This window comes from Adiantum capillus-veneris, chromosome 6, assembly GCF_014529385.1.
Source record: "Adiantum capillus-veneris isolate H3 chromosome 6, ASM1452938v2, whole genome shotgun sequence".
Lineage (NCBI taxonomy): Eukaryota > Viridiplantae > Streptophyta > Polypodiopsida > Polypodiales > Pteridaceae > Adiantum > Adiantum capillus-veneris.
In genome coordinates, this window is record NC_140936.1 from 10841799 (window position 1) to 10913887 (window position 72089).

General features: G+C 44.2%; 1 protein-coding gene across 3 annotated transcripts; it reads right to left on the reverse strand.

Annotated features, from left to right (window-relative positions):
• Positions 1 to 4580: 4580 nt before the first annotated feature.
• Positions 4581 to 50711, reverse strand: LOC147455143 (uncharacterized). Of its 3 annotated transcripts, XM_086513979.1 has the most exons (11): positions 50329 to 50711; positions 49774 to 49817; positions 49632 to 49691; positions 8002 to 8095; positions 6931 to 7770; positions 6437 to 6786; positions 6143 to 6354; positions 5554 to 5810; positions 5261 to 5439; positions 5055 to 5163; positions 4581 to 4936 (listed from the first exon to the last, which is right to left on the reverse strand). In XM_086513979.1, the coding sequence occupies exons 1-10, from the start codon at positions 50624 to 50626 to the stop codon at positions 5080 to 5082; spliced, it is 2418 nt and encodes an 805-aa protein (XP_086370105.1). In that variant the 5' UTR covers positions 50627 to 50711; the 3' UTR covers positions 4581 to 4936; positions 5055 to 5079. The 3 variants fall into 3 exon arrangements, with proteins under 3 accessions (XP_086370105.1, XP_086370104.1, XP_086370106.1); XM_086513978.1 differs by having other exon boundaries at positions 4581 to 5163; XM_086513980.1 differs by lacking the exon at positions 8002 to 8095 and having other exon boundaries at positions 4581 to 5163; positions 49622 to 49691; positions 50329 to 50709.
• Positions 50712 to 72089: the final 21378 nt, after the last annotated feature.

Genomic DNA, 72089 nt, shown 5'->3' on the forward strand with positions numbered 1-72089 from the left:
AAGGATGCTTGATCTACTCATTTTGCTTCTGGGACCACTTTCTGTGAGGACAATTTCTTGCCTAACTAGTCTTTTGAGATCATTAAATAGAAGCGATCTGACCATAGCCAAATGCAAGTTGTTCTGCACAGGAACTTAGGTCCAAGTCTCAAGTGCATTTGCATGCTGGATGGAGAGGTATTCATGAAGCAACAATTTCCTTAAAGCTACTATGTTGTGAGTGCTCTCACTGCTGCAAACACCCAAGGTCCTAAGATATCCAAGTCAAGATTAAAGAATCTTTTAGTCATAACTCACATAATGGAAATTTAAAGCTTCCAAAGCGTGCCATATCCTTTGCAGCAACACGTAAACAAGAGAAACCATCGCAAGAGCAAAGTTGTTACTTGTACACGTCAACGTCTGTGGCTACAATTTAATGCCCCAATCCCTTCGTTCATAGAGATAAAAAGGCCTCGCATTGCTCGCCATCACATTGCAATGGCTGTACTATCATACGTCCTCAACACCTCAACATCATGCCGCCTCACAATCGTTTGCCTAAGGACACGTAGTTGATTGATCTCCTGTCACAAACCATCACCTGTGCCGCTTTATCCCCCTATGAGCCGCTTTATCTCCCTATGATATAGCTTGCTACAACAACTCCTTGGTCTACTTGACGTTTTTAAAAAAAGAACCCACATGACCCTACCCCTCTTTGGTTTGATGCCGCAACCATTCCGCGCCGGCGCGGACTAGTTACAACAGCAAACCAGGTAGAGATCATCTTACAAAGAAAACTGCTTTGTCGTCATCTTGGGGCTTGTTGCGCGCGCGAGAGAGAGATCGCTACCCTCATTCTGCAGGCTATTAGGCTATTTGCACCAGGCTTGTCTGTTTCCACGAAATGAATTCGGCGACTTTTTCCTCATGCGATTAATCTTTGCTTGACGGCCAATGGCATCTCCACCTTGTGGTGCCACCTTGCGCACACACAGAGAGAGAGAGAGAGAGAGAGAGAGAGAGAGAGAGAGAGAGAGAGAGAGAGAGAGAGATGAACTACCGAAATCGAATCCCTGCACCTGGTTTTCTAATTCTGCATTGCGTGCCTCAAGCAAAACACCCATCATCCCTACCAGAATGTTCAACTCGATCATCATTGTATACACATTACCTTCCAACACCTGCTACTTCGACATAAGCTTCTCTGCGTCAGCATTGTGACGCCCCTCATCACTCCCTGCTCTGTCCCGTCACCACCTTGCCCTGTCCCACCTCACCACTACCTTGCTGCTCCTTGGTGCCTCAATACGTACTACCCTGCCTGCAGCACGCCTTCACTGGCATCTTCGTCGCGCAATCCCAACACCCTACGCAGAGAGAGAGGGAGGTTTCTCGGCCCCTACAGATATGCTAGAGCTGTACGAGAGAGTACGCTTCCAGGGAGAGAGAGAGAGAGAGAGAGAGAGAGAGAGAGAGAGAGAGAGAGAGAGAGAGAGAGAGAGAGAGAGAGAGAGAGAGAGAGGGGGTTCATGCCTCCAATTTCCAATTACCAAAATGCCCCTCTAATTTGTGGTTATTCCCAAAATACCCCTCTAATTTTAAAACTTCCCGATATACGCCACCAAAAATTCTCAAAATACCTTTCAATTTCTTCAAATTTCCCAATGTGCACCTTGCTTGGAAATTTATCTGTGCTGGAAACAACATTTTTGTCCAACAATGTTTTCCCGTCGTGACCGCCCAGGACATTTTATAACCTAGTAAACATATCTAAAAACAAAATTTTGAAGTCTTTTTTGCAATTTTTCATAGGAAAATTGGTTCTTCCTCAATAGAGGATGATGTAACTAGGATTTGATATGGTATTGTGGTCTCTTAAGATGAAATTGCTCATCTTTTTTAGACACGGATGTCTCTACTTGTGACCGCATTAGTAAATAGTTTTGTTTAGAAAACTTAAAAATAACTCTTCTTGTCATAAATATAAGTATATGCACAAATCAAGGCTAAACCATCCCAAATGATACAAGGGTATATTATGAATTTTTGAGATTTGAGGGGTACTTTGGGAATTTCCAACAAATTAGACATGTATTTTGGTAATTTTTCCAAAAAAATATCATCATCCTCATTAGATTCTATGTCTTGAGGTTTATGTAAAGTCATGTATGCATATCTCCTATTTTGACCTACTAAAAATCTCTATTAATGCCTTTCTAAGGAAATCGGTATGATACTAGGATCCAACTATGCCTCAGCTTCACATTCTTGTTCAGAGAGAGAATGGTACTAGCCAGAGTTGTACTTTGCCACCATAGGAGGCACATGCAAGAGAGAGAGAGAGAGAGAGAGAGAGAGAGAGAGAGAGAGAGAGAGAGTCGATAAGGCCACAAAAATAATAGATAGCTCCACATCCTTGGAGGGGCACATCATATTATAATTGTGATCAACTTCAATGTCCTAATGTATTGTTCCAAAATTCTGATTGTTTTTGGAAGAAAAATGAATGAGCAATTTCTACTAGGGCAACTGTTGCCCACAAAAAAAGGTACAAATTTGGACAATGGCTATTATTTTGGTGGAATACACTTGGTTTTTTGTTTGCTCGAAAAAACTTGCTCGGTGTTTGGTAAAACTCTCAAATTCGGGTAGCATACTACCTACATATGAGAAACTCACTACACATTTAGTGCCACAAAGCGTTCGATCTACTCTACCCTAACTAAAAACTTATGAAGACCATATATACTGTGAAGAAACTTCTTCTCAATCTTAATCATTCTACAATCTTCAGTCAACAAAGCAAGCATTGGTTCCCATCAATCAAGCATGGAATGCACAGAGAAGCACATACACACACTCAAGTACACATACTCAACTCAACTCCTTTAAATTGAAGTCTCCATATACTTGAAGGATTCACAATACTATTCTTGTGAATCTAGTTCAACCTTTCAAGCGTGAGGTGCTAGAGGACAAGGAGCTGAAGGAGTAACTTGAGGTAGAATAAACTGAGGAGATTCTTACACCTCAATAAATTCTAGCACACAAGGAAAGGAAAGTGATGTGTAAGCTGGTTCATAAATACTTACTACCCTCCTCTTGGCGCGAAGTGGAAGGAGGAGGAGGAATTGGCAAATACTTCTCAATTTTTAGAGCTTTACCTTGAGGATTCTGATCTAGCTGCAACTATTCCAAAAGTGCATGTCAATTCAATGGATTGAGTCTACTACCATTTGTGCTACACAAGGGAGTAGCCACTCCACTCCTTCGTCACAAGTTCACAACAAGCACCATATTGATGATGATAGAGACTTGTGAGGCTTGATGTGATGACCACATGATTCATTTGGATCTAAGTTTGTGGCTAGGGTCTCGATAGCGATAAGGGCGTGAAATGTGCTTGCTGCTGATTATTACTTGCGCTAGTGCAAGTTATCATTTTGTACCCTAGGTTTTATGTTGTCTTGTGAGTGATGTTCAAGTGCATTTGCGTGCAGTAGTGTCTATTGAATTCTCGTTTGTTGTCTCGTCTGCAAGCATAATCCATGGCGATTGCTCTTCTTGCTTAGGGACGACACCAAGTGATGATGTGGTCGATCAAAGGAGAGGAGTGAAGGACGTGGACTAGAAAGTAGAGGACCAAAGGCCAACGCCGAACCCAATAACACATGGCACAAATTGCAGTGGGAATTGTTGTACGATAAGCCGGAGCTAACATGGCAAGCGATGCAATAGATTGAAGTGACAGTATGACCCAAGGGTAACTTTTTGGCTTCATCTATGAAAGTGTTCGAGGGCACTACCAACTTTTGGGCACCAATTTTTCTTATAGGAGGTGCTTTTGGGCCTGTGAAGAGTATTTCCCATCATGATATATGCTTACAACCTCTACATCAAAAATCGCATCAATGAATTGATTTTTCCTCTAGATTCACATGCTCTCAAAGTGCTCTTGCTAAGCAATTTAACCCTTACCAATGGGGTAAATTTTGTTGTCCGACCCCACCATAAGTGCATAACTAATTGACATGCAATTTCTCAATAGTTTCCTTAGTCTTTTACCATAGTGTTTTTTCCACTCCCCCCCCCCCCCCCCCCACAACTTCCTTAGTCTTTTACCATAGTCTTATGCCTCATGTGCGTGGGTTCTCAAGTGTTCTCAAACGTTCGACATGATATGTGTTGTGGTTTCATTTCCTTTCCCTTAATCCTGAGCATTCTTCTAGGTAGTTGAGTAGGGCTCAACCCTCCTCTTAGCCATAGCCAAGCCTCATGAGTATCTATGGCACTTGTCTCATAGACCTCCATAAACAAAGCCAAGTGACGAACATACTTTGCACAGTTGCAACACAATTCAGATATTCATTGAGCGCGACACGGAAAGCAACAATCACAACAACAACAAAAAATTCCTGTTACTACGATTCTGCACATCAAAGATGACACCTCAAAGACAAAATGCATGGAACAAGGCTCCGTCAGTATAAGTTGACACCTTGCCATGTGCTAAACTAAATCAAAACCCTTTCTTAAGAATGTTACACACCTGTACAGCAAGTCAATGCAGTATTTCGGAGACAAGACATCCGACATCCGACATATTAGACCCAATGCATTGATATTTGGTGTTAAAAAATGTGTATAAATTCAAGCTAAACAGTCTGAGAAGTCCAAATGGAAGGGCTAGACTTGACAAAACTCAATTAATGCAGACACATTACAAAAACCCGGTCACCTGTTGCTAGTATCTCTATACCTCCAGCCGTTTTTATTTTGGAAGATTCTGTCATTCTTTAATTCCCCTCACGTGAATTTGTACAGCTACCCATGACTTCGACTTGACTGTTAGCGGCTTCAGCTATTCCACTAAAAAATCGCCTTCGGCAATCAAGATTGTGTCTTTCTCAACTGGTCGTGAATCGTTGGTGTGCGAAGTGCCCCTTTCAGCCTGTGTAAAGTGAGGTTGGCCCCCGCAACCAAGACAATTATCATGATACATGGAAGGATCTCTTGATGTTACATGGACGAGTTAGTCACACGAGAAGACCTCCACTGGGAAGACTTACGTCGAGCGAATAGCAGTAATCGTTGTCAAATGTCAGCTTCCTGCTGTTCATTACTAGAATTGGCTTTTCGATGACGAAACAATTTTGCAATGCTCTTACGTTCACAATCCTGAAAAAGAAGAGCAGATTAAATAAGAAGCATGCAGTGTACACTCCTGTGCGACATCCATTCAAAGACCACTCTGCGTCAATCAACGAGAACCCACCTTGAACATGTTAAAATAGAAGTGCTTGCTTGGATTTGTCCTGACAAATTTCATGTAGGTGTAAGCAAAACTGAGCTGGTCCCGAGATGTAAAGCGATCAACTTCATTGAACCATAAGCATGAGAAAAGGTTGGACATGGGGGTATGAGCCCTGATGATAAATGAGCCCTCGGGCACATCTGCAAGGTTTTGAACCACTAAAATGCGTAAGATTTGGTGTGATAATGATTTCCTAAAAACAAACTTGCTGTTGAGTACAATCATGTGTTCATAAGAGGAAAAAAAAAACATACTGCTTGGCAGACGCTTTCTAGGATCTGAAGCATTAAATCTTGTCAAGCCATCTGCCTGGTAGAACGCAAATTGCTCGTCAATTGCTGTGTGATTATATTTATTTAGCTTCTTGTTCTGTAGCACCTCTTCCCACACGCAATGTCGATCATAATGATTGGAAATTGCATACTCAAAGCCACCTCGCCATAGAAAGTATTCTAAAATCAGGACCGGGTCATTTTGCAACCGCAGCTTACTGTCAAGCCATATGGAATACCTGTGTAGAAGGAACATGGTAGCATCCTTACTCTAGCAAGTGAGGAGGACACAAATATGCAACAATGTGAATAGAATGTGCATGCCTACACGACAACATCAATGCTTCCATAGATGAGTTCAAGGCATGCAAAGCTATTCTAAAAATGTGACTGAAAAAGCGTTCTTCAAAGTGTCCCATATAACCTGCTTTTTCTACTTGGACTCTTGATACCTCTCCCTTTTATCATGTGATGGAAATCGACTTCATTCTCATTCAGCAAAAAAATAATACAAAGCACCCATGACAAGGGAACAGGGTTCACTCTCTTGCATCAAAAAGATTCTTCTCACCTAGCAGCTGGGAACAGCCGATGAGTTAAAAATTTGGGTATCTTTCCAACCCGTCGAGCATCTGTGTATGGCATGTTTTTCACCAGCACAATCTTCCATGGGCCCAAAAACCCTTTCTCATCCAATTGTTGTCCCTCCTGGTGCATCACATCCAATGTTGATTGGTCCACAAACATTACAAAGCATACATCCTTCTTATACGACCCTGTCAACTGCACAAATGGAAGCCCTTTTTTGCATCAAAATTACTTTGCACATCTACCGATTATGGATCACCAAAATACAGTAACCCACCTTGCGGTTTCTTGGTGCCCTAACATTGTCTGAGCTCCCAAATATGCAAGACGATACAGCAATTCGACAAGTACGTAGATAGAGGACATCGTCCTCTGCTAGATCAAATCCTGTTGTCTTGAATTGATCAGGCACTTGCACAAAACCACAATGAACAGTCTGATCTTCGGCTTTAAAGGATTGGTTCCTCTCTGCAAGCGACTGATGGCCAGCAAACCTAGGTTCCCAACCTGCAATGCCTGGGGAATCTTCTAGTTCGACGTACTTCAAAGAGAAATTTTGGAAGCGAGAGCTTGTTTCGGGTTCCTTCAGGCCCTCTGTTGAGTCCAGAAAGTTTATTTCACAAGGAGCTGCAGAAAATTACAGGTAGACGTCATTGGCGTTTTGATCATGAGAAAAGGATGCCATTGTGTATACATCAAGAGATTATAACTGCCAGACAAAGAATGAACCATGGAATGCAACATAGAATAGTATTTTAGTCTCCATCCAACCTGAACGTCGACGATGCTTTGTTTTTCGGCTCGTCTGACGGGTCCAAGAATCTCGACGATTTTTAATAACACTTTCTTGACTGGTCACCTCACTCATAGCTTTGGATGTGACCTCTGACCTACGTGAAGAATTGCTCTCTCGATCACCATGTAACGTGCCTGCCTCCTCAACCCCCAGGTGAGGATCTTCCTCATCTATCATCTCAGACTGATCAACTTCAGGAATGGAATCGTTGTAATCATACTCCTCTCCATCCTCCCAAAACGGGTCTTCTTTCCTAACTGTGTTTGTTTGATTTCCTAGATTTATGTTTGCACTGAGCACACTACCTTCATTATTTGTTTGCCTATTCATAGACCAGCCATTATCACCATCTTCCTGTTTATAAAGCCCAGATTCATGATTTTCTCTGGAATTAAGTTCCTCCTTCAATGCAGCTTCCAACTGCTCTTCATAGATCCGAAGTTCTTTGCGGCCTCTTTCATTGTATAAACCACCATTACCGCTCACAGAATGTCTCCAAGAAGCAGTTTTCCTTGCATCCGAGCCCATCTCCCTAACTGGATCACGCATATAAGAAAGTTCCTTATTTCCCCTCGCCTTTTCCATCCTTTCTCGCTCAGCAGAATATGCATTTTCTCTTTGGTTTCGCTTCCCACTGATGTCTTTCGAAACTGCATCCCCATAGTCCAGGTCACGATCACGGATCCTATCATCCCTATCCCAATACCGTGAGTCCCTGTCTAAAAGCTCTTCATTTTGTACATGTGCCTTGCCAAAGTGAAGAGCCCTCTTATTGTTATTGAGGGAATAATCTTCCCTGTCACCTTCCCACAAACCTGAGCCACCAATAATAAAGCCAATGAGTTTCACATCCAGCTAAATATACATCACAAGAATAAGATAATGTTATTCAGTTACACCTTCAATTTCCTGTGGCTTGCAAGTTTAAAAAAGCTTTGAAACAAACACCCCTCTTTGACAAGGTATCTTCATTGCAATGCTATGACATGAGCACCACTAATCTTTATAAGTCATTAATTTCAGAATCTTATTAATCACTCACATACCCTCCGGCCCCTGGGAGATCCAGTGTGGTAGTAGGCAAGGTGTAGAACAGGTACCAATATATGCTCCCACACACAAAGACTGTGTACTGAGTTTCTGTCAATACACACACACACTTTTTTTTGTAAATCTTCTTTTTTTCCCCTGTCAGCACGTGCACACACGCACACATGCTGTTTCGTCAATATATGCTCCCACACACACACATACACAAGCATACATAATACAAAGATCTATGTACTGAGTTTCTGTCATAACTCTAGAGATGCAGGTAGACTCAGCCATAATGAAGCCTAGCATTAAAAGATCCATTAAATAGGAACATTTGGTACAAACATAAGGTAGTTGATAGGGCATATGCACAATAGAAGATAGAAAGAATTAACCCAAAATCAATTGGTCGTAACGGAAACAAAAACTTCATAATGTGAAAAAGTCTACATGTCCGCTATACGACTATAAATACACCTAGATGAATCCAAGATAAGCCCACATTCACCTGTAAAGGAAATGCAAGGTATAGACTCATGGCAGTCTCCACAAGACAATATAACCATCGGCACCATCATGCATAGTATTGACTAAATACTATGACATCCCCACTAATGTTGTCAATGCCAAAGTGGGTGAAGAATTAGGTACCAATTTATGCTCCAACCCACCCATGCACACCCCCCCCCCCCCCCCCCCAACACACAGACAAGCATACATCAATACAAAGATCTGCGTACAGCTTGGTCAGAGTAACATGAAAACTTGTTTTGTCCCCTTGAAACGAAACGAAACTGAAAACACCTGAAACGTTTCTAAACAAACACGAAATAAGGTGACAAACAACTATTTCACGTTTTATAGAAAATCGAAGGTCTAGTTTTAGAGTGTCATAATTGGCCATGTTTCTAGCAAAAATGAAGTGTTTCTTCTTCATTCCTAAATGAGCGCTACAACAAAAAGATATGCAGCCTACACACACACACACATAATTTCTAACATACATGCATGTGCATTTAAGGCTGTGTCATGTTACCACTTCTTTCATTGTACATAAACTGCTTGTTATCTATAACTTACTATTGATATTATTGGTACAAATTTGAGCATTACTTATAATGCAATGCCCTCAAATGAAAATATATATGTAGCTACTACCGAAAGTGCTCAACTCTAGGTATCCTAGAGCCCCAAGAAACCAAAAAAAAAATATTTGCCATCTTCGAAATGAAACAAAACAAAACACGTCGAAACAACAAAACGACAAAACACACGAATCGTTTCTTGTTACCATTGATGTAATGTGCAGCGGCAGTGATTGATGGTGAATGCTCGGGATGAGTGCTCAGTGTGTATCCAAGGTTTTTTTTACTGAATGAGAGAGTTCCTTTTACTTCATGAGAGATGTGCAAGACTAGAGAGGAGAGAGTGTGATATTGTGATTGAAGGTTCTGAGTAATAGAGAGGTATTTGCTAAAGATTGCACAAATGTTGATCTGGTCCTAGATGATGAGATGCTAATGGGATCTTGCGGTAGATGCTTGGATCTGCAAGGCTAAGGGCTAGAGACTGAAATCGCTAGGGCTAATCTGACTTGGTATTGCAAACTGACAATGAGGCTAGGGCTGAAATCTAAAAACGCTGGCTGATCTAAGGGGTGAAAACTGGAAACGCTGGTTGATATGGTACGATGGCCTGAGTTTTGAAAACGTTGGCTGAATTGGTGCAAAAACGCCAGAGAGGTACTGAAGTACTGCAGGTACTTGGTACTTGTATTGCGGGTACCGACTTACCATTGAGAAGTGACCCCTAGGATCACTTATATATGGGGTAAAAGCTGGGTAGGGCAATGCCACTTAAAAACCCACGATTTCTAAAATGATGCAAAAATGTCACTTAATAATAAGTTGATGAACTACTAATAAGAGGTGATTCACATGCAGAGAAATATCTAGGCTAGGTACCAATGCAATTGTATAGGAACACTCCCCAATGCCTACATGTAGCAGACACTCGCTATGCTCATGTGCAATCAAACTGTCCTAAACCCAAAAATAGGAGTTAGCTTGTTCACATGCACATAGGGTCAGATGTGCACGTGGCATCCCTCCCTTTTCAAGGTGAGGTACTCGTACCGAGTTGCATGGCTTCCTTGTAGTCTGCCAACAACTCGGGTAATCTGTGAAGAAATCTTTGTCGGCTTCATGCAAAGTATCCATTCCACTTTTGGTGATGACCATGCACTGAGTACTTGGGTACTTGGGTTCTTAGGGGTACTTGGGTACTTGGGTACTTGGGTTCTAGGAGTACTTGAGGTACTTGGGTTGGGATTCTTGGGTACTTGGGGTTCTTGGTACTTCGTACAGCTTGCAATCTGCGTTGAAGAAGGCTTTTCTCTTACCCAAGCTCAACTCCTGCACCCGTTGGCGGCCTTGCGCTCACACTAAGGTTGCTTTTTTCCACTTCACCTTCATTGGCTTGCCGCAATGTGCAAGGTCCGCTCTCAATGAGTCGAAAAGAGGAACTAGGCGAGGCTCGACAAGCCCTTCTTTTCTGGATTACATGTCACTCTTCCAAAACACAGATTAGAGAGATCGACACGCCCAAGTGGTCTTGGGTTACATGCAATCTCAAACAAGCAAAAAAAAATTATGTGGTTCTTTTATGGCTTAATTGCCCTTAAGACAGAGCGATGAAGACGGGAGCGCGCCTAGTGCGCGATGGACTAAGAGTAGCAGTGGCTGATAAGTCCAGGGCAAGGACACGAAGATTCTTTCCTTGAGCAATGATATCGAGCACTGCCAAAGAGCTCTGATACCAATGTAATATGCAGCGGAAGTGATTGATGGTGAATGCTTGGGATGAGTGCTCAGTGTGTACCCAAGGTTCCTTTTACTGAATGAGAGAGTTCCTTTCACTTTATGAGAGATGTACAAGACCAGAGAGGAGAGAAAGTCATACTGTGATTGAAGGGTGACTGATAGATGGAGTAGTAAATGCCCAGATTGTTAGATTCTTCATCTCCAGATGCTTCGCACGCTGTCCACAGGCTTCACACACATCACGTGCATTGGCCCTTGGTTGTGGGTTGGCCACCCGTACACCTGCTGTACAGGGATCTCGGGCACACTTAGGGTTGTTCAACACATTTCCCAATTTAGACTTGTTTTGGTCACATATTCCCCCATTTATATTAGAGAGTCAGCGGCAAGGGAGAAGGGAAAGATAGCCTTTTAGAGAGATGGACAGGTGGTGATTCTAGAGTGACGCACTGCATGACGGTGCGAGACCTATGGGACCACACTGAAGATGGCTACATGGAATTGTAATGGGTCTATGAGGTTGGACGTGGGTGCATTTGAGGACAGTTTCAAAGACAAGGATATTGTATTCTTCTTAGAGACTCATCAAGCCCCTGGACAGGTAATGCCACATGTGATGGGATACAGATGGGAGACAGCTCACAGGACAAATGCGAGATCTGAGTATGGGAGTAGACGTTCAGGAGGAGTAGCATTGCTATTCAGAGAGGAACTACAACCATTACTGCATATTGTACGAAGAGATGATCATGCTAGATATATGTGGGTAAGACTGAGAGCTGACACAGGTCGATTCCTATATATTGCCATATGTTACTTTCCTCCCAGAACATCCGTGTATGCTGCATCCAGAGGGCAGTCACCTTTCTCTATCCTAGATGATGACATATGGGAGTTTTCTAGGGATGGTGATATCATTCTCCTAGGGGACTTCAATGCCCGAACGGGCAACTCGCAGACAGTCTTCTACGACAATTCAGATGAGATGCTTAGAGAGTTGGATGTGGGTGAGTTGGGACTGGACAGATGATCAGATGACAGAGAGCAGACGGAGTATGGCAGATACCTCATGGAAATGACGACTACACATGGATTAGCCATACTTAATGGCTTACAGCGATTTCCCGAAGCAGCCGGTTTCACATGCTTTCCACACAGACATGGGGCCAATACAGTGGATTATGTTATGACACAACCGAGCTTTGTCCCCTGCATTCAAGATTTCACAGTGGGAGCCAGGCCAGTGGGCATAGCAGTAGATCATGCTCTCTTGACACTGTCCGTTAAATTTCAGTATAGTACAACCCAGACATCAAGAGGCAGGTCACACACCCGCTATACATTTACAACAGAGACTGATTTCGTTTATACAGAGGAGATCTGCGACCGTCTATTGGAAGGCACAGCTGGTACAAATGGTACAGGCCTCTCAGTGGAGGAGTGCACCACTCTACTGATTGAGACACTGCATGGGGTTGCATCAGTGGCATACCCACACACTCAGCCGGGTAAGAGACGACATTCTGGGAGCATGCCCCATAATAGTTGGTATGATGAGGAGTGCAAAGAGATGAGAGCCCAGCTTCAGAGGCATCTTCTTTTAGGAGTCATCACTTACAGACAGTCTCGGATTGCTTTCCGACGCCTTGTGCGACGGAAGAAGCGAGCTTACCTAGCTCAGATGGAGCGAGACTTATATCGAATGTTCTTGAGTAGGGACTCAGGAGAGGCATGGCGACTCTTCCATGAGCACTCCCCTCCCCCAGTGATTACTTCACCTGATGTGTGGGGCCAATATGCGACATCATTATATACGGTTCCTGGACAGGAACCCCTTCCAGACCCTACCAAACCTTGCCCAGCTACGAGCACTTTCTTTACACCTGAGATGGTACAAAGGGCCATCGACAGGATAAGGACCGTGAAGGCATATGATCATGACAGTCTAGTAACGGAGCACTTTATACATGCCAGGGATATGCTGATGGAGGTTCTCGTAGTGTTGTTCAATCGTGCCATGTGTGAGGGATTACCTGAGACTTGGAGGTTGTCTAATATTGTGCCCATCTTGAAGGCTGGTGACCCTACAGAGCCTGGGAATTACCGCACTATTATGGTTGGACACACACTGGCACGGTTGTATGCATCTATTCTGGAGCAACACTTGAGTAATTGGGCAGAGGGCGAGGGTGTACGAGCAAAGGGTCAGGCCGGATTTAGAAGGGGTTTCTCCACTCTTGATCATATTGTGACACTCAAGGCCATCATTGAGGAGGACAGAGCACATGGGAGACGGATCTATTGTAGCTTTGTGGATTTTCGCAAAGCATTTGACATGGTACCAAGAGCTCGATTGATGCGCAGACTGCAGGAGATGGGGGTGCCCATAGAGGTGATTTGGGGGATTATGGCTTTGTACAGATCAGTGGTGGGACATGTACGCACTCCGGAAGGGGTATCTCATTTAGTTCACTCTACTATTGGAGTGAAACAAGACTGCCCATTGTCTCCTACTCTATTTGGTATGTATGTTGATGAGGTGTCTAATTACATTGACAGAAAGGGTGACAGGGGTGCCCAGCTCGCAGGGACGTGGATATCATTGTTGCTATATGCTGATGATATTTTGTTGATATCTGACTCACCAGAAGGTATGCAACAACACTTGGATGCACTATGCAGTTTTGCAGAGGATAGTGGACTGTGTGTAAACCTAGGTAAAACCAAGGTTATGGTGTTTAACACCACACCGCAATGGGTCAGGAGATCAGTACCTACTTTCAAATATGGTCAAGAGATTGTGGAGTATACAAATGCATACACTTACCTGGGGGTAGTCTTTACTGGGCTGAGATTTTCTTTGAGAAGAGCAGCACAGACTAGACTAACTAGAGCCGATGCGGCTCTAGGAGGAATGGAGAGGATGTGTTTGCAGGTTCAGTTCCAGGAACCTAGGACAAAGTTATGGCTCTTTGATACTTTGGTTGCCTCTACTATGTTATATGGGGTGCAGGTTTGGGGACCTTCTATAGGCCAAAGATGGTTGGAGGCGTATGGAGAAGCCCCTGGTATCTATGATCTCTCGGCTGATTAGAGCCAAGGTTTCCGTACCGCATGATATCATTCGAGCGGAATTAGTTGCCCCCCCCATGGAGATTGAGGCGCTTACCAGATCAGCCTCCTTTGTACACAGTCTGTGGGATACTACCAGAGACAGATATGCCAGGGTGGCTCTAGAGTCCTCCAGACAATTAGCTCTTAATGGGGATACATCATGCTGGTATGCACAGATGGCATCATGGTTTCAGACACATGGTTTCACCATGGACAGGTTGCCTCCTTTTCAATACTCTCTACAGGCACCCTTGAGGTCTCTAACACGGGTAGAGATTAATATACTCATCCGTCAAGATCTGATCCAGTTGGACACGAGGAGGACATGGATAGAGCCGTTACAAGAGTTGGGCACAAAGATGGCTTTCTATAGAGAGCATCTTCTCCACCTCACGGGGGATGGGTTTGTGATTCGACCTAGCTATATGGACACGCATCTTTCGCATGGTTTGCGTTGTGCCATTGGCCAGATACACACGTCCTCATATCAGCTCGAGATTGAGACTGGCAGATTCAGAGGGACACCAGCAAATAGCAGGATATGCCGCTTATGCCATCTAGAGCCAGAGACAGAAGTACATTACATATGTCATTGCACAGTGTACTATGAGATACGAAGCCGTTTTCACTGTCTATTCAGAGAAGGTTTTGGGCCTCTATCTAGGGTCATGAGTTATGAGGATCAAAGATGTCTTGGGCTATATCTACTTGAGTTACACAGGCATAGAGAAACTTTACTGAGGAGAGCTGAAGAGAGACATCCCCAGAGACCGATCACAGATTTATTTACACTAGATATTGTACACCCAGAAGAACAGACAGAGGAGCATCCAACGGTGGAGAGGTCTACCCGCACTACTGGCATCCTCATAGACCGAGCATTGGAGCTAGGGAGATCTAGACGACCCCGATGGAGAAGAGGAGCTACACAATTTCGAAGGAGGCTACGGCAAAGGATTCAAGCCATACTCTTTCGTCGTCCAGAGTGCAGATGAAGATGGATCTCTACTCCCCTCCCATATTGTCTTCACATTGTGCTGCTTAGTTTAGGATCCCGCAGTATTTATATTTTGTTATCCTAGTTAATTTATTTTGTTAATCTGACTTTGTATCAGATACACCGCATTGTAACTTTCTAGTCTCATAGGTCACTTTGGCCTTTTGAAGACGTTAATATAACATTTCATTTCATTTCATCTCTCTCTCTCTCTCTCTCTCTCTCTCTCTCTCTCTCTCTCTCTCTCTCTCTCTCTCTCTCTCTCTCTCTCTCTCTCTCTCTCTCTCTCTCTCTCTCTCTCTCTCTCTCTCTCTCTCTCTCTCTCTCTCTAGTTAATTTATTTTGTTAATCTGACTTTGTATCAGATACACCGCATTGTAACTTTCTGGTCTCATAGGTCACTTTGGCCTTTTGAAGACGTTAATATAACATTTCATTTCATTTCATCTCTCTCTCTCTCTCTCTCTCTCTCTCTCTCTCTCTCTCTCTCTCTCTCTCTCTCTCTCTCTCTCTCTCTCTCTCTCTCTCTCTCTCTCTCTCTCTCTCTCTCTCTCTCTCTCTCTCTCTCTCTCTCTCTCTCTCTCTCTCTCTCTCTCTCTCTCTCTCTCTCTCTCTCTCTTTCCGCTGCACACTCTGACATGGTATCGGAGCACAGGGGTGCTAGATCTGCCATCGCCATTACTGAGGACCATCTGAAGGTTTCCATCCCGAAGAGTTTGCATTCAACCACCTGTGTTTTATGAATCTCTAGCGTTTTTCCTTATCTGGGAAGAGTTTTCAGCATTCAGATCTGCGCTTCTTGTGGTGTGGCAAAACGGACGAATCACCCTTGACATTGCAGATCTTCCCTCCTTGAGGCTCTCTTGCCCTCGGGAAGATGCAGGGGATTGGATTGGTACAGGTACTTATGTGGACGTGGCTTGTGTTTTCCACGGCTACTTCTTCCTCAATAACCCTACATCCTTCATTGGTTCTCTGTACGATAGACCCGTGCCTCTTAGCACGTCAGACACTTCTTTTGGACATGTACTCCTAGATGTGAGTATCTTTTGGCATTTGGATACCTGCATGGTCTCTTCCGACACACTGCTTCATGGTGGCTCTTTTGCCTTGCCTCTACTTGGTAGAGCTTCTTCCTTGCTTCTGCTTGGTTCTGTGGCTCCTCCACTTGCAGTCTGGATGTACCTATGCACTACTTACACGGTGAAGACCTCCTGGATGATCTTTGCTTTGCTAGTCTACTCCGAGGCTATGACTTCTACGTCACCGGTCATTCTTCCCACTGCATCCTCTTAACCGTCCTTAACCTCACCTCACTCCATTACTTTCCCAGGGGGGAGTTCGCCCATGTCACATGTTTTCACGACTTGCACTTGCAGACTCTCTCTTGCATATTTTGTCCAGACCCCGGTGGTGGATGTGCTCCCATAGGTTGACTTTCCCCAGGATCTCCTCCGACTCTTTTGTCCGATATTGTGTGTCTGCCATGGAACGACAGATCATATCGCAGCTTATATACCCCCAAGACGACTCTTCCTCCCTCTTCTGCTCGAGCTTCTTTGACTTGGATATGCTACCGGTTTCCCACCTCGGCAGTTTTCCTCTCCTCGTGGTCAGAGTGTTCCTCTTCAAGGGGGGTCCCCATGTCTTGTCTCCTGCTGCTACACTAGTGGTGATCATCACTGATGGGCTATTCGACGCTCATCTTAGGTTACTTCCTCATATAAATCCTCTTCAGCGACTTATTCCGTAGCTTGCCACTCCATCAGCTTCCTTGTGCAACTTGATCGAAGTTTCCTCACCCTTGGTCATCATCACACTGGTGCTATACCGATTATCGTGTTGTTTGGCTGGCGCTCCTCATCCTTTTCTCTCGGGATTTACATCTTCTCCAGATTTAGTAGGCATGTTGCATTCTCCTCAACAACTTCTCCGCATCTATTGTTGAGGGGGGGTGTTAGATTCTTCCTCTCCAGATGCTTCGCACATTGTCTACAGGCTTCACACACAATCACATGCACTAGCCCTTGGTTGTGGATTGGCCACCTATACACCTGCTGGACAAGGATCTCAGGCACACTTAGGGTTGTTCAGCACATTTCCCACTTTAGACCTGTTTTGGTCACATATTCCCCCATTTATATTGGAGGGTCATATTTTAAGGTCATTGGGCTATATTGAGGATTATTGCCTGACCAGCCCCTATTCTCCTATATATAGGAGGGGGGCCACCCTCTTTCTCGTTGTCTTGTCTCACACCATGTAGCCATCTAGAGTTATTGGGCTGCTAGCCTTTCACCATCTGTCTCCTGTCATTTCTCTCTCTCTCTCTCTCTCTCTCTCTCTCTCTCTCTCTCTCTCTCTCTCTCTCTCTCTCTCTCTCTCTCTCTCTCTGTGCACACCACCTACGCACACATGCGCTGCTGCCCAAACTCACCCAACTTGGGTTTTGTGAACGTCCTCTTTCAACTGGTATCAGAGCCTCGATTAAATTCCTCGGTAAAAATCCATCGCGAACATCTGAGTATTTCAACTCTACACCCTCAAGACTCCCATTTTAGGAAGTTTTCATCACGCGAAGTCTCTCCGGCAAGGAAATTTGTAAACATAAGGTGTCTTTGTTCATTTTTGGACAAATTTCAGTATTTACAGACAATTTCAACATGAAAATTGGGTGTTTTAATGCACATAGCTCCCTCATGTATCCATTTGTGGTTTGCACCTTGAAACTATGAAAATCCCCAAATTTTTGGGTGAGAAATTCAAACATTCAGCGTGCCGTAATTTTCTGCATAAAAATTTCAGAAATTAATAAATTTTTGAACTTTTTCCAAAATTTTATGAAATTCGGAAGGGAGCTTCTAGAAGTGTTGTATTACCTTTATGGCACTTGTTTTGCAAAAATTTTGCAAAAGATCATTGAAATTTTAACAAATACTAATTTCTGATTTTTTTTACAGAAATTCAATCTTTTGTTTTTTGTGCATTGGCCTCCTCTTCTGACGTGAAGAATCTGTTCAGAATCAAGAGATTCGAAGGTACTGGATTCCATTTGTGGAAAGAGAGAATGGAGGGCATTCTTTTCTTAAAAGATTGGGATGGTGCACTACAAGATGCAAAGCCTGCGGCTATGACAAATGAAGCTGTGGAAAGTGTCACGAGGACGTGGCAGTTATTAACCATGTCACAGAGATGTGGCAACTGCTAACCTTGGTTGTTGGTTTCTTTCCAATGGGGTTTATTTTATTTATTTTGAGACCCTCTTTTTGAAGTAGCAAACGGTCGGACATTGTATGGCCAATGTGAACGGTAGATTCACCCGCAGACGGGAAGTGGTCGGCACTAGAATTCGTATGGTAAGAGGATGTCTAGGCTCAGAGCAAGATCATATAGGTCCCCCCGTCGCACTTAGCAAGTTGGTGGATACTAGGAAGTGAACTCAATTAAGGCGTAAAGTCAAGGTGGGACTACCAACAAAAAGTACCCGACAGTTGGGCCACATTGCATTTTTGGATGCGGTCCCAATGAGGATAGATGGTTAGAAGACCAGTGGGAGCCCAACGGAAGCATCTCCTAAAATTTAGGGAACTGCTATTTTGGGCCACGAAATGTGTTCGCGTCATTACCTTCGGTATGACTAGGGGAACACTTTACAACTCTGCCGCGAAGTCAACTGACGCACCAGTTGAGATATTTTTAGCAGGGAAAGCCCAAACTCGGAAACTGGACGACGTGTCAGCTTGTGAGCGATTCTGCCACTCTGGGAGGCAAAAACGAGCTGCATATCAACAAAGGGGGCGCCATTTTCAGCCACAGGCGGATTGCAACAGGTACAGAAGCTATGGAATGCTTACCTTGCCCTCTATGCACAATATGGTGACGGGAGTGATGCCCCGCACGCTACATACTGCTCTCTTTCTCCCCTACGTGCAGTTATGTGATGCCCCACAAGAGGGCTACTCATTTGACTGATGTACAGTTGTGTGGGTTCATGCTTTTGTGCTGAGGCAAGAGCCTCCTTGAGCAGGAATAGGGGTAGCTAACTGCTGCTCCAAAGCAGGCACTGGTGAGGGTCATAACCTCACCGTACAGGTGCAAAATCAGCGCTGTGTATGCGCTGTAATTTGACTGTTTTTCAGCCATACGGACGCCAGGATCATTGGGAATCGTGCCCCACTGGCAAAGGACAGTTAGGGGACTGTTTGGGGCTGAAAACAGGGCAAAAACCAGTAAATACAGCGTGCTGAATTTACTGTTTTTGGACAGGAATCAGAGGGTATACGACAGTGCAAGCGAGTTCCAGCAAGGGAATTGGTTTCGCGCAAGTTTTGGGGCTGTTATGCTGCCGAAATTTGCCAAATCAAATGGTATCTAGGTGGATACACGTGAAGGATTCCCAGGACCTTACCTTGTAATTTACCCTCCTAAAGAATAAAGAAATACCGAAAGGGGCGCCAATTTTGGGGCCTACAGGTTGTCGGCGTCTGCTCGGAGCATTCTAGCTGCCGAGCCGTGTGTGTATTCAAGTGTTAACTCCCGTCGCAGGTTCTCTTTGCTAAGTGCTCTGTGTGTGTGTGTATAAAGTAAAGAATTTCGGGTGAAAGCCGACGCCTACCGCCCTACGGGCCGGTTTCAGAAAGAGAGAATGCAGGGCATTCTTTTCTTAAAAGATTGCGATGGTGCACTACAAGATGCAAAGCCTGCGGCTATGACAAATGAGGCACGGCTTAATTTAAATAAAAAAGCTATTACGTATGTAAAAATGGCGGTTGTTGACACTGCCTATGTTGTGTGGGAAAAGCTCAAGGCCACTTATGAAAACAGGACACCAGTGCACCAGGTGCATTTGATGTGTAAATGCAATTAAATATTGCAAAGTCTGTATCTGAGCACATTGGTGCTTTTACATATGTGTTCTTTCCCAGTTGCAGGACTCTAATTTGCCCGCTTTTGATAATGATAAGTTAAAGGCCATTTTTTGCTCATGACCTTGCTTGATTCTTGGGAGGCCCTAATGGTCTCATTGTCTAATAACCCAAACCTTACCTTTCATGGAGTAAGGGGTTCTATCCTCAATGAGGAAATTAGACGAAAGGCAAGTGGTGAGGCTAATGCTTCGACTCATACGGTTAGAGGAAGGACAGATAAAAGGAATGCTAATGTTGGCAAACCCGTTTCATATGACCACTTTCGCATTTTTGGTTGCAAGGCATTTGTGCATGGTTGAGGAACAAGCTTGATGCCAAGTCCATGAAAGAAATCTTCATGGGATATGGCGATGAAGGAGAAATGGACTATAGAGTATGGCTACCTCAACTTAAGAGGGTTATATGCAGCCGCGATGTTGTATGTAATGAGGCAAAGCTGCTTAAAAACAATGTTGCCTCTGATGTTGACTCTAAAGGTCAAATTTCAACATGGACTCTAAAGGTTAAATTTCAACATGTACAACTACCTGTTAGTTCTGAAATTGAGCCTCAGGATGCACCACAAAGGCCCGAAACTCTCAATGAGCCAGTGCTTAGTGAGCCAGAAGATATTGGACAGCCATTGCATCTTCCGCAGCACCTGACAATGGTATTAGAGATTTGTGCATGCTTCAACTTCGCGAACTCAAAGGAAGAACCACCAAGAACCCCAAGGAACCTCTCTCAATTTTTTTCCTCAAAGAATCTCCGTGTCCTGATTCCGGACTTATTAGCCACTCCCAACCTTAGTCCATCGCGCATCGAGCGCGCTCCTTTCTTCATCGCTATGTCTTTGAATGAAGATCGACATCGGATACACGACAATCCAAATCTCGAGTACCTGGATCTACTTGCAACCTATGCGGATATTGAAGGAGTTGGAGACGAGATCCCTAACCCTCTTCTACATTCGCATTCGCATGTAACGTGCATCCACTTCCGTCGAGAAGTAACCCTTGGAAATACCTCCAAGCATCTTACCTTTCATCTTCACCCTATGCGGATATTGAAGGAGTTGGAGACGAGATCCCTAATACTCTTCTGCATTCGCATTCGCATATAACGTGCATCCACTTCCGTCGACAAGTAACCCTTGGAAATACCTCCGAGCACCTTACCTTTCATCTTCACCCACAATGCTTTCACGACAGGACTATTCGAGTGGTCGTACTTGCTCGCAAGGCAGAGTTAGCATCAAGGCTAGTATTCTGAAACAGTAGTAAGACTACCTAGTAACTCGTATGGTCGGTGTTTACATCACAGCAGTACCTACATCCGCAGTATCCACAAGTTTGCGGGAGTTTTCATCGGCTTAAGCATCCACAAGCAAGCATTCGCATCAGAAGTATAGGTAGAGGTTCGACAGTCGTGTCTCACCTTTAACAAGGGGGATGTCACGTGCGCACTGCACTTGTGCCACGTCGACAAGCTTCTGCTACAGTCTAGCATCAGTCTTAGTTAGCTTAGGATCTAGCCTGGTAGTTGTGAGCCTAGAGCCTCTAGAAGGACGTGCATGATCAGGCAGGTCATAGTTGCATACCCTCACTTGCACAGTTAAGTCACTTAAGCATATAAGCATATGGACAGTCACTTAAGTCATTTTATTAATAAGTGACTTTGACATGACATTTACTGAAAGTAAGTAGGGCAAATGGCTAAAGGACCTATAAAAGAAACCCTCTAGGCACCAGTAGAAGGCAAATGAGCAATAGAAGAGCCTCTCAGCAGTACGAACGCTTGGGCAATCATCAGCCAGCGTTTTCTCTAGCAACCATCAGCGTTTTCAGCCCTATGATTGCCATCAGATTTCAGCCCTCAGTGTTTTCAGCATAGCCTCGTCACGGCTGCAGTACCACCAGAGTTTTCACATTTCAGCCATCATCCCCTTCAATGTTTTCAGTTTTCAATCCAACGTCGTCCTCGGCGATAGCAGATCAGCCCACAACCTCCTCCTCCTCGTCACAGTACCAAGTACCTACGCAGCACCGCAGTACAAGTACCCCTCGTCGTCGTCGTCGTCGTCGTCGACGCACTACCCCAACATCTAGCACCCCTTGCGTGTTGGCTTGGCTCCTACCTCGCTCAGCGTAGGGATCATCGAGACCTCCATGTCCCAAAGTACCCGCAGTACCAAGCACCAAAGTAACCCGCAGTACCAAGTACCCACAGTATCAAGCACTGCAGTACCCATCAGCACTTCAGCACTACCCAACATCAGTAGCATCAAGTACCCATCAGCATCTCCGCGTCTAGCATCATTGTATCAGCATTGTGCAAAAGTTAATAAAGCAAGTACTTGCTCTGACAATAGAGCAAGGGGACTCTTGAGGGTGGTTGGGACCCGACATGCGGTGTCATCTCTTTTCTCTCTCTCTCTTGCGTCTCTCTCCTTCATTGTGTTCAGTTCAATTTCTCTTTTCAAGGGAAGTAAAGTAACCTTATGTTTGAGCGGAGTACTAGATCCTAGCTAAATTCTTAAACACTCCTGCTGCACATGACATTTATGCTTGCGGTTTCTCGAATTTGTGAGGAGGTGATATGTCAATTGCGCATGGAAGAGGAATTTCCAAATTTGTTGCAAGCACTATTGGGGTTAAACAAGGATGTCCGTTGTCACCAACTTTCTTTGGTCTATTCATTGATCAATTGGAACAAATGGTCCTTGACTTTATGCAACAAGAAGGCATTGAAGAGGTTACTATTTGCAATACAGTAACCATGCTTTTGTTGTATGCGGATGATGTAGTGCTTCTATTACACACTTTAGAGGATGCACAAAAGCGGGACAAAAGCGGGTGGTTGTCCTTGAGAACTTTTGCTTGCATAATGGGCTCCTTGTGAATGAATCCAAAACAAAAGTTATGCTTATAGGGAGAATCCATTGTGTACAACAATGAGACACTTGAAGTTGTTAAGAGCTTTAAGGCAGAGTTACCGGGGAACGCCCCCGTTCCGCCGTTCCGGGGGGCAGTTCCCTTCCCTAATTCCGGAACGTCCCGGAACGTCTGACGTTCCGGGTGGCCAGTGCAAACCGGAACGGCCGTTCCGGAACGTTCCGGAATGCCCCTGGAACGGCCAACAGCTACAAACAAATTTGGCAAAAATTGAAAAAATTGAAGTAAATGTTTGGGCTTCTTTTTGAAGTGTGCAAGGCCTCAAGGACTCATAAAATGCACCCTCCGCCCCCTTTCTCTCCAAAAGCTAATCCTCAAGGCTCAAGCTCTCTCCCTCTCACACTCTCAAGATCTCTCCCTCTCAAGACTGACTCTCTCAAGGCTCAAGGCTTCAAGCCTTCAAGCTCTCTTCCTCTCCCTCCCACTCTCTCAAATCTCTCCCTCTCTCTCTCTCTCTCTCTCTCTCTCTCTCTCTCTCTCTCTCTCATCATCTAGTCATAGCAAGGTTGAATGGTCGAGTTTTTTGTGAGTATTAGAGTCAAAGCACTCTAATACTCCTTCTATTTAAACACAAGGAGCTAAAAAATGCACTATTTGGGTGTTTTTTATACCTCCCGTTCCGCGCCGTTCCCGTTCTGGACCCCTAGCCGTTCCCCCGTTCCGCGGGGATCCCGTTGCCGTTCTCGTTCCGCGTTCCGGGTAACTATGCTTTAAGGACCTTGGCTTTGAGGTTCCGGCCAATGACGAGTGGCATGAATGTACTATGTGTCGTTTGGAAGCTGGGAAGAGAGCATACTATGCATTTGAGAACATATGTCATGCGGAGGATATCAAATGTTGGCTCTCAAGAAGTTTCTTTTTGACACATTGGTGAAATCGGTTCTTCTTTATAGAGTTGAAGTGTGGGGTGGGAGCATCTCAAAGTCTACTTAGAAAGAGTTTAAAAATGTCCAAAAGCGTTTTCTTACAAACTTTCTCCAAGTTAAGACAACTTTCTCGAGTCCAGATTTCTTCCAATTGAGGTTGTGGGCATGGAAAGGGTTGTGGAGTACATGATAAAGATACGTCAAAACCCCTCACATTGACTTCCTACAATTGCATGGAAAGAAAATAAAAAAGTTCAACGCGTGCATAAAAGCAAGATCTTGAGCACGGGATGGGCAAGACATAAAGAAGTGGTTTGGGAGATGGGATGCATTACACTTGCTACATGATGTCTCAATAGACTCCCAAGTGAATGAAGCTTTTCAAGGCCGCCAATGTATTATGGCTTGGGAGGAATCCGGTGGGCCGCGCTTCATACATTACGCCACCCTTATAGCCCGCAACTACAAAACCATGTTCTTCGCCGAAAGAGAAAATCGTACTCACCCTTAGATGGTTCATTCCCCTTCGATGCGAGACAAGGCGCTCTGGTAATGAAGAAGAGTCAAATCGACTTTGCACATTATGCTCACTACAAGTTCAAGAGTCTGAGTACCACAAACTACTAAAGTGCTCAGCTTTTGCTCACATCCGAACTTGCTTCCCTCACCTTATCATCCAAATCATCATGCTCATCATCATCATTCAAATCATCATGCTTATCATCGTCATTCAAATCATCATGCTTATCATCATGCAAATCCTTTGTGTGTTGCTTCGGAGAAGAAGAGACTGAGAGAGTCTCCTTTTCCTGAATCTCTTGCATCTGTGCCTGAACTTGAGAAAAGAGTCGCAACATCTCTTTCATTTGTGATCGGTCGTTCATTGCTTTTCTTGCTTTGTTCTCGCGATCAAATTCTGCCTTCTCTTGCTTTGGCTTTCAAGTGTGCTTGCTCGTGCTCACGCTCTATGGCTGCCATTCTTTCTTCGTATTCACGATCTATGGCTGCCCTTCTTTCTGCTTTTCTTGCCATCTTGTCGAAAGTCTCCATAGAAGTTAGTGCAATCCTTGGCGTAGATGGGGAAGGGGGAGGGTCGGAAAAACCTCCTGGTGAGGAAAACTTTTCTTTGCCACTTCCATGAAAATGCTCACCACCTTCATGCGAAGTATCCATTCCGCTTCGGGTGATGACCATCCACTGAAGTCTTGGGTTCTTAAGTTCATGAGGAACTTGGGTTCTTGTGGGTCTTGGTTCTTGGGTTCTTGAGGTTCGTGAGGGTCTTGAGGTTCTTGAGGTTCTTCTTTAGCTTGCAATCTGTGTTAGAGAAGGATCTTTTCTTCACCTGAACTATACTCTTCCCTGCGGGCGCACCCCTTGGCGGCCTTGCGCTCACACCAAGGTTGCTTTTTCCCACCTCACGTTGATTGGCTGGCCGCTAAGTGCACGGTCCGCTCGCAATGAGTGAGAAGAGATCAAGGGGAGGCTGGACAAGCCCTTCTTTCTTGGGTTTCCAGCCACGCTTCAAAAACACGATTAGGAATCGACACGCCTAAGAGGTCTTGGGTTACGTGCGACCGCAACAAGCAAAAAAAAATATGTGGTTCTTGTGGTTCTTTTCTTGAGTGATACAGAACACTGCCAAGGCCCTGATACCAATGTAAGGTGCAGCGGAAGTGAATGTTGAACTTTGCTCAAGATGAATGCTCCGAACTGTGCTCAAGGTTCCTTTTACTTAGGGAAGGGAGAGCCTTCCGTTCTTCGTGAGAGAGTGCAAGTGATCACAAACAAAGTGAATGGACACTGTGAATGTAGGTGCATGAGACTGAGAGATAGAGAGAGAAGAGAATACGACACCGGAGATGTTGTCAAACCCTCCTCCAAGGGCCCCACTCTCGATGGCGAAAGTGGTCTACTATTGATTGCACAATTTGGTACAATGGCTGATGCAATCTTGGGAACTATTATGCAATGAACGGACACAACGACGTCGGCGACCTGAATTCCTTTCCTCTGCCGTCCATGGTGCTAAAGAAAACGCTAATCTGGCTGGGTCTTTCCCTGCTTCAAAATGCTGATAAGGGCTGTAGAAAAACGCTGATTAGGGCTCTTAAAAACGCTGATTAGGCTGTTTGAAAAACGCTGAGTTGTTGAGTCTTTTGCTTGTTGAAATCCCTTGCTGAAAACGCTGGCCTGAGGTGGTCCAAAACGCTAGCATGCATGAGGATCTGTGGGCTGAAATCGCCAGGTTACATGGCTGAAAACGTTGGCTTTTAGGCTCTAAAAACGCTGGTCTTAGGGGGCTGAAAACACTGGTGTTTTGCTAGAAAACGCCACGCTCTCTGGTTGGTCTTGCTTGAGAAGGTGCCTATTGAGCAATGCTCCTGCTGCCTCTTCTACCAGAAAGTGCTAACTCTGGTTTGCTTCTATATTATCTTAGCAAAATTGCCCTACCTAGTTCCCAACAAAAGTCACTTAATAAATAAGTGAAAAATGTCAAAAACAGGAAAAATAGATTTAATGCACTGGAAAATTCCCCTGAGGATTCTGATGGGAATGCTAATGATCATGCTGTGTGCAACCGGAGGATATGCATCTACTCTAAGTGTCTGGACATGCGCCGTCTGCGAACAGACTCACAAAAGTGCCAGATCACTTCCTATTCTAGACTGACTTGATTGAACTGAACCCTGATCATGTTGTAGCTTGTCCACGGACACGTAGGGTTGGATGTGTCACGTGACACGTTTTCAGCCATGACTTAGACCTACACACTTTCCTCTCCAAGCCACAGTATAGGCTTTCCATTGCGACTCATCACCACACTTCTGGAGCATCGAACATCACTTATCAGCCCCATGCATACTAAGTCACATGTATCTTTGGTCCCATATGTATATTTGACCTCCGAGGACGATAATAAAATCTCTCTCTCTCTCTCTCTCTCTCTCTCTCTCTCTCTCTCTCTCTCTCTCGTGTGCACTCCACTTGCGCCACGTGGACAAGCTTCTGTTACAGTCTAGCATCAGTCTTAGCTTAAAACCTAGCCTGGCACTTTGTGAGCCTCTAGCAGTACGTGCATGCCCAGGCAAGTCATAGTTGCATACCCTCTCTTGTACAGTACATTATTTCAGCATATAGGCATTTACCGCGTGTGAACCGCCTCTTATCAGGCATTTAATTAATAAATGACCGATCAACTTCCAAATCGTGGGGTTCAGCCAAAGGCTTGCTCGACCCAGTCTCTGGCACCTATTTAGGCAGCATGGGGCAGTGCTAGAGAAGGCAGAAGTGGCAAGAAGTAGTACCAGCACCCGAAGTACCCGCAGGATCAAGTACCCAACGTTTTCCAACCCTTCTCATCAGCATTTTCAGCCCTTTAGCACTAGCGTTTTTCAGCATGGAGCATCTCAGAATTCAGCCAACAGTTTAGCGTTTTCAGCATGCAGATTTCGGAAACTTCTTCGCCAGTTAGTTGCATATCGGAGCCATCAGTCCCTAGCATTTTCAGCATTCAGCCATAGCCTCGTCGTCATCGTCGTCGTGTGAACGCAGCACCAAGCATCTCCAACAATACCCACAGTACCCAGCACTTAGCCTCTCCAATACCAAGCACCTACCACAATACCCTTCAGCACCTCAGCAGTACCCAGCATCATTAGCATCAAGTACCCATTAGAAGCTCAGCACCTCATCATTTAGCATCATTGTATCAGCATTTTGTGCAAGAAATGAAGCAAGTACTTGCTCTGGCAACGGAGCAAGGGGGCCATTGAGGGTGGTTGGGACCCGACATGCTGTGTCGTCTCTTTCTCTCTCTTTTTGTCTAGGTTCATAAAAGTGACCGTATAACCGGCATGTACAACGTAGAGGGCGGTACTATTTCAATTACCAGTTAACTTTACACAGAGCATTGAGAAGGGAAGAGAACACAGTTGCGTCCAGCGACTAGAATGTCACTGCACACATGAGACCGACACCCTGTAGGCCCCAAAGACTGGCGCCCCTTTCGGTATTTCTTTATTCAAATTAAGGTAGACGATCCGACCACTTCGCACAAGCTTTCACAAAGCTGTCCAAACCTGGCGAGGGCTGAAAGCGCAGGTTTTCGACCTGATTTTGGTAGCATAACGACGCAAAAACCCCTGTAGGTCAAAAGCACCTGTCTAGGACGGATTCCCTCGCTATCTGGAAGCTTTCTGGTGAGCTGTCACATAAATTCAGCGGGCTGTAATTCCCTGTTTTTCATTGCCGGGTGCCCAAAAGCTTGTACACGCATCCCAAGGCTCTCACGAGGCTCCCCCGGTGTTCCCTTGCAGTTTAGGTGCGAAACCCTAAACCTGCAGAAAAACACAGCAGGCTGTAATTCGCTGTTTCGGATCGTTTTTAGCGGAGCGAACACGCCTACGCGTGTCCCAAGGGCTCTCGCACACAATGGGACAGTCCCCCTGTGAATTGGACGAGTTTTCACGCGAGAAAACTCTCCAAACTTGCAATCTTTCGCGATGGAACTGTGCGTACCTGTGGGGGATTAGCAATTAGCTAATCCGGTTCCTGTTCAGAGGGCTCTTGCCTTGGCAAACGCGCATAAACCCCCAGAACTGTACATGTTCATCTGAGTAGCCCATCTAGTGGGGCATTACCATATGTGCCAAAGGGGAAAGAGAGATGCACGAGAGCAAATCATCGCGCTACATGAGAAGACAGAGGAGAAGGCAAGCTTTCCATTAAAGCTGTAGACCTGCACCCACTACTCACACACACACTGTAGGCCACTTACCCTCAAAAATCAGCCTCCTCTCTCAAATTGGGCGCCCCCTCTTCAGCTGGAAGTAGCAAACTCCCCAGAAGCCGCCATGTGTCCAGTTTGCCCCTTTTGAGTTAATTTTCTAGTTCCCACTAACTTATAAAGTTATAAGTGACTTTCCGAGTGGCCCAGACTTCATTTGGCACACACAAGCTTCCATACTCATCAGAATTCAGTGCTAACTGGCCCGACCAGTCCCCGACTGACCGACCCAGACTCCCGATGTGAGAAACCTATTCGGCCGCAGCCGTTTCACACTGGTCATGCAATGTCCACTTGCACCTTTTCAAGGTTTCCGGGAAAAACAAGTAAAAATAAATAAAAATATCTAGTACTTATTTACGAAAGGCAACAGGAAAAATACACCTCCCGGTGACAAACCGGCCGCCCACTCAATAAGTGCCAAGTGGGCAGCCCAATTAAAATATAAAGCAAGGTTTAATAAAAACCCAACCCTGGCTGTATACGGCTGAAAATGAAAAAAGATCGTGCGATCTCTACTCTCTCTCTACAAGCTGTCGCCAACCCTCTCTCTCTCCCCCTTGTTTTTCTGGCGCTCCCTCCTACCATTGCTATTGTTGCCGGATAGCCACCGGCTATTCCTACCGGTCCCAAGTACCTTTAAAAGCAACCAAAGATTTCTTCTCTCAGATTTTGCCAGCGCTAGCTTGGAAGAGATTGTATCGAGAAGGAGATACAAGTGATTGTGAGACTACGAAGCGGAGGTCGCTTTTCCGTACAAGGTGCGACAGGTATCAATCGTGAATTCGTGATTCGCGTTATTGTTTTGTGTTTTGTGTTTTCGATGGGACTCCATCACGGAGAAGAAGCAATAAGGCCTTGGTCTATGCTCAGAGCTTTTCAAGAACGGTTTGTAGAACTTTTTCGCTCTGGGAACAGAAGGAAACCGAATTGAGAGCTTGTCTCTCAAGAATGCCCCACGTGGGAAGGAACTAACCTTCGAGTCGGAAGATCTAGAACAGAGGGGTCACTCCGGTTCTTGTGCATGTAAAAAAGATTCTCCCTAATAAAGATTCTCTTTTGGGGGGGGGGGGGGGGGGGGGGGGGAACCCATCTTCTGGTCCCAAATACTGTGTCGATCTTCTCCCTCGACTCTTTTGGTTGAAAGTTTATTTATTTTCAGCTTGTTGATTATTCAGGTGTGCTCCTGTTTGTGACAATGGTATCAGAGCTCGGATTCCTCTCTTTCTCTACAAAGGAGGACGATTTTGGGAAGGAACGGGAAGAACCATAACGAGCCACAGAAGAACTGTTGAAGAAAAACTTCAGCAAGTGCAACAAATTATTTCGTTGTTGGCTGTCCAAAAGGTTTTGGACAGAATCAAGAAGCCGCAAGGAACGGATCATGGATGCCCATGGGCGTCAAAAAATCCTCCTTGAGGTAGCAACCCGCAGGAGCATAATGCGGAAAGAGGTACCGAAGCACACAAGGATCTCCAGATCACGACAAACGGCCTTCCAAGAGCAAGGGCCAAGAAAAAGAACTTTCTCTACTTAGCAAAAGCAAGGATGTCTCTATCTCTTCTCCACCATACTCTCCTGACTATACTACTACATCTACTTTTCATACAGTATCTAAATCTTCTCCAAAGAAGAAAACTCCTACTATTCCCTACGTAATACTAAAGAAAAGCCCCAATTCAAGAAGGATAACTGCAAGCATCACCGCAAGATGCGGATTTTCAAATCCAATGACAAGGATGTGAAGTTTGACAACTGCAAAGATGGAGAGAGATCTCCAAGGCACTGTATTTCATCAAGCAGTGTGAAGTTGCTTTGCCAACGGGAACTTCACCGAAAAATCCAAGTTGCGTCATGTTGGGATGCATCTCAAGAAGACAGCAAGCAACTGCTGGTTAGCCAAAATTCTGGAAGGTACACAAGCTAGAACGTGGGCTCAATTCAAAGCTGAATTTTATGAACAATTTCTTCCGCTAGACTTTGAGAAGGCATTCGGAAGGAATGGGACTGGCTCATCCACAACGAACATGAGAAAGTCACGGCTTATGTTGACAAGTTTTGGTCGGTTCTTTTGAAAGTTACACCTATCATGAAGATTTCCAACAAGGAAAAGATGCGAAAGTTCGAAGCAAGCCTTCGACCACAGCTTTGGAAGAGCATGAAGGTGTACCCACACGACATCCTTCAGCGGACGATGGGATCGGCGATCATTGCCGAGGATCTACATTCCACTAGTACCCCCAGACGGATGGAACATAGCACGTACCATGCAAGGCAAAGAGCGGTTTATGCTGACCATGGCGACCAAGGTAAAAAGCGTCCCCCAAAGGACCCGAATCAACCTAAGAAGCCAGAGGGTAACGCCAAACGGCTCAAGTATCTCATGTCGAACCAAGTACATACCTTCAAAGAGCAAGGAAGGTGCTTCTACTATGGTGAGAAAGGACACAGGAAGCCTAACTGCCTATTCGGTAGCAACGACAAGAACAAGCATCTTTGAAGAAGGAACAATCAAAGAAGGAACCCGCTCCACCGAGCTTGAATTCCATTTCTCATGTGCAAGGGAATATGGCAACCGAAAAAGGAAGCGTCAACTCCTTAAAGGTTGGGGATCCGTGGATAACCAACGGGTGTTGATCCTTTACGACCCTGGATCAACGGACAACTTTATCTCACTGGAAACTACAGAACGCTTGGGCCTCACACCGGCTCAGCTTGGAACTCCAATCACTTCCAGATCAGTATTCGAGGGGTTGACCACCAATGCAACTCCCGTGCAAGGACGGCTCAATCTTCGGATTTGCGAGTACAAGGACCACGAATCGAGGGATGTGATATCATTTTGGGTATGCCATGGCACTACCATTTTCAACCGGTCCCAGATTATGTAGAAAAGACCCTCGCCTTTGAGCATGAGGGCAAGAACATTCAAATTTTTGATGATGCAGGGGATTGGCTATTCCCTATTGTAAAGCCATATCTCCATTAAAAAGGAAATAACGAAGTGCGTTTCTACTTACTTGATTTTCGCACGTGAAAAAGATAAAACTAATGAGGGTTCGCTCTCTAGTTTGGAAATTAATCGTTTTCAATTCCTTAAAAAGTATAAAGATTTTTTCACCGACACTCTACCAGACAAGCTACCTCCGGAACATCCAAAAGATCATCGCATTGATCTCGTACCTGAAAGCTCTCCTCCAAACCAACCCCCTTACAGGGTCAGTCTTGCTCAACAAGAGGAAATTTTGAAGCAAGTCAACAAGCTTCAGGGAAAAGGTCTAGTACGACTAAGTACTTCGCCCTACTGCTCTCTAGTCCTACTGGTGCAAAAGAAAGATGGAACATTCTGAATGTGCATAGACTATCGATCTCTAAACAAGATCACTAACAAAAATCGCTTTCCAATTCCTCGGACTGATGATATTCTCGATAAGTTTCTGGGCGCAAGCGTCTTTAGTCGCATTGACTTAAAGAGCGGGTATCATCAGATATGCATAGCCCTTGAGGATGTTCATAAGACTGCCTTTTGCACAACCTTTGGACTTTATGAATTTTTGGTAATGCCTTTTGGCTTGACCAACGCTCCTGCCACATTCAATCGAATGATGGATCAAATTTTCAGCCCACACCAAGCTTTTACAGGAATGTTCTTTAACGACATATTCGTCTTTTCAAAGACTAAGGAGGAACATCAGAAGCACTTGGACATAGTGTTTCAGGAATTGCAAAAGCATGAGTTGCATGTGAATGCAAAGAAAAGTGAGTTCTTTCTCACTAAGATACACTATCTCGGGCCATATAGTCTCACACAACCAAGTGAGTATGGATCCCACAAAGATCCAAGTCGTACAAGATTGGCCAACTCCCACTACGGTACATGATGTACGTACTACATAGCTTTTTGGGATTGTGTTCCTATTATCAGAGGTTTCTCTGAGGCTTTGCTCAAGTAGCAAGACTACTCCATGACCTAATAAGGAACAAGATCCCTTTCAAATCGGGATCGAAACCAAGGTGCCTTTGATAGACTAAAGTATCTGTTAAGGCATGGACCTATTTTGATAGTGCCAGACTTAAGGAAACCATTTGAGGTTCATTGCGATGCTTCAGAGATTGAATCGGTGCAGTGCTTAACCAAGAAGCCCACGCAATGGCTTATGAAAGTAGACGACTTGAGGATACAGAATTGCATGCCTCGATCCACGAGAAGGAATGGCTATGATTCACGTCTTGTCTACCAGGAAACATTATCTTCTAGGAGCGGATTTTGTGATCAAAACCAATCAATAGAGTTTGCGGTATTGTCTCACGCAACGGAAATTATTTGAGAAGCACATGAGATGGGCTAACTTTTTGTCCATGTTTCACTTCCAGATCCTTCATACGGCTTGGAGTAAGAATGTGGATGCAGACGCATTGTCTAGATGGAATAGGGTGAATGCAGTAACTTATCTATATCATCAAGAACTGGAATCACTTCCAAATTTGTATTTGAACGACCTAAACTACTTCTCCATTTAGAGCAAGTTACAGAACGGAGAGAATGAACATCCCTATTCCATTCGGGATGGTTACCTCTACCACCACCGAGCATTTTGTGTGGCGGTACCCTTGAGGAAGAAAATAATGGAAGAAGCACATGCTTCGCCTTATGGGGGTCATCGGCCTCCCTATGACTTTAGCATTGGAAAGATACTTCTTTTGGCCAAGCCTTAGAGCAAACATTAATCAATATGTCAGGGAATGTTTGGTTTGTCAAAAGGTAAAGTACAATCGGCATAAGACGCCTCGGTTACTTCCACCTCTGCCTGTGCCTGATCAACCTTGGGAGAGTATTGCCATGGATTTTATTATGGATCTCACAAAAGACTCACACCGGAAATGATGCGATCTGGACCATAGTGGACAGATTTAGCAAGCAAGCTCACTTTATTCCAGTCATGAAAACAATCAAAGCGGACCTATGGCTGGGATTTTTGTAGCGCAGATCTTTGAGCATCATGGAATGCCCAAGTCTATTGTGAGTGATAGAGATCCTCACATGACAGGAAATTTTTGGCGTGCCTCATTGATAACCTTGGCACAAAGTTGAATTTTTCTTCTACATATCATCCTCAAATTGTAACAAACTTGGGCACCCCAAATCTAAATTTTGTCGCAACACAAAAGAGATTCACTTAACGCACTTCACAATTTAATTGATTCGACAAGGCCCGACATAGTTCCGTGCCAAGAGAGATTGGCCCGAAAGATTGCCGCCCCTTTCGGTATTTTCTTTTGGTGTTAATCTTTGAGCAAAGTACAACTCTGGCGGGTCCTCAACTCTCAGACTATGCGTCGAGATGCTCTGAGAAATGAGGCCCTTGGGTCCCTTTTATTCTTACATAGGGATGCTAAAAGCATAGCCCCCAAAAGCAAAAACTCAACAGCTCTTGGTTCCCAAAAGCTGCCGCCCAATAGCCAGCAACGTGATTTATGGAATTCCGAACGGTTGCCACGCAAGCAACGGGATTCGGGGGCGTCCGTACAACAGCCTCTACGCGATTTTCTTTTTATGGCTAGTGTCACTTTAGGCCCCGTCGGCAATAGTCCATAAGTTGGAACAACTTTATTAATCTTAGAGTCTTTAATTTATGTCCCTGGTCATGCCACGTCATCAGTTTGTGACATACCCCCCTCTTGAAAGAATGGTAATCACCCTCGATTACGCCTGCAAAACAGACAGAGGTCATAAACTAGTTCTATAGACACTGACTCTACGTACAGACGCACTAGACCCACACAAATCTAGCACTTGCACATAGACGACAGTCATATCACATGAAGTTCATTCTCAATCTTAGACCATGACTGCCAGCGACGTATTTAGTGATCGCATCTAGATCCATCCCGGACCTCACTGATGTCAGATTAACTAATCCTTATTGTAATCATGTCTATAGAGATTGTCGAGACAGAAATGCTACAGTCATTTCGTCTTTCAGCTCCTGCACTCAAACAAGTCACACGAGAGAGTACAAATCATTCATGTTCAATTTCGGGAATACCATTTCATAAAGTTTTGTTTTGTTTTCGAAGTCGGGTAGGGCACGCCCGGCCGTTCCCCTCATACACCAAAAAAATATACAAGAACGACCAGGACTATGCACCCAGAAACCGAAGGCAAACGCTTTTGTCACTAGTTTCCTCTGGATTACGAGAGGCCAGAATTATCTACACTCTTAGGGCCATGACTAATCCCTTGAGAGACCCATTTCGCCAACTTGATTTGGGTGTGACAACAACCAAGTACCTCTGTTCAGAGGCCCAGGTACTGCGGGACTTGCTTCGGTCTTCCCTTTGGAGTTGCCTCCTCTAGGTAACTTATCGCTCACCTCACTAAACTCCCTTTGAAACCCGACGGTTTTCCCCTAGGAAATGCCATACCCGCTTGGAAGGGCGTCGGCTCACAGGTGGCATCCACTGAGGTTGGTGGCGTCTCCCTTTTGCACCTCCCAAACCCTTTTAGGTGAAGTTGACCCCCCCCCCGCGGGGGGGAATGGTGTTGGGGTATAAAGCCCAATGTGGTCGCCCAGGTAAGTGGGCGGGCCGCAAGGTATGTACACATATTCTTTTGTAAAAACCTAATAAGAACTCACTATGCTCTACACATTGCAGTAGAGCGAGTTCACCATATCGTCGTGCTCTTCTTCTCGCACTCTCTCTCGCGTCGCACTTCCGCTCGTACTCCTTCAACTGGTATCAGAGCTCAGATCGAGGCTCGGGGCAGCACTGCAGGAGGCTAGAGTCACCAACTCAGATTGCAGTGAAATTCGACAGGCGAAGACACGGCCCCAAATCTCGTGGGAATGCCCAAAGGGCTTGGTGTTCTCAGAATTTCATTCTGAGGTCATCTCGGCCACCGTTCGGCTTCGACAAAGGTCTACGCAGGCCATTTTCGACTACGTGGTCTCAGCGGGTGCAGATCTGACTCTGCAAATTTGGGGTTTTTCGGCCTACGACTGCAAGTGCTGAGGATATCGACACTCCCAGAGTGTTGATTTGTGGCTGTCTACACATCGAAGGGCGGCTCACAGTTCTTGGAGGCGTGTCACATACGACACGGGCGCATCTACACACAGACTATAGGCGACATCCACTAGTTCATCAGGTAGCTTGTGTTTGCTGCTTGATATTCCAGATTTCATCCTGACATTGCAAGTACTTCCACATGGGATGTATTGTCAGAGATGATGTATGTCTGTTGAGGGTTTGCTGGCTGTGAGTCACGCAACAAACAACCGCCACAGCGGTTACAGCATATAGTGGGAAATTTGTGGATGTATGACTTTGTGGGAAGTCTATGTACTGTCAGATTTACTGCAGCCTTTGTTGAGGGTCGAGTAAGGTTTTATTGAGTTGGGGGATTCTCGAATGTTGAGATCCTTTCGGTGATACAGGTCCTGGAGCGATCCCTCGAGCACCCTTAGATAGGCAGCTAGGATGTACTGACTGTGAGTTAGACAGTTGGGATTGCATCTTTGCTTTACTGCCGTTGAGGCATTGTCACAGTCTATGCTTACAGGACAGTGACAGGACATTCAGAGACAGTACAGGTGCAGGACAGGTTTACCCATAGCTTACAGTGTCAGAGAGACAGTGTTTTCTGAGCTGTTTTTTGGTCTGTTTTTAGTACACCAGAGCCATTTTACAAAGGAGACTCTGCCAAAATTTCTGCAGAATCTGAAGCTTTCTTGGTTCATTTGACAGGCTGATATTGGTTCAGAGGTCAGTTTACAGGGGAAACTCTGCAGAATTTTTCCTAGAAAAGTAAACTACTGTGAAGCGTAGCTATGGCTCGATCACAGGACACTGCTCTTTACAATATCAAGAAGATGGATGGAACCAATTTCCCATTGTGGAAGAAGCAGATTTGGCACGTGTTGGTACAAAAGAAGCAGATAAAATCTATAAAGCTCAAGGGGATAAAACCAGAAGATATGGACGAAGATGAATGGAGCGAAATGGATGAATTGGCACTTTCTACCATTATGCTGACTTTGGCAGAAAGCATTTACTTCAATGTAGCAGACGAGATGTCGGCTTATCAAGCATGGTTAAAGCTGAGTGATCTTTATGAGAAGCAGAGTGCAGCTTCACAAGTATACTGGCTTAAGAAGCTTGTTGACTGAAGATGAAAGAAGGGACACCTATGTCCAATCATCTGAATGAATTCAACACAATCTACAGTCAGTTGTCAGCTCAAGGTGTCAAGTTTGATGAACCTGTTAGAGCTATGTTCCTGTTGATCACATTGCCGAAAAGTTGGGACACTTTTCGCACAGCTTTGAGTAATTCTGCACCTCCAGATGGTTTAAACATAGCAGGTGTAGAAGGAAGTCTGCTTACTGAAGAAACCAATAGAAAGACAATGGACAAAGGCAAAGGAACAGCCTTAGTTGTCAGGGGAAGGACCAAAGAAAAGTACAAAGGTGGAAAGAGGAATCAGTCTCGTAGCAAGTCCCGCAGTGCTAAAGGCAAGAGTGACATAGAATGCTACCATTGTGGCAAGAAGGGTCACATGAAAAGAGACTGCAGAGAATGGAAAGCAGAAAAGGGCAAAGAGAAAGCTGAACACCATGGTGAGAAGAACAAGTCCTCAGTGAAGATTCAAGAAATAAATGTGACAAACACTGTTGCAGAGGATGACAGTCTAGTGTCAGGAGACATCTACTTCTTGAAGAATACAATGGACTCAGCTCTTCTTACAGCATCTGATGGAAATGCATTGAGTGACTGGATTATAGACTCAGGGGCATCACTTCATGTGTCTCCAAACAAGGAGTGGTTTACCTCTTATGTGACCACTAAAGATCATGTTCGGCTAAGCAATGGGCAGACATGTGAGATCTTAGGTGTTGGAGATGTTCAATTGAAGTTTCAGAATGGCTCTTCTTTCACGCTGAAGAATGTGAGACATGTTCCCGTAATTACAAAGAGCTTGATCAGCACAGGTTTACTTGATGATGCTGGCTACGTCACCACTTTTGGACAGAACATGTGGAAGATATCCAAGGGTTCTATGACAGTAGCACATGGAGTAAAGTCTGGAGGACTTTACATGATTTATGTATCAAATGTCTCTAAAAATGTAATCAATGTAACCGAGCAGCCGAACGTTTCTTTGTGGCATAGCCGGTTAGGACATATGTCCAAGAAGGGAATGGAAATCTTGTCTCGTTCTGGTTATTTGCCTGGCTTTTCATTTAATGATTTTGAATTCTGTGAACATTGTCTGTATGGTAAGCAAACACAGCAGCCACATAAGCATAGAAGCAGTAGAAGAGATACACAGTTGGCACTTGTTCATAGTGATTTGTGTGGACCTATGCCTAACCTATCTCTAGGGGGAGCTTCTTACTTTATGACATTTATAGATGATTACTCAAGGAAAGTATGGGTTTACTTTCTCAAGCACAAGGATGAAGAGTTTAGTGTTTTCAAAACGTTTGTGACACTTGTGGAGAATCAGAGTGGCAAGAAGCTTAAATGCTTACGCACTGACAATGGTGGACAGTATGTTTCAAAGGCCTTTCAGGACTTTTGTGAGTCAAAAGGTATAAAGCGTGAACTTACTGCTCCTTACAATCCTCCTCAAAATGGTGTTGCTGAGAGGATAAATAGGACCATACAAGAGAAGGTCAGAAGTATGTTGTCTAATGCACAACTGCCAAATGGGTTTTGGGTTGAAGCTGTATCAACAACTGTTCATCTTGTAAATAGATCTCCTAGCAAGGTTTTGCAGAAGGATTCAGTGCCAGAGATGGTATGGTCAGGCAAAATGCCCTCATACAAGCGTCTCAGAGTCTTTGGCTGTGAGGCATATACTCACGTTCCAAAGGAATTTAGGAACAAACTTGAGCCAAAGAGTAGAAAGTGCATCTTTCTAAGCTATGATAATTCTGGTGAGATGGGGTAGAGACTTTGGGATCCCGAATCCAGAAAGGTTGTCCGCAGCAATGATGTTCACTTTAATGAATCCAAATATCATTCTAAACCAGAGAGGGTTGAGGAGATTAGAAGAGTTGTCTTCCAAGAAGATGGACCTGCACGTGCAAGACAAAATGTCAGGGCTCAAGAGGAGCAAGGACAGGATAGAGTGGAACCACAGGTTGTGGTTGAGCCTGAGCCACCTATTGTGCGTAGATCTGGACGTGTCACGCGACCTCCTGATAGGTTTGTTCCATCTATGAACTATGTCATGTTGACTGATTGCAATGAGCCTTCATGTTACAAGGAAGCAATGCAAATGAAGGACTCCGGGAATTGACAATTGGCCATGCAGTCAAAGATGACAGCTCTGCATAAAAACAAGACATGGAAGCTAGTTAAATTACCACAGGGTAAAAAGGCTCTACCTTGTAAATGGGTTTACAGGTATAAGATCACCACTCATGATAGTCAGCCAAAGTACAAAGCAAGGCTTGTTGCCAAGGGCTTTAAGCAAGAACAAGGCATTGACTTAGATGAAGTCTTCTCTCCGGTGGTCAAGATGACTACATTGAGATGCTTTCTTGCATTGGTTGTCATATTAGATTTGGTGTTGCACCAAATGGATGTCAAGATAGCGTTCTTGCGTGGTGATTTAGATGTGGAAATTTACATGCAGCAACCAGAAGGGTTTGTTGAGAAAGGCAAGGAAGATTGGGTATGCCAGTTGTTAAAGAGTCTTTATGGCTTAAAACAATCACCGAGGGCATGGTACCATAAATTCCACAAGTTTATGCTTTCTCAAGGCTACAAACGTAGTGAGTTCGATCACTGTCTATATACAAAGAAGGCTAAGGATGGCAGTTGGCTGATCCTTATTTTGTATGTGGATGACATGTTGATTGCTGGCAAGCACTTGGAAGAAATTTCAGCTTTGAAGTCAAAGATGGCAAAATCGTTTGACATGAAAGACATGGGTGAGGCAAGTCATATACTTGGTATGCGCATTGAGAGAGACAGATCAAAGAAGTTGATTTGGTTATCTCAAACAGAGTATATTGACAAGGTTTTGCAACGTTTCAATATGGAGAAGGGAAAGGCATTGAGTGTTCCATTGCCACCATATGTGAAACTTAGCAAACAAGATTGTCCTGTGTCTAAGGAAGAACACGTTGAAATGGATAAGATTCCATATGCGTCTGCAGTGGGTAGTTTGATGTATGCAATGATTGCTACTCGCCCAGACATTGCATTTGCAGTGGGAGTAGTAAGTCGATACATGTCAAACCCAGGCAAGAAACATTGGGAGGCAGTGAAAGGAATATTGAGATACCTGAAAGCTACAAAGAGTATGCGTATATGCTATGGGAGTCAGGAGCTAAGTGTAAAGGGTTTTACAGACTCAGATTATGCAGGTGACTTAGACAACCGAAGGTCTACGTCAGGGTATGTCTTTACATTGGCTGGTGGAGCAGTATCATGGCGTTCTAGATTACAAGATTGTGTTACTCAGTCTACTACAGAGGCTGAATATGTTGCAGCATCAGAGGCATGCAAAGAATCAATTTGGCTTAATCGACTAGTAACAGATTTGGGAATCAAAGAAGAGATGCCTGTGTTATATTGTGATAGTCAAAGTGCTATACAATTGGCTCGCAATCCAGTTTATCACTCAAAGACAAAGCATGTGGATGTGAAGTATCATTTCATCAGGGAAATGCTCGAGGATAAGCAACTTCAGCTTGTCAAAGTTCACACCACAGAAAATCCTGCTGATCTACTTACAAAAGGACTTCCCTCAGAGAGCTTTGCGCATTTTCGCAAGCAGTTAGGTGTAGGGTAGTACATCACTTCTCTACATCTCTTGTATATTAGCTTGTATAGTAGCTTCTCTCACACTTAAAGTACCACATTGGACTTTAAGTGGGAGGTTGTTGGGGTATAAAGCCCAATGTGGTCGCCCAGGTAAGAGGGCGGGCCGCCAGGTATGTACACATATTCTTTTGTAAAAACCTAATAAGAACTCACTATGCTCTACACATTACAGTAGAGCGAGTTCACCATATCGTCGTGCTCTTCTTCTCGCACTCTCTCTCGCGTCGCACTTCCGCTCGTACTCCTTCAAATGGCACTTGGGTGCTCTTGTAGCTCATCTTTGCTTCGCTTGGGGAGAATTATATCATTTCCCCCGGAAGGGATCAAATTCAAAATAACAGCATAGGAAGGGGAGCATTATCTCCCCATCCGCCTATGCAGAACACCCAAGTACCGGGGTACAACTTCATCGAGGAACTTCGCCACAGGCACGTGCCCTGCGGTTCCGTCCCTCGAGTGCAGATCACGACGTACCCAAAAGGGCATCCGCTTCCCGCGAGCCTCCCCACCAAGGAGGATAACGGTCCTTTCTTCAAGGTCCAACGAAGGGTCGATATCCTTGAAGGTGGAGTTGAATCGGTTTAGCCATCTCCCCCTAGATTCATCAACCGCCGAACAGTTCATCAGCAAATGCGAAAGCGAACGACCCTCTAACTGGGAGCACCGCGTGCAAATGCTGTGTCCGCGCATGTAACTATCAGCCAGTTTGAGCCCACCTTCTCTCGCAAGAGCCAGCATTCTCTCCTCCTTCGTATTCACTATAGTGCTCCTATTGAGCTGTAGCAGGTATCCACGTATTTGTTCAAAGCCGGCCTCCTTATAAGGCTCCAACGCCAGGCACGAGTGCCTCTTGTCCCACTTGTCCCATGCGTGGTAGCGAACTGAGCTAAAGTCAGCCGTTGGGATATATTTATTCATCCAGTTCTAGGTTCTTGTCGTCCAAGTCCACTTCTTGAACAGTTGGTTCTTAGGCTTCTTGTTTACCAAGGAGCCTATCCAGGTAGAGGAAACCGAGCGGTACTTGTCAAAAGCCCTTGCTCGTTGTCCCCCACAAAAGGCAGGTACGGGTGGTATGTTAAACTCGTGATGGAGAGTTGTCGTCCCTACAAAGGTTGACCTTGCTCCCTTTCCGAGTAACATTCGCATCCCGGTGGCGACGAGGCGCTGTAGAGAGTGAAGGACACGCTGATCGTGGGCCCCCATAATTTCCGCGCCATAACAAATCACTGGATATACGCACGCCAAAAAAACGGTCAGTCGAGACCATATAGGGATGGCCCGGTTCGCTAGTAGGTGCTGACATGCGAATAGGCTCTTCCTCCCTTTGTCCGCTCGCTCCTTGACGATGCGTTCAATGGAAAAGGTCGAGTCTACGTCGATGCCAAGGTACTTGTACATTTCACCCACTGCAACCATCTCGCCACCCAGAATAAAGATCCTCATAGAGAGATCCTGCAAGTCTCCGTGGAACACCGTGACCATGCATTTATCAATTCCAAAGGTCATGCCCCAGGTCTTTGCCCATTCACTTACCTTGTCAAGGCTCGTTGGTAGGCTTTCAGGAGAGTCAGCAAGTAGAACCAAGTCGTCGGCAAAAAGGAGTCCTTTAATTCTCTTGAGGAGGTTAGGTACTTCCAGGCCCCATGTTTCCCCATCTACGTCTAAAATATCGTTAATGTATATATTGAATAGACAAGGCGATCCCGAGCATCCTTGGCGGACTTCCCGCTACACTGGAATCGAATCCGACAGTTGTTCCATGTGTCGGACTTTAACAGAGGTGGACCTGTAGAGCGCTTCGAAAAATCTAAGTGCTCGACCTTGCAGGCCAGCCGCAGCGAGCTTTAGGAACAACACCTTGTGCGGTACTGTGTCGTACGCCTTCTTGAAATCAATGTAGGCCGCAAAGGTTGGTTTCCCATCCTTATGACGGGTTTCACGATCTCCTTCAGGCATGCAACTTGCCCTATGCATTCCTCATTAGTACGGAATCGTGGTACGCTAGGATTGAAGAAGTTCCTCTTTTCAAGTATCTTAGTGATCCGCCTAATCACGACTGTAGTGAGGACTTTTATGGCAACGGAGATTAACGCGATCCAGCGATAGTTATCAGTGTTGGTCAAATCGCCCTTCTTGGGGATTGACACAATCCCTGCGTCGCTAGCGTCGGCCAGGATGTCTCCGGTGTCGTAAATGCCCTCAATCATGTGCAAGTATGCCTTGCCCATCTCCGATCGTGGCTTACGTGGATCCGATCTAAGCCCCTTATCTTTCACAAGCAGCTTACAGAATTCGGGTGGTAAACCATCGCCACTTGCTGCCTTGTGCCTCTTCAACCGCCCACAGGCCTCCCGTACTTCATACCAGTTCAACGGGGTCACATACCTCAGGCATACCGAGGCAGATGTGCACATGTTTGTCATACCATGCAAGCGGATCCTTGCTAGTACCGTCCGTATCGGTGAACACCTTGGAGTAGTGACCCTCCCATACTTGTGATTGCCTCTCTGGTTTCATTACTAGCTCCCCATTTGCGTTCGAAGGTTGATTGGCAATAGTTCCTAGCCCCTTCCCAACTATTTTCTTGAGGTGGTAAAGAATTTCTTCATTTGACCCTCCCTCGGGGGCTCATTCCCTTTTTCCACGAAGCGCTTGAAGGAGCTTTGGTTACTGTCACGGACAGCGGCCTTCGCACGAAGTCATACAGCAGAATACTGTCAGCACAGCAGAATACTGTCAACGCAGCAATATCCCTGAAACCCAAAGGGATATCAGTGACTCTATTCAATCCGGGTAATCTGTGACAAAGGAGCAAAGTGACTCCCCTCTTGTGCAATCCCTCTGCACCAAATTCAACCCTGTTGATCTGTGGGATCTCTTGGAGTAGACGCAGCTACACCAAAATGTCTCAAGGTAAAGTTCCAAAATATGAGAAGTATCTGCTAGGTCGTCCTCCTCCATCCACTTCGCATCCAATGCCGGATAGTTCTTGAATTTAACTAAAAACCACCGAATCAATTTACCTTTTACTTTTCCTTCCCTGTGTGCCAAAGTCTGTTCAGGAACGGGTATCTCCTCGCTCTGTTCCACTTCGGGTTGCTCATCAGGCTCCCCATCAACTGGTACCTCACCTTTAAAAGGTTTCAAGAAACTCACATGGAATGCATTGTGAATCTTCCGAGTATCTGGCAGCTTGAGTCGAAAGGAGACATCATTTATCTTTTCTTTAATCTGGAAAGGGCCACAATTTCTCATGCTAAGCTTTGGAAAAATCCGCTCCTTTCCCTTCCGTTTCCTGGCGTGCCTTTTCAAAACGTAAGAGCACCCAATCGTCTTCCTTTAATTTCAAGTCGCGTCGATGTCGATCTGCTGCCTTCTTGTGTCGTTCTTGAGACTTCTCTAGAGCCTCGCGGACCTTGGCAAAAGCAATGTCCAAGTCCCTCGTGTACTGGTCGGCTTCAAAATCTTGTCTTTAGTGCTGAAAAAGGGAGAAACCTTCTTGTGAGAGTGCACGTGTGCGGAAGCGTGAGAGAGAGAGAGAGAGAGAGAGAGAGAGAGAGAGAGAGAGAGAGAGACAACAAAACGCTAGTGTAGGGAAAAGGAGGCGATCAACCCCCCATGACTACCAAAGCAATAGATCCTCAGTACAATCAGTATGTGATGAAAGTGGGTACGTCCTTGGCCCTATAAACAGATGCCCAAGGGGAGGTAGGGCAAGGCTTGATAAAAATCCCCACGACCCAACTAGAAAAATGATAAATGAAAATATATGAGGGCGCACGGACAAAGGTGGGCGGCCGGACCAAGTACAACCTAGACTATGGGTGGCCAGACCGGAGATATACTAGTCGTACAAATATTGCCTAGACCTGTGAAGCAGCAAAGTGGTGTAGCACCCCCTCTCAGCACCGGATGCTGAACAAACCGTATGAAGCCGAAGATGTGACGCAAATGATGAAGATGTCTGCTGCAATGTCCACTGAAGGACAATACTCCAGCAAAATCTGCCAGTGTAGCAACAATTTGGGGTGTGCCGCCAAGAAATCTTCGTAGTAAAGTGCCGTCACAAGCAGTGTAGTAAACTGTTATACTCTACCGATACAGGGTGAAGATACTACGTGAAGGTCCCGAACTGAGTGTGAAAACATCTCCTTGTTGTAAAAGAAGTGTCAATAGACTTGCAAGTGTCCTGCTCAATAGGATCTGTGGTGTCTGTAGTCAAACCGTCTAGAGAAAATGGAGAAACCCAAGAACCGTCGTGAGAATGACCGGAAACCTGTCAATGCATGAACCTTTAACCCAGTGCAGCTAGGTGACTAAGTTGTGTAAAACTCCAGGAAGGCCATATGTAGCAATCTGCACCGTAAACGTCCTTCGAATCAAGGAAAACCAGACTAAACAGTCTGCACTGTAGAAGCTACCGTAAGCTACAGCAATCACCAACAGACTGCACGGACCACCATCGGATGGTGTCCTGTCAGTAGGTAGGGTAATCCAAGATGAGAGAAAAGCCACACTCAACAGTCTGCGATGTGAAGGACCTCTGAGAAGAAGGGTGGTCAGACCAAGCTGTCTGCACTGTGATCATCCTGTAGAAGTAGGGAAGCCAGACTGAGCACTCTGCGCTGTGAAGAACCTTTGAGGAGAGGAAAGGCCAAACTAATCTGTCTGCCGTCTTGCATGTATCTCCTGCCTCTAATCCTCTGGTGTCAACCAAAACAGAATCCGCGCCAACAACGCCACCAAACCGCAACTCGGTGTGGCTCTTAATGTGAATGAGCTGGGAGTGGCCTACTGCCCAGGTTGGGGGATAAGTCTGTTGTAAAAATACTGAGGGTGAGTGTAATCAACTCTGAAGGTAGCAATCCAAATGATCAGGAGTGTAGAATAGCAATTGCACTACCATCCAAGCCAAGCTCCGGGTGACTCTGAATGTAGTCGTGGGATGCTTGATCTCCCGCATCTCGTGTCACGTGCACATCTAACCCTATGTGTACGTGGACAAGCTACTTCATGGCAAGGGTTCGGTTCGGTTCGGTTCAGTCTAGAATAGGAAGTGATCTGGCACTTTTGTGAGTGTTCGCAGACCGTGCATGTCCAGACATTTTGATTAGATGCATATCCTCTAGTTGCACACAGCATGATCATCAAATTTCTATCAAAACCCATCAGGAGCATTTTTACAGTGCATAGACCTATTTTAATTTTTCCCTATTTTTGACATTTTTCACTTATTATTTTTAAGTGACTTTTGTTGGGAATTGGGTAGGGCAAATTCACTAAGCCAGTATATAAGCAAACCTAGTGATAGCACTTTCTGTCAGAAGATGCAACAGGGACCTAACATCCACACTGCACCTTCTAAAGCAAGACCCCCCCCCCCCACCAGAAGACCTAGCGTTTTTGCCGATGCATACCTAGCATTTTCAGCAAGATCAGCCCTGGCGTTTCCCATTGCAGAATTCAGCCCTAGCGTTTTGCATTGCAGCAGCCTGGCGACAGCAAGACCAGCAGGTGCCCTAGCGTTAGCAGATTTCCCTCGCAGAACAACAATCAGCCCTAGTGTTTTTTGCATCAACATAGCACTTCAGCGTTTTGTAGATTCAACGCGACAGAATCCCAAGAAGCACCAGCGTTTTCAGTTTTCAGTATTTAGACACAGCAAAAGAACCCCCGCATTCAAGGAGCCACAAATGACTTTTGTCGCTTTCGGTGCGGCCCAAAGAAGCAAGCGTTGCAGACCTTTATGAAGTTCAAGGATCGCATGACCCACGCATCAAAGTGGGCCGGCGCAGAGTCCTCTCCAGGATTCCAAACACTCTTGGAGATCTCCCTCGACGCCATACAGTTCGGTACTAGTACCTACTTTGAAAAGGAGGGGATGTTACGTGCACATCTAACCCTATGTCTACGTGGACAAGCTACTTCATGCAAGGGTTGGGTTCAGTTCAGTCAGTCTAGAATAGGAAGTGATCTGGCACTTTTGTGAGTCTGTTTGCAAACAGTGCATGTCCAAACTCTTAGATTAGATGCATATCCTCTGGTTGCACACAGCATGATCATCAGATTTCCATCAAAACCCATCAGGAGCATTTTTACAGTGCATAGACCTATTTTCCCTATTTTTGACATTTTCACTTATTATTTTTAAGTGACTTTTGTTGGGAACTGGGTAGGGCAAATTCACTAAGCCAGTATGTAAGCAAACCTAGCGCTAGCACTTTCTGGCAGAAGAGGCAGCAGGGACCTCACATCCACACTGCACCTTGTCAAGCAAGACCCCCCCAAACAGAAGACCTAGCGTTTTTGCAGATGCATACCTAGCATTTTCAGCAAGATCAGCCCTGGCGTTTCCCATTGCAAAATTCAGCCCTACCGTTTTGCATTGCAGCAGCCTTGCGACAGCAAGACCAGCAGATCCCCTAGCGTTAGCAGATTTCTCTCGCAGAACAACAATCAGCCCTAGCGTTTTTTGCATCAGCATTACACTTGAGCGTTTTGCAGATTCACCGCGACAAAATCCCAAGAAGCACCAGCATTTTAGTTTTCAGCATTTAGACACAGCAGAAGAACCCCCGAACCTCGCAGACCTCACCTTCTCGTAGCAGATCCTCGCCACACGGTCAAATCCCGCGAAGTTTGCAATTTCAGCCCAGAAAACGCAGATTTCAACATCTGCATTTTCAGCACGTCGTCGTCACATTGTCGCATCGACATCACCGACATAGAGTCAGAATTCAGCAGATACAAGATTTGTAGATTTCAGCCCTTAGCATTTTCAGATTTCAGCCAGTCTCGTCGGCGGCGAGTCCAAAGCATTATAGAGATTTGTGCAATCATAAATAGACCGCCCTCACCATAGAGAGTGGGGCCTTCGGAGGAGGGTTTTGACAACATTCTAGTGTCGTATTCTTCTCTCTCTATCTCTCTATCTCAGCACCTTCATTCACAGTGTTCATCACTTTGTTTGTGTCCATTGCACTCTCTCACTAAAGGAACGAAAGGCTCTCCCTTCCATAAGTTAAAGGAACCCTTGAGCACAATTCAGAGCACTCATCTTGAGCAAAGTTCGACATTCACTTCCGTTGCACCTTACATCTCGCGGGTAAACTCTCCAAGAGTCCAAAACACTTCCAGTCTATAGATCCAAGCAATGAACCTGCTAAAGAAGAGATCCAAAATCCTCTCCCTAAGTCCATGTAGATGCTCCTGTGCAAGCAAGTGATTTGACGTGTCTTTTGGTTGGTCAGACGCGTATCCCAAGTACTAATAAAAAGGGTATCCATATAGGCTCCGACCATTGTAGCCTAGTGGCGGTGGTGGTGGGGGAGGTGGAGGCAATGACGGTGGTAAAGGCGGTTGCACTGGATCAGGGTCAGATGGTTGCACCATATTCCTGAAGATATGGCTGGGAAGGTTGCCGGTAGGAAGCTCTCGTTCTGGTACCAAAGGAGGAGGTACCACCTGGGCCATCAGAGAGGGTAACATGTAATTCAAAAATTGTTGAAAACTTTGCAGCATCAGAAGATTCTGCTGAGGATGCCGCAAAAGAATGTCGCGAAGCTCGTCGAGAAGAAACTACAAATATTCTGTTCAATCCATGAACGCCATGGCTTGGATTCTTTATGGCTTATGCCCTGTAAGACAAAGCGATGAAGATAGGAGCGCGTCCGATGCGTGATGAAGTAAGGGTGGGAGTGGCTAATAAGTCTGGAGTCGGGACACAAATATTCTTCAAATAAAATTCCAATAGACTTTGGGAACGCCGGTTTGCTCTTTGGTGGGACCGGCATGTTTTCAGAAAAGCACACGCCTGAAGCTTTGATACCACTGTCACAAGACGGGCACCACGTGCCAATTGAAAAGAAGATACCGAACAAACTTTTAGCACTTCAATAAGAACTGAAACTGAAAGAGAGAGCACACGCGACACGGAGTGCCGAAATTCCATCCCAGAGAGTATTGGCCCCAAACCTTGGTACCCCTTTCGGTATTTCTTTGTATTACTTGAACTCGGTACAATGTCAATACTAGCGCTCTACACCTTCTCACTGAAGCATGCCAAAGACTAAGTCCTCTGCACATATTTAAAAGCCCTTGGCCTCAAAAGCAGTTACATGAAAAGCAGTAAACTCAAAAGCAACTTGTCCAAAATCTGTCAGCCCGCAAAACGCAAACATCCATAGAGGTGTCATGTGGTACTACCAACGTAAAACGCGAAATTCCGTACTGCCTGCCACGTCAGCATGTCAGCATAAATTGCGGAATTCCGTACATTTGTTGCCACGTCATCAATTGTGTGTGCGTTGGTCCTCCTTTATTTTAATGCCTTTATGTCACTTGGGCCCCATCGAACAGGGTCCCACAAGTTGACGGGAACTCTTCTTAAATAGGCCATTCGGCAAGACTTTGCAAGTTGGTAAAACTTCTTCTGCTGCCTCTGCTTCTTCACTTGGGGTTTAGGCCCCTCGGTCGGGATATGAAGGTTGGCTCCGTTCTTCAGTGGCTTGACACGTTAGCAATTTGTGACACTTGTACAATCCATTTATGCAAGAGGGTTCTAAATCTAGAAAACCTAATCCATTGGACTCATTCGGACATGCAAGTCTTGCGAACAGGCTCACAAAATTGCCGGTACCAATCCTCCTAGGAATCTAGACACTCCTATCTAGAAATAGGTACAAAATTGGCTCTCGAAGTCGATGACACATGTCCACATGGCACATAGAGCCATGTGCACGTGACATCCCCTCCTGCTTAAGGTGAAGCATGCCATAAGATGGTCTCAAATGAAGTTCCTTCTAGATGATGTTCTCCACCGCTACTTTTGAGAGAGGCTCCCCCAGGTGATGTGGGAATGTCCAAAAGACAGGCATCTCCCTCATTCTCTATATGTATAATAATAATTAATGAATGGTTAGTAAGGGGGTTAGTGGGTAGCTGGACATGGTTGCAAGGCACAGTGGCCCTTTAACCCAACATGTATGGCTAGACTGGCCAGTCCATTTCCACTATTCGGCCCTTTAACCCAACATGTATGGCTCGACTGGTGGCCAGCTTATTTCCACTGTTCTGGCCCTATTGCCCCATTGCTGAGCTTCCCCTATTATTTCGGGTTTCTAGGTCACTTATCCTAGTATATATGTGACCCTTCATCCAATTGTATGAGCATTCTCCTCAATTATTGTGTTATTGCTCTTGGATCATTCTATCCCAATTGTATGTCTCACGCTCCTCTCGTCATTCCTTCAGGGACCACAATCTCTATCCTTAAAAGAAGAGACTACTACAATAAGGCTTAACTACCAAGGAAAATGAGAACAGCAATGCACAAAACTCACTTGTACTGACTTTGGCAGAGCCTTCTACTGTGCTTCTCTGATTCCAAAAAGAGAGTAGACTTGAACCATCCTGTAAACAACAAACAAAATACCCACCTTTCAAAAGCTGGTTTCTGTAAATGGTTCTGCCATGCAGCCAGAAAAGTCACTACCTGCTTCTCAAACAAGCCTTGAGATTGAAATGATGGATTGGCACCTGTCATTTGTTCAACAGAAACGTGACACCGTGTCAAATAATGTGATAACATTTCCTTCTTTAGTGCGAATTACAGGGCATTTTATTCTGCTAGCTCCACAAACATATGGATCCTGCAAATGTGCATGGAAGCTCACAGTGCCATAAAAATTGCTTGAAAATCCACAACCCAGGTAAGAAAAAACAAGAAATAAAGAACAAGATTGATCACTCTAAGCAAGCCAAACGAATATTCACTTTAGCAAGGGCCTGCCAAACTGCTCAAAGTTGCAGCGGAGTCAAAATTGACTGGCACATGATTGATCAAACTTGTTCCAATAAAATCACCAGCGTGCAAAAAGGAAACTAAGAAAACCCGTGCTTAACGAGATTTGCCTCTCATACTGTTATAATGATTTGCTGCATGTCGTCAACATGCAGCAAATGCAATAATGAACTCGAAACGGGAACTCAAATTAGATTAAGTCAAAATGCACACTGTAAGAGCCAATAAGAAAGAGAGAATGCTGACCCTTGTGACTTCGAATGAGCGAGAAGAGGTAATCCCCTCCAAAGATGGTGATGCTGACAATACAGAGAACAAGGAAGGCTACAACACCTATTCGAGGGCCAGAGCGAGCCACCGTACGGCCAGACTTCTTGCCTCTGTAGTGGGCTTTCAGGCCAGCCCTGCTACTGGTTTGCGCCTCCCCAGAAAATCTTGAGATGTGCCTGCCCTCAGGCCCCCCGTTAGCTGCCCGATCAGCATTGCTGTGGTCTTGGATGCGCAAGGATGCTGAGCAGCCTGCTCCCTGCGTGAAAAAAGCCATTCTCGCACATCCTTTCAACTACGACAGAGTGGCGGGGGAGAGGACTTCCGAGTTTATAGTGTTATTATGCCAGATACGGCATAAGACTATGACGTGACCGACGTGGAACGTAATAGCCCTTTTGGTCTCGGGTCTGAGCTCAAATGAGAAAAACAAGTAAAATATACAAGAACCTAGTTCAAAAATCCTGCAAATGTAGAAAATTCTACTAGTATTTCTGGTTCGCATCTTCACGGGGAGGAAACTTTGCTGCTATGGAAAAAAGTTTTTCTCGAACAATGATCAAGCCTTGGCCAACCATAGAATTTGGCGCCACCTTCCAATTGTATGACGATCAACCCTCCTTATGATGGATCAACTGATGGATACTTTGTCTTTGGAAGGGTTTTAAAAGGATTTTCCCTTCAACTTCTTTATCGCATAAGAAGTATTGCCTGTCCCAAATCGGTTTTCCTTGTGAGTAGTAGAGTTCACTTTCTTATTGTAGTTAAGAAGACTCCATGGTCTCTAATAGTTATTTACTAGTTTGATCAATTTGGTTCTAAGGGACGAGAAGGGATATTTGAATATAAGTTTATTGTTTATTTTTTATATATTTTTTTGATAATGCAATGTGTATTGGCATGACTATTATGATCACACGGTATGGTGTTGTTGTTAGCAGATCAGTAAGTGGCTAGGTGTGTGAAGTGTGCGATAGCTTCTAGTTTTGTGATGGTGCCACCATCTTTTTTATGTTGACAGCAAGCACAATTTTACATAGTTTATGCCAATGGTGTTGTTGTTAGCAGAGCAGTAAGTGGCTAGGTGTGTGACATGTGTACGATAGCTTCTAGTTTTGTGATGGTGCTGCCATCTTTTCAATGTTGACGGCGAGCACCCCTTGACATAGTTTATGCCAATGGATTAGTTAGCAATGCTAGACAATCACTTGTTATTTTTGTGAGCTTGTTACAAGCAATAACCATTTTATTCCCAAGTGATTGTAGCTACTTTGAGCATGGACCTAATTTATAAAATAATTGCCTTTAAGAGGGACATGCTCATGCTTGAGTGGGGGAGTTTACACCCACACCTTGTGCCTTCTCTCTTAATATGTGTCTCTATACTTGCACTTCGCTATGCTCATGTGCATACACATTCTCTCTCTCTCTCTCTCTCTCTCTCTCTCTCTCTCTCTCTCTCTCTCTCTCTCTCTCTCTCTCTCTCTCTCTCTCTCTCTCTCTCTCTCTCTCTCTCTCTCTCTCTCTCTCTCTCTCTCTCTCTCAGCTCCAGCTCGCCGCGCTTCGCTGACCTCACCCTGGGCGAGGGGCTGCCCTACAGGGGGGGTCCCCGGCTCTCATAAGCGCCGCCCTACTCAAACTCCAGCCCCAGCAGCACTCCGCCACTGTCGCACCACCCCCCTGCTCCAACGGCGCCCTCACAGGCCGGGCCCTATTCGGCCCATCACGGGTCCCTTAGCTCCTCTGTGCTACACACACCTGTGTCATCTCTTTGTGCCTTGCATCTGCTTCTCTCTCTCTCTCGGGGTCAAAACCCTAGGATCCGCACGGTCTTTGCATCCCCGCACATACCCGCCCTCGTTTGGCAAAACATCTTGAACTCCTCACTATCCCGTGCGTTTCAAATTTCCCTCACCTCCAAGCTTCAAGCTTATACATTGTAATATTAAACTTCTAAGTGGTCTTTCCCACCCCGAGCCCACTGACAACCCACCTTCGAGTCTTCTAAACAACAGCGATGGCCACTCGAGCTTCATCCCACGGTAAGCTCACTTTCGTAGGGGTTGTAGCAACACCCCCAAAGCAAGACAACATCGTCGGCCTCCAAACTGAAGTCGGAAAGCTTCACAAGGAGAATGAAGAGCTCAAGCAAAGACTTGTTGCCATTGAGACATAGCTTGCCGCAATGGAAAACTGCAAGAAAGAAGAGATGGACGAGATGGAAGTCAAGTTCAACAAAACAAAGGCGGAAGTGGAGACCATACTCACAAAGGAGGTCAAAAATCAAGTACACGAGGTAATCCTTCGCAAGGTCAAAGACCGTGTGGCATCCACACTACGCGAGCGATGACGACAAGAGGACATCTCCCTTAATGTTTGTATCGGCAGGCTCCCAAGTGACCAGAAAAGGAAGGGAGATCACAAGTTTCACGAGTGCTTTGTTTGTATCCAAGTAGTAACCCCTTTGGTACAATGGGATCCAACAACAATCACCTTTCTTACTCATGAGCATCGCACCAATCACGCAATTGTCACTTTCAAGACCAAGGCGGATCTAATTGAACTCCTTGAGCAATCAAGGCTTCTCAAGGATACTAAAATTTGCTTTGCAGAAGATCTCACACCCGCCCAACTCAAACAAAAAAAGGCAGAACTTCAGAAGATGCGAGAAGCATGCACAGTAAGGAAATGGGCAGTCTATCGAGGAGGTAAAGCCATCATCCAGGAGTTTCGAACTCCCAAGCCGGCTCCCTCCTCACATTCCCCTTCTTAGTTTTTTTCATTTTAATTTTCCTTTTGACACCTCTTTGGACCCTCAGTCCTTAATTGAGATGTGTCTCACGATCTTCCTGTTTAGAAGAACTCCTTTGTAATGTTTTGATTTTGGTCCCATGGGTCATATTTGACCTCCGCAGACGATAATTCAATCTCTCTCTCTCTCTCTCTCTCTCTCTCTCTCTCTCTCTCTCTCTCTCTCTCTCTCTAGTAGTGTTGTATTCTCATATTTTGTAGGTTCACCATATCCACCACTCTTGAACTAATATTAGGGCTTAGGTACAATCTTGGGGGATGTGACGACCAAGACTGTGGATTGGGAAAAATAATCAAAAGCAAGCTATACCAAAAAGCACAATACTCCTCCAAACAAGAGCTAAGCAAGTTATTTCTCCTTTTTCTTGGTCTCTTATCATACTTTGTTTTATGGTTCAACCATTCCCTGTTTAAAAACTCTCTTTTCGCAATTTATCTTGTCTCGTGTGTTGTACTTCCCATAGAGATCGTGATGGGGGGATTTTGCTCTATAAGAGGTAAATGAATAGTATACAATAATGAGGTTAATTTTCTTGTGAGTTTGTAGAACAAGAAGAAGAAGGAGAGGAGTCACCAAAGAAGAGAAGGTGAAGTGTTCCTTTTCTCGTTTCTTCTTCAGCTCTCTCTCTCTCTCTCTCTCTCTCTCTCTCTCATCGTGCAAACCCCACCCCATGCATAGTCTCAAGTGGCTTCGCATCATCCGAGTAATATTGTGGGAAGCAATCCCAATAGGCTTTTAAAAGAGTGGTATTACACTAGTGCTACAAGAGACATAACCTACAAAAATGTTGGCACCTGCAACTAGAAGTAGATGCTAGCAACATGGAACTCCATGCTACAATTAATATGTAAGCCAAATGTTATGCCTGGCAGTACTTTAGTTGTTATGTATGGCAAATAATGTAGTGCAATTGCCAAAGAAAATGTTATCCTTGACAATGCCTTAGTTGGTTTTATGCCAAATGTGGCACTTCAAGGAGCACAATAAGTACTTGAGGAGCTTTTTGATTGCGAGATTATGCCCAATTCGACAGCGGCAAGAAGCATAAAAAACATTGTTCTTAACGATGCTTTGATTGGCAATGCTTTGATTGATATGTATACCAGATGTGTTGCTTGGCGATGCTTCAATAGATTTTGTATGTCAAATGCAGTGCATTTGGTAAAGCAAGGTTGTGATTGACAATGCTTTAATTGAAATATATGTCAAATGTGGTGCCCTTATGAGAGCACATAAAGTTCTTGATGAGCTTTTAGTAAAAATGTCATCTATTTGAACACGTTGATTGTTGAATATGCCAATTATGGTTGTGGCAAGGAAGTTATGGGTGGTTTTAACCAAATGCTAAGGGAAGGCCTTTACTAAATGCAATCAATTATGCTTGCACCTTGCCCGTATGTGGTCTTTTGCATTTTACTTTTTGCCTTTACACCATGACAATCTCTCTCTCTCTCTCTCTCTCTCTCTCTCAACAAGGTCCACAACCATTGTGGAAAATGATCCAAAATCTCCTAAGTGTGGAGATAGCAACACAACCACCCAACCAACGACATCGGAAACCATGATCATGGGGTACTTGGTATCATTGCAAGAGACCGTAAACAAACAAGGCGAAGACTTACGAGCACTTGCAATGGAGAATGGCACACTAAGGGTACTTGTGGTTGAGAATGAGAATCTCAAGAGGACACTTGAGATGCAAACAACACGTTTGATGCAACTTGAAGAGGAAGTCAAGGAATGTAAACGCTCTCTTGTGGACTTGAATGCTTTGAAGGAGCGGATGAGCAAAGTAGAGCATGACCATGTATTAAAAGAGGAGAAATTTGACACTATGAGCCGGGATGTATGCGACATGAAAAATGTATGCACAAACAAGTCTTGGGCTGATGTATGTGGTAGCAATGTGGTTTCTAATTCCTCACTCATGCAAGCTATGGTTCAAACAAAGAATGTTGAGAATGTAGATGTGGAGGAGTTGAAGGAACGGGAGCGACGTTCCAAGAACATTGTTATTCGTGGAATTCCCGAAGAGAAGTTAGAGACACCTCCTTCTCTTGCCATTGTTATTGAATATTTTTTCAAAACCCACTTTGGCATGTCCGGAGTTATGGTCTATGGAGCACATAGAGTGGGGAAGCAAGGAGCTCCTCGCTCGGGAGAATGGCCAATTGTATGCACCATGCCGGATGAGACCAAGCGAAAGATTATCCTTGATAATAGTTGGATCTATTTGAGGAATACAAAATGTTTTGTATGTGAAGATCGCACTATTAAGCAACAAAATATGCGTCGCAAGGCATATGAGGAAAAGAATAATAAAAACAAGGAAATCTCTCATGAAGAAAATGTGCCCAAGGAGGAGGCAAGTCTCTCAAGCAAATAGGGATGCGTGACCTATGAGACCGAGTTACAATTGAAAATATGCTTTTGGAATTGTAATGGATACCCATGGAATGCGGGGGTTGGCATTGATGAACTAACAAGCAAAGCCGATGTTGTACTTCTTGTTGAAACTTGGGAGCATGATACACAAAGGATTAACGGCTTGGAGGATTACAATGTACATTCATTGATGTGGTCAAAGAATCTCAAGCAACGAAGAGGACAAGGAGGGTTAGCATGTATGGTTAAGAAAGGATTGGAAGATTTTGTATCAATTGTGAAAGATGACAAGTACAAACGTTATGTATGGCTGAAAATTATGACACCAAAAAGAGCACCCATTTTTGTAGCCGGTTGCTACATTCCTCATCATGATTCTCCCTTTTATGCTTGCATGGATAGAGATCAACCATTTTCTGATTTGGAAGAGGACATTGCTTATTTCAAAGGTGAAGGTGATGTTATTGTATTTGGGGATATGAATGCTCGCACAAAAACATTGCAACATGATACTCAACAATTTGATATGACATACATTTCAAGGGAGTTGGAGGAAGTTCACTTGTATGATCGTACTTCAATGGATGAGAAAAAGCCAGAACACTATGGAAAGTTACTTTTACACATGTGTAATAGCACGGGTATGCTCATTGCCAATGGTGTATCTTTGTGGAGTGGAACCAATGGATTTACATGTAGAAGACATAATGGGGATAGTGTGATTGACTATATGCTACTCTCTGAAGCCATCATGTATCGCATAAAGAGTTTTATGTTTGGTCAATGGACCCCGGAATCCGACCATCGCACCTTATGTATTGACCTTTCATGTGGAGAAGCAACTAAGCATGACAATCTCAGCCAAAGGAAAGAGAAGTTATCACTATGTATGGATTTCAAACGGGCGCCAATGTACATTGAAATGGTTGAGCAAAAATTATGGATGACAAAGCTTCAATGTGATGCACCATTGGAAACTAAATGGGAAGCTTTCAAGAAAGCTATTTGTTCTTGTGCGGAAGAATGCTTTGCCATAAAGCATCTCCATGGTATCAACAAAGATAGATCACGCAAAAGGTGGTTTGATAAAGCATGTCAAGATGCTCGAAAGTCCTTGATAAAGCTTGATGCAACTATGGACAAAGACAACTATCAAAGTCATTTGCATACATACAAGGCATTGATTCAAAAGAAAAGAAGAAGATAGGAAGTAAAGCAACAAGAATTTCAAGTCCAAGAAAAGGCACATGCATGTGGAAGATTTTGGAGAAACTTGAGAGGCAAGCGGGTTGAGAATTTTGGTAACTTGAGTTTAGTGGATATGTACACACATTGTAGGCAATTATATGAGCAAGAAAATACTGAAAAAATGCCATTTTATGGTTCACTCCCATGTATGCCGTCTTTTTTTACTATTGAGGATGTATGCGGTGGGCTTGAAAAGTTGGCCACTCGCAAAGCGGGAGATCTTCAAGGTATCAAGCCGGAGATGATCAAATGGACGGGAGATTTTACCCATGAGTGGATGTGTGATATGTTCAACCTTGCACTTCAACATGGTATGCCTTATGATTGGAGTACTAATTGGGTTAAGCCTTTGCATAAAGGAGGGGATGTAAAGAATGTAAGCAACTACCGGACTATAATGATTGGGTCTCTTATGGCAAAGTTATTTGGATGCATAATGGAGATGAAATTGAGTGATTGGGCTGAAGAGAATGACAAGCGTGCAAAGGGACAAGCGGGTTTTCGTCGATGCCATAGCACCATTGATCATCTTGTCACTCTTCGTGTTCTCATGGAGGAAAGTCGGTTGAAAGGCAAGCGATTGTATTGTTGTTTTGTGGACTTTAAGAAAGCCTTTGATATGATTCCACGTAACAATTTGTGGAGAAGGATGGAAGAACTCCAAGTGCCAAGTGAGTTTATGCTTGCGGTTTCTCGAATCTATGAGAAGGTGATTTGTCAATTGCGCATGGGAAGAGAAATTTCAAAAATTTTTGTAAGCACTATTGGGGTTAAACAAGGATGTCCATTGTCACCAACTCTCTTTGGTCTATGCATCGATCAATTGGAACAAATGGTACTTGACTTTATGCAAGAAGAAGGCATTGAAGAGGTCACTATTTGCAATGCGGTAATCATGCTTTTGTTGTATGCGGATGATGTAGTGCTTCTAGCACACACTTTAGAAGATGCACAAAAGCTTATGGTTGTCCTTGAGAACTTTTGCTTGCATAGTGGGCTGATTGTAAATGAATCCAAAACAAAGGTTATGCTTGTGAAAACCAACCATAAGGAGAAGCCATGCATTGTGTACAACAACGAGACACTTGAAGTTGTTGAGAGCTTTAAGTACCTTGGCCTTGAGGTTCCATCCAATCACAAGTGGCATGAATGTGCTATGCGTCGTTTGGAAGCGGGAAAGAGAGCATATTATGCATTTGAGAACATGTGTAATGCGGGAAACATCAAGTGTTGGGTTCTCAAGAAGTATCTTTTTGATGCATTGGTGACACCGGTTCTTCTTTATGGAGTTGAAGTGTGGGGTGGGAGCATCTCAAAGTCTACTTGGAAAGAGTTTGAGAATGTCCAAAAGCGTTTTCTTACAAACTTTCTCCAAGTTAAGACACAAACACCATATATGCTCCTACTTCTTGAGTCGGGATCTCTTCCAATTGAGGTTATGGGCATGGAAAGGGTTGTGGAGTACATGATAAAGATGCGTCAAAACCCCTCACATCGACTTCCTACAATTGCATGGGAAGCAAGCAAAAAAGTTCAAAAGACGCATAAAAGCAAGATCTTGAGCACGGGATGGATGCAAGACATAAAGAAGTGGTTTGGGAGATGGGATGCATTACACTTGCTACATGATGCTTCAATTGACTCTCAAGTGAATGAAGCTTTTCTACAATGCCAATGTATTACGGCTTGAGAGAAATCCGGTGGGTCACGCTTCATACATTACACCACCTATATTGCCCCCAACTACAAAACCATGTTCTTCGCTGAGAGAGGAAACCATACTCACACTTACATGCTTGAGCCTATTCCCTGGTCCGCGATACGCACTATCGCAGCAATTCGGCTTAGCTCCCATTTCCTTCGATGCGAGATAGGGCGTTGGGGCAATGGAGAAGAGTCAAATCGATTGTGCACATTATGCTCACTGCAAGTTCGAGAGTCTGAGTACCACACACTACTAGAGTGCTCAGCTTTTGATCACATCCGAACTTGCTTCTCTCACATTTTCAGCCATAACTTAGACCTACACACTTTCCTCTCCCAGCCAAAGTGTGGGCTCTCCATTGCGACTCTCATCACTACAATTTTGGAGCATCGAGAGTCACTCATCAGCCGTACACATACTACATGACATGTAACTTTGGTCCCATAGGTCATATTTGACCTCCGAGGACGATAATAAAATCTATCTACCTATCTATCTATCTATCTAAAGAGAGGGTGCCCATAGTACATTTAGAGACATTTTTTTCAGCCATTGCCAGAAATTGCTTGAAGCACATGAATACTTCTGACTTAGCTTAAAGCGGGTACACCCATGCATGCTTGGAGTAATCATCAATGAAAGGCACAAAGTAGAGGTACTTGCCTAAGGATGGAGTTTGCATAAGCCCACAAACATCACTATGCACAAGTTGCAACCTACATGTAGCCCTTATTGAACCATCCTTTGGAAGCTTTGAACGTTGCATCTTACCCAAAATATAGCCTTCGTAAACATGCTTAGAAAGTGTTTCAAGAGGCAGCAAAGAAGCAACTATATCATATTTTTGCAAACGCGACAAACTGGCAAAATTCAGATGGCCAAAACGTGCACACCAAAGTTTTGCATTTGAAACACCCTTTGAGTCCAAAACTGCATTTGCAACATCCTTTCCACACTTGTCGTAGAAAGTGAGCTTATACAGCTCACGACACAAAATGCAAGATGGAACAATTTCATCACCACAATTGAGATCACGAATTGTACATCTGTCATCCACAAATTTGACAACAAGACCAAGTCTCGTCTGTGCAGATACAAAAAAAAGGTTCTTTTTTATCCCTGGTACATAAAGTGCATCTACAAGTGTGAAAGAACTACCATTTGCATCAATTAGCAAAAGCGCTCCAGTTCCCTTGACCGAATAAGAGACATTGTTGGCACAAGTGACAGTATTCCCTCGAGGAACAAACTTGAGAGAGGTAAACAAGTCACGATGTGAAGTAATGTGCTTTGTAGCACCACTATCAAAGTACCACACATGTGAATCTATAGCAATTGACAAACATGCATCATGGGCAAAAGGATCATAAGTGCACTGTTAACCATCACGGACACGCTATCACCTTCGACGAATGCATTATCATGTATTTGATTGAGTCATGGACCGGGCTTGTTGGTGCGTGCAATATGTGTGTAGGTGATTGCTAACGAGAGGCACACCGCTTATCTTATTTTGATAGTAGTTTTGCAACGACCAGCCACAATGGGTACCCTTATGTGAATGGGTCAAACTCTTATAAAAGGTCCATTTGACCTAAAAATCCTCATTCTTGGAGGTGCAAGCTAAGAAGTGCTCTTGCTCCATCTCTATCTCCTTCTCCTTCATGTGATCATGTGTGTATGTGTGTGTATGTATGCTTGAGAGAGAGAGAGAGAGAGAGAATGATCGAGCATTGCGACGATGAGCTGGTTGAGCGCATCGTGGCGACTCCTTCTTCTTTGCAGCACAGGATCCTTCACGATAGAAGCATTGAGCGGTGACACACCATTGTTTCTTTGAGCTTGCTAGGATCTTCTAGTTGTGTGCTTGCAGCCTTTTGAAGCTTGCACATAGTGCACAGGCAAGTTCCCAACCTTCGACACGTGCGGCAAAGCACACATTTTTGGCGCCGATGCCACACTCAACCTCCGATGCCGCCGTAGTGCTCTCTCTCTCTCTCTCTCTCTCTCTCTCTCTCTCTCTCTCTCTCTCTCTCAAGCATACACACACACACACACACACACCCATGCACACGAAGGAGAACGAGATAGAGTTGGATCAAGAGCACTTCTTCGCTTGCACCTCCAAAAATGAGGATTTTAAAGTCAAATGGACCTTTCATAAGAGTTTGACCCAATCACACATGGGCGTCCACAGTGGCTGGTCGTTGCAAAACTACTATAAAAATGAAATAAGTGGTGTGCCTCTCATCGGCGATCACCTATTGGACCGACAAGCCCGGTCCATGACTCAATTAAATAAGGCGTCCTTCGAAGGTGATAGGGTGTCCGTAGAGGGTTGGCATGCCCTCCTTCTTGATGTAGATTCCATCCTCAGAAGCTATTGAGATGAAGCATGTTTGTCGAGGTGGAAGATCATCCAAGATTGAATGCCATAGCCTTCTTCAATCACTGCAAAATCAACCAAAATTGGCACAATAATTACATTCTCGTATACAATTAAAAAGCATATGCAGTTGTAGGCACACAAATTGATTGGTAATAGAGTATTTAAACAATTTGTTAGCAGTAAACATTAAAATATAATATAATCAAATGCATAAGTGATTGTAAAGGACCAAAAATAAACAAGTCTAGGGTCGCTAATTTAACGATCGAGGACACTAGAGGTCAACTATTAATACCATTGGCAAGCTTCTCAATTTTCTTTGGTCAATTAAGTTGTTTAATCGCGAGAGCAAAGTATTTTATGTTCGAGGGTTAACTAGAGGCTATACCTCGAAGACCTTGTAGTTAAGCTACGATAAAAGGAATTGCTTATGAAATCATTGCCTGAATTATTCCCTTTGTCTGAATCCCCAAAGTTTTTTCACATTGATTCAATTTATGATGTGTGTGCTTATTTTGTATGCCTTGGGATTTTTGCTTTTCAAGGAAAAGCGCCCACACTGGGAACCTCTAGGGCTCTAGTACCATAAGCAATACATGTGAGTGAGGTATTGAATCAAGCTGGGATTTCTCTTCCAGCTTAAGATTTTACATTTTAGCACTTTTGAAATTTTTTTCTTTATTCATTTTCAGCATTTCAATTTTGTAACCTTAGGGGGTCATATGCCAATGTTACCCTCCCCACGCTTATCACTCTAGTAAACTCCTTTTATAATACTTAAGCTAAAGGTCAATAGGGACTAAGCCCACTAAAAAGCCCTAGTACATTGCACACAATTCTGCTAAATCGGATTAATTATTAGGAAGACATTCCCCATGGTATTTAGAGAAGATATCTAACGCTAACTTGGTCAAACTAGCTTAGTTAGACTACTTGATTCTTAAACCTAGACAAGGGATTATGACAAAAAATTATATAGAATCCAATGTTTAATCTAAGCAAATGTGCAGAATATTGTGCTACCAATCACATTTAAAGCAGACAAACATGGATGCAAAAAAAAAAGAGGCAATGCTAATGGTCAAGAAACACCTGTTCGTGTTGATGATTGCGTTTGATTCAAAGCGTGAATGAGAGAAAGATTCCATGAAGTTCAAAATCCTAACAACAGCAACACGTTCCTGGACACACTAGAAAACACAAGGAATACCTCTAGGAGGCACATCAGTGTGGGAAGAGGCACCAACCTTTATTGAACACAATCAAACAACATAAGGAATCCTAACCTAATTATTTGCACCCTCCTAGAGAGTCAAGGGAACAAGATATTGAATAGATGGGCGGGTAGCCCTAAGTCTAAACCCCTATCCATGAGACCGTATGCACCATCCGTGTAATCATATAACTCTTCCTCATCATTAGAGGCACAAATGTTCACTTTCACTAAGAACGTCATTAGACGTCTATAGTCATCATGGTCAAATGGGTAAGCTTGTGCAATCAGAGAGATGCTCTCTACTAAGTATGGATCAGTCGTGGTCAAGAGACGAATCAGCCATTCTAATTCCTCAAAATTCTTCTCACACGTTAGTGTATTTATCAAATCCCATTCACAGGCAAGCACCGGGTAAACTATGTGAAACACTTGTGAAAAGTAAAGAGGATACCTCTCACCCAAGGTAGGAGTGGATGACTCTAGTGTACTAACCATATCTGTACACACAGATAGATTTTGGTTAGAGTGCAAATATTATAAGGGTCATGTCAAAAGGTCGTGTCCTTGTGCATAATGTGTTATTATGAATTTATAGGTTTTCGGATTTTTGTTTGGTGGCACTTGCTCTTTTACTTTTTTATTTATTTTTCTTGAGTATAGGGCTATATATATACAATTCCCTAAGGTTGGGAGATTGAGAGGTAAGGGAGGAAGGTTAAGAGGGGAGCAAGTGAATGATGGATATCAGAAAACACTCCCCCCTTCCTTGGGTAGATCATACCTTTTGGAACGATGTTGTCACCTTTTGAAACCAATCGTCCCAAGTTGTCATGAGTGAAGACTTTGACCAATAGTTTTTGACCTCCCTAGGCATTTCATCTAGTTGCAAGGGTGGTAAGGTACTCTCCCATGATTTGATTTGCAACGTTGTTGTAGGTGGTGAACTTACAACGGGAGGTGCAAATTTTTTCTTGTGTGTATGGATATGTACAATGGTAGGTGGAGGTTGTGTCGAAGCTTCTATTTCCGTATATGAACTACATGAAGAGCAAGAAGCTTCATTTTTTTTTCTATGTTTGAGATGAGCGAAACAAGCCTTTCTCGCTTTGGTACCCAAACTAGCTCCGGATCTGGTGTATATGTTATGTGACCTTTCCCTTCCTACTATCTTCAATTGGATTTACCATTACAAGATTTGACTCACATAGGTTAGGTGACATGTAAGAACATAACCTATGTTTTGGCACTCAGATTTGATCATTTCCTTGATAGTAGCCTTGGGCTTCCAATAGTCTTTTAGGAATCCAACACAACATTTTCTTACCTTTCTAAGAGCGAGTGGGGTGTCTCTTACCAGGCTCTTGTTTTTTAGCATCAGTAATGGTCGCTAAAGAAGCTTCAGGGAGCCACTTGTATGTTTTCTTCGTTATCTTAGGATGTTTGGGTGGAAAACCGTTAACTAAAAAGTTTACAATCTTCTCACTCCATTCAGGCATGGTCTCGGCTAGGAATAGGGAAGTATCAGTCAATTCATCATGAATTCTAGTAGGGGCTTCACCATTGGGTATGCGAGGAAATCATCCGCCATGACATGTCTTTTACCGGGTCTCACCACAACGGTAAAATCAAACTCAAGAAGAATTCCCATGGAACAAGGTTTATTTAACAGATACAACAATGCATGATGATCAACATAGAAAATAGACTTACTGGCCAGAAGGTAGGTACACATGAGTATCGGCATTGTGGATGTGCTCGCTTGATTGGTTTGCATCAATGTGGCATTATTTTGTAATCTAATAGGATGTTTGGCTACACGATGTGGACGTCCACACTCATAGCATTGAAGAGGTGGTCTCTTGGTAGTGTAACTGATATTTTAGCCTTTTGCCGCAAGAGCATCTACTTGATAGACATATTTGACTTGTCCCCAATAGTCATCCATGTAGTATTGTGGACTTTCTTCAAGTGCACAATCCCATAGGCAATATTATGGTCTATATCTTTCTCATAGCATTCCAAACAAGTAATAGATGACTCACAACCCACTTGATTCACATAACTGATTCTCGGATGTGGGGTTGTGGTCCTAGCATTGGAGGTGGTAAGGGTGTTGTTTGAGCAACATTTTGGGCCCTAGGGACCATGTGTTGTACGTTTGTTCAAGAGGTGGGACCGACATCAATGCAGGCACTCGAGGTGTGTCCGTCCATGCTAAGGTTGGTCTATTGGCCATCACACATTTAAATACTATGCAATCCTTGGCTCGATGACCATAACTTCCACATGCATTGCAATTCCCATTGAATTTTACTCTAAACGTAGGGCATTCATTGGTACTATGCGGACCATAGCAAACTGAGCACCATTGTTGCTCCCTTCTTGGATACATATGATTGTTTTGCGGAGCACGATTGTCTCTAAGATTTTCTTGAATGGCCTTGGCGAGATCTGCTAAATTCATCTCAGATATCTATGGCTCTTTAGCAATAGGCTTTATGGTCATTGGCTTATGCCCCAATGCTTGTGAGCTAGTAGATTTAGGCTCAACAAACACTCTTTCTCCTTGAATCATTAAATTATTCTCCAATTAGATCGCATTGGTGGTGACTGCTTCCCAAGTGGTGATACCTCTAATGACTAGGCCATTGTAGATATCCTCATGTCGTAATCTCCTAATGAATCTATCAAGAAATTGGTTATTATTGAAGCACTCATTTGGATTACAACGATAATTCAAATGCTTCAAGCGACTAATAAAGTCTCTCACGGACTCTCCTTCCTCTCGTTGGCTTTCTGGAGCTGAGATGCTACACCCCAAAGTATTCCCTCTTGTATGTACTCTTTCAAAAACAATCTCCTAAGATTAAGGTAAATCGTTTTCTCTTCCATTCTTAGGGTTCTATACCAATCCCTAGCCTTTTCACTCAAGGTCAGGCTTAAAGCACTACTCTTGTGCAGGTCATTGTGTTCTCCTAGGGAATCACATATTTGTTGAAATACTTCGATATGTTTTCTCACATCCTCGTCTCCACTAAACTTTTGTGTGAGCTTGGCTATTTGTACTCCCTTACTTCTAAGCTCTCTATCCGGCGTGTTACACATATTTCCACCAATAGCTTGAGAAAATGTTACCAAGTCACCTAAGTGAGCAAGTATAGTGGGGACAAGTGCTCTCAAGACAGCATGTGGAGTAGGTATTGGCATTGGGCTTGACGTATAGGCAGCCCTTGGGTTCCAAGTTGGGTACGATGTTGTGCCATGTGGTGGCCCAAAGTTCATATGTGTGACCCTAGGCATAGTAGACGTCGGATGTGACATGCTAATTGAAGGAGTACGAGCGGAAGTGCGACGCGAGAGAGAGTGCGAGAAGAAGATCACGACGATATGGTGAACTCGCTCTACTGTAATGTGTAGAGCATAGTGAGTTCTTATTAGGTTTTTACAAAAGAATATGTGTACATACCTGGCGGCCCGCCCACTTACCTGGGCGACCACATTGGGCTTTATACCCCAACAACCTCCCACTTAAATTCCAATGTGGTACTTTAAGTCTGAGAGAAGCTACTATACAAGCTAATATACAAGAGATGTAGAGAAGTGGTGTACTACCCTACACCTAACTGCTTGCGAAAATGCTCAAAGCTCTCTGAGGGAAGTCCTTTTGTAAGTAGATCAGCAGGATTTTCTGAGGTGTGAACTTTGACAAGCTGAAGTTTCTTATCCTCGAGCATTTCCCTGATGAAATGATACTTCACATCCACATGCTTTGTCTTTGAGTGATAAACTGGATTGCGAGCCAATTGTATAGCACTTTGACTATCACAATATAACACAGGCATCTCTTCTTTGATTCCCAAATCTGTTACTAGTCGATTAAGCCAAATTGATTCTTTGCATGCCTCTGATGCTGCAACATATTCAGCCTCTGTAGTAGACTGAGTAACACAATCTTGTAATCTAGAACGCCATGATACTGCTCCACCAGCCAATGTAAGGACATACCCTGACGTAGACCTTCGGTTGTCTAAGTCACCTACATAATCTGAGTCTGTAAAACCCTTTACACTTAGCTCCTGACTCCCATAGCATATACGCATACTCTTTGTAGCTTTCAGGTATCTCAATATTCCTTTCACTGCCTCCCAATGTTTCTTGCCTGGGTTTGACATGTATCGACTTACTACTCCCACTGCAAATGGAATGTCTGGGCGAGTAGCAATCATTGCATACATCAAACTACCCTCTGCAGACGCATATGGAATCTTATCCATTTCAGCCTGTTCTTCCTCAGACAAAGGACAATCTTGTTTGCTAAGTTTCACATATGGTGGCAATGGAACACTCAATGCCTTTCCCTTCTCCATATTGAAACGTTGCAAAACCTTGTCAATATATTCTGTTTGAGATAACCAAATCAACTTCTTTGATCTGTCTCTCTCAATGCGCATACCAAGTATATGACTGGCCTCACCTATGTCTTTCATGTCAAACGATTTTTCCATCTTTCACTTCAAAGCTGAAATTTCTTCCAAGTGCTTGCCAGCAATCAACATGTCATCCACATACAAAATAAGGATCAACCAACTACCATCCTTAGCTTTCTTTGTATATAGACAGTGATCGAACTCACTACGTTTGTAGCCTTGAGAAAGCATAAACTTGTGGAATTTATGGTACCATGCCCTCGGTGATTGTTTTAAGCCATAAAGACTCTTTAACAGCTGGCATACCCAATCTTCCTTGACTTTCTCAACAAACCCTTATGGCTGCTGCATGTAAATTTCCACATCTAAATCACCATGCAAGAACGTTGTCTTGACATCCATTTGGTGCAACACCAAATCTAATATGGCAACCAATGCAAGAAAGCATCTCAATGTAGTCATCTTGACCACCGGAGAGAAGACTTCATCAAAGTCAATGCCTTGTTCTTGTTTAAAGCCCTTGGCAACAAGCCTTGCTTTGTACTTTGGCTGACTATCATGAGCGGTAATCTTATACCTGTAAACCCATTGACAGGGTAGAGCCTTTTTGCCCCGTGGTAATTTAACTAGCGTCCATGTCTGGTTTTTATGCAGAGCTGTCATCTCTGACTGCATGGCCAATTGCCAATTCCCGGAGTCCTTCATTTGCACTGCTTCCTTGTAACATGAAGGCTCATTGCAATCAGTCAACATGACATAGCTCATAGATAGAACAAACCTATCAGGAGGTCGCGTGACACGTCCAGATCTACGCACAATAGGTGGCTCAGGCTCAGCCACAACCTGTGGTTCCAATCTATCCTGTCCTTGCTCCTCTTGAGCCCTGACATTTTGTCTTGCACGTGCAGGTCCATCTTCTTGGAAGACAACTCTTCTAATCTCCTCAACTTTCTCTGGTTTAGAATGATATTTGGCTTCATTAAAGTGAACATCATTGCTGCGGATAACCTTTATGGATTCGGGATCCCAAAGTCTCTACCCCATCTCACCAGAATTACCATAGCCTAGAAAGATGCACTTTCTACTCTTTGGCTCAAGTTTGTTCCTAAATTCCTTTGGAACGTGAGTATATGCCTCACAGCCAAAGACTCTGAGATGCTTGTATGAGGGCATTTTGCCTGACCATACCATCTCTGGCACTGAATCCTTCTGCAAAACCTTGCTAGGAGATCTATTTAGAAGATGAACAGCTGTTGATACAGCTTCAACCCAAAACCCATTTGGCAGTTGTGCATTAGACAACATACTTCTGACCTTCTTTTGTATGGTCCTATTCATCCTCTCAGCAACACCATTTTGAGGTGGATTGTAAGGAGCAGTAAGTTCACGTTTTATACCTTTTGACTCACAAAAGTCTTGAAAGGCCTTTGAAACATACTCTCCACCATTGTCAGTGCGTAAGCATTTAAGCTTCTTGCCACTCTGATTCTCCACAAGTGTCACAAACGTTTTGAAAACACTAAACGCTTCATCCTTGTGCTTGAGAAAATAAACCCATACTTTCCTCGAGTAATCATCTATAAATGTCATAAAGTAAGAAGCTCCCCCTAGGGATAGGTTAGGCATAGGTCCACACAAATCACTATGAACAAGTGCCAACTGTGTATCTCTTCTACTGCTTCTATGCTTATGTGGCTACTGTGTTTGCTTACCATACAGACAATGTTCACAAAATTCAAAATCATTAGATGAAAAGCCAGGCAAATAACCAGAACGAGACAAGATTTCCATTCCCTTCTTGGACATATGTCCTAACCGGCTATGCCACAAAGAAACGTTCGGCTGCTTGGGTACATTGATTACATTTTTAGAGACATTTGATACATAAATCAGGTAAAGTCCTCCAGACTTTACTCCATGTGCTACTGTCATAGAACCCTTGGATATCTTCCACATGTTCTGTCCAAAAGTGGTGACGTAGCCAACATCATCAAGTAAACCTGTGCTGGTCAAGCTCTTTGTAATTGCGGGAACATGTCTCACATTCTTCAGCGTGAAAGAAGAGCCATTTTGAAACTTCAATTGAACATCTCCAACACCTAAGATCTCACATGTCTGCCCATTGCCTAGCCGAACATGATCTTTAGTGGTCACATAAGAGGTAAACCACTCCTTGTTTGGAGACACATGAAGTGATGCCCCTGAGTCTATAATCCAGTCATTCAGTGCATTTCCATCAGATGCTGTAAGAAGAGCTGAGTCCATTGTATTCTTCAAGAAGTAGATGTCTCCTGACACTAGACTGTCATCCTCTGCAACAGTGTTTGTCACATTTATTTCTTGAATCTTCACTGAGGACTTGTTCTTCTCACCATTGTGTTCAGCTTTCTCTTTGCCTTTTTCTGCTTTCCATTCTCTGCAGTCTCTTTTCATGTGACCCTTCTTGCCACAATGGTAGCATTCTATGTCACTCTTGCCTTTAGCACTGCGGGACTTGCTACGAGACTGATTCCTCTTTCCACCTTTGTACTTTTCTTTGGTCCTTCCCCTGACAACTAAGGCTGTTCCTTTGCCTTTGTCCATTGTCTTTCTATTGGTTTCTTCAGTAAGCAGACTTCCTTCTACACCTGCTATGTTTAAACCATCTGGAGGTGCAGAATTACTCAAAGCTGTGCGAAAAGTGTCCCAACTTTTCGGCAATGTGATCAACAGGAACATAGCTCTAACAGGTTCATCAAACTTGACACCTTGAGCTGACAACTGACTGTAGATTGTGTTGAATTCATTCAGATGATTGGACATAGGTGTCCCTTCTTTCATCTTCAAGTCAACAAGCTTCTTAAGCTAGTATACCTGTGAAGCTGCACTCTGCTTCTCATAAAGATCACTCAGCTTTAACCATGCTTGATAAGCCGACATCTCGTCTGCTACATTGAAGTAAACGCTTTCTGCCAAAGTCAGCATAATGGTAGAAAGTGCCAATTCATCCATTTCGCTCCATTCATCTTCGTCCATATCTTTTGGTTTTATCCCCTTGAGCTTTATAGGTTTTATCTGCTTCTTTTGTACCAACACGTGCCAAATCTGCTTCTTCCACAATGGGAAATTGGTTCCATCCAGCTTCTTGATATTGTAAAGAGCAGTGTCTTGTGATCCAGCCATAGCTATGCTTCACAATAGTTTACTTTTCTGGGAAAAATTCGGCAGAGTTTCCCTTGTAAACTGACCTCTGAACCAATATCAACCTGTCAAATGAACCAAGAAAGCTTCAGATTTTGCATAAATTTTGGCAGAGTCTCCTTTGTAAAATGGCTCTGGTGTACTAAAAACAGACCAAAAAACAGCTCAAAAAACCCTTGTCTCTCTGACACTGTAAGCTGTGGGTAAACCTGTCCTGCACATGTACTGTCTCTGACTGTCCTATCACTGTGTTGTAAGCATAGACTGCGACAATGCCTCAACGGTAGTAAAGGAAAGATGCAATCCCAACTGTCTAACTCACAGTCAATACATCCTAGCTGCCTATTTAAGGGTGCTCGAGGGATCGCTCCAAGACCTATATCACCGAAAGGATCTCAACATTCGAGAATCCCCCAGCTCAATAAAACCTCACTCGACCCTCAACAAAGGCTGCAGTAAATCTGACAGTACATAGACTTCCCACAAAGTCATACATCCACAAATTTCCCACTGTATGCTGTAACCGTTGCGGCGGTTGTTTGCTGCGTGACTCACAACCAGCAAACCCTCAACAAACATACATCATCTCTGACAATACATCCCATGTGGAAGTACCTGCAATGTCAAGATCAAATATGGAATATCAAGAAGCAAACACAAGCTACCTGATGAACTAGTGGATGTCGCCTATAATCTGTGTGTAGATGTGCCCGTGTCGTATGTGACACGTCTCCAAGAACTGTGAGCCGTCCTTCGATGTGTAGACAACCACAAATCAACACTCTGGGAGTGTCGATATCCTCAGCACCTGCAGTCGTAGGCCGAAAACCCCAAATTTGCAGAGTCGAATCTGCACCCGTCGAGACCACGTAGTCAAAAATGGCATGCGCAGACCTTTGTCGAAGCCGAACGGTGGCCGAGATGACCTCAGAATGAAATTCTGAGAACCGTGTCTTCGCCTGTCGAATTTCACTCCAATCTGAGTTGTCCACAGGATTTGGGGCCGTGTCTTCGCCTGTCGAATTTCACTCCAATCTGAGTTGGTGACTCTAGACTCCTGCAGTGCTGCCCCGAGCCTCAATCTGAGCTCTGATACCAGTTGAAGGAGTACGAGCGGAAGTGCGACATGAGAGAGAGTGCGAGAAGAAGAGCACGATGATATGGTGAACTCGCTCTACTGTAATGTGTAGAGCATAGTGAGTTCTTATTAGGTTTTTACAAAAGAATATGTGTACATACCTGGCGGCCCGCCCACTTACCTGGGCGACCACATTGGGCTTTATACCCCAACACTAATGCTAGCCGGTATGGTCCCATTGAAATAAGAGCTTGGATGTTGTGGTTGTGGAGCATAAGCTGTTGAAACAATGAGAGGGGTAGGAGCTACATGAGTACAAGGACCTATAGGTGCATATGATTGATACACACTTATAGGTATTGTTGTAGGCATTGGGCCACCATCTAGTGGTGCTTTACTAACAAATGAGGTCCATTGCGTGTTTTTTGTCATGCCCATCACTGGGGTAGGCATGGTAGCCATGGTGTCATAAAGAGAAAGATGAGCTAAACTTACAAAGGTAAAGCTATCACTTGTGGGCTCAAATTGTACTGAGACCCTTGGCGAAACAACATATGGAGGATCCATCGGACTTATCGAAGGAGTCTCCCATTGCGATAAGGTTGGCTGCTTTCCTTGTATCCAAGAATCTCAGGAGACCCGTTGAAGGCATGTGGGTCCCTTTGTTTTGCCTCTCTAGCTCAATAATCCTATGGATGACATCACGAACTCTTTGTTGTTGATCCTTTACGCTAGTAGCACCCGTTGTGGATTTGTAGGACATCTAACCAACCCACATGATAGGTGTGACCTACGTAGGTCGGTTAGAGTTTCCGTTTGTAGTTCATACTCCCAATTCTCATTTAGAAACGCTCCATCTAGGATTGAGGTGCTAGGGGTGTCCTTTGAACTAGATGCAATGTGACTCTCTATGGGTTGACCTTTAGTAGTTGCTAATTCAGGAGCACTCGATTGCTCACCTAGCATGGATGTTGACATAGGGGCTTTCACTTTTAACTCTCTTCTTTGCTTTACCTTACGTAGGCTCTTGATTTCCTTTTCCCTAGCTGCTATGATATATCACTCAACCTCTTGCACTTTGGCAAGGCTTCTCCCATCAGGTAATATAACCTCAGAGGGGAATAGCTCTGAAGAGTCAAGGGGTGCAGTGAATGGAGTATTCACATGCACACTCTTCAGAAGCATTGCTCACCTATCATGGATGTTGACGTAGGGGCTTTCGCTTTTAGCTCTCTTCTTTCCTTTACCTTACGTAGGCTCTCGATTTCCTTTTCCGTAGCTGCTATGATATATCGCTCAA

What these genes read in the sequence shown, in the direction of transcription:
- LOC147455143 (XM_086513979.1), bottom strand. Translation starts at nt 50,626, where the DNA reads ATGGCTTTTTTCACGCAGGGAGCAGGCTGCTCAGCATCCTTGCGCATC. An exon ending in GGGCACCAAGAAACCGCAAG is followed by an intron (nt 6,355 to 6,436) that starts GTGGGTTACTGT and finishes CCATTTGTGCAG; the next exon opens with TTGACAGGGTCGTATAAGAA. An exon ending in TCTATTTTAACATGTTCAAG is followed by an intron (nt 5,164 to 5,260) that starts GTGGGTTCTCGT and finishes CTTCTTTTTCAG; the next exon opens with GATTGTGAACGTAAGAGCAT.